The sequence below is a fragment of the Augochlora pura genome, chromosome 1, assembly GCF_028453695.1.
Source record: "Augochlora pura isolate Apur16 chromosome 1, APUR_v2.2.1, whole genome shotgun sequence".
In the NCBI taxonomy this organism is placed as follows: domain Eukaryota; kingdom Metazoa; phylum Arthropoda; class Insecta; order Hymenoptera; family Halictidae; genus Augochlora; species Augochlora pura.
The window spans coordinates 4784788-4856413 of NC_135772.1; the positions used below are offsets into that span (position 1 = coordinate 4784788).

Consider the following 71626-nt stretch of genomic DNA (forward strand, 5'->3'; position numbering starts at 1 on the left):
AGATTAAGGTATAGACTATAGTAATAGAAGAATAGACTATAGTAATTTAAGAATAGACTAATAATAGACTAAAATAATATAAGAATAGATATTTGAAGATATATATATAGACTATAAATATTCTTATCTTCCTATTGAATATAGAATTTAGCAAGTAAACTTTTGGAAATAGTACTAACATGTTTAAATATAATTTCAAGTATATTTTACCACGTAATATTCACGTGCATACTATTTTAACTATAGCTTCTTTGCCAAACTCTGCATTAGTCTAGCAAGTCTAAATATTTAAAGTCTATCCACGATAACAAAAATTTATTTTACCACAGCCTTGGAATCTAACACATTAAAAAACATGGGACAACCTTTCCACCCCCACTATATAATTGAATAAAAAATAATTACACTGGCGTTCCACCTGGGGACACTGTTTACTGAAACAATTGCTCTTTATATGGAACAGTTGACTAGTAAGCCTGATGCACCCTGGATAAACCACCCTGTACAAAAATTGTATTTTAAATACTAAATAATATCAGTTTTCCAATCGGCAGCGCCCGGAAATCTATTGGACGATTCGTATCGTCCGATTCCCATAGTGATGCGCCACGAGGAACGTGACGGAAGAAGAGAAGCTGGCGGAGAACGACGGGGGATGTTTGGTGAAAAACAGACATAGGAAAAGAGAGAAAAATAGAGAAGAGGAGAGAGATAAAAAAGAGAGAGAAATATAGGTGGTGGAAGGAGCTAATGGCGAACGGGAGGGCCAGAAGAGAAAGGGAGGCCGAAGTAGGTGAGGCCAGCAAGTAGGCTGACAAAGAACGAAAGAACCGACCCCGTCAGCACTGTCAGCGCTGACAGCGGGCTCGAGTTACGTCACTGGCTGCGCTCTCCGGGGCTATTGTGCTTTTTCAGGGCGAGCATTGAAAAGTTTGCTGCTCACAGTCAGCGCGCCGGGCGAGAGAGAGCGCCGAAGCCAAGAAGAACGCCACGCCGGGATTTTTTCCTACGCGATGAGACAAGAAGACGTCCTTTGCCCTTTCATAGAAGAGGTGGGAGTGGCTGGCCCCCGGGAACCCCGCCATCGTCAATGCGACCTAGGCTGGAAAAAGCTCAGAGAAGGCTTGAATAAGGCGCCGAATCGCTCAACCAGAAGAACCTATGGTTCCTTCGACGTCGAATCGAACCATCGCTCCAAACGAGATTGTATATTACCAACTATTGTTCGCGGCTATTGTTTGTCCGCTTGATTTAGATAATGCTAGTCTGTCGCGGAAGCTTGTGCCGCTTTTATACGTCTATGGTTCGACGTTTAAAATCAATGATGTCGCTCGAAACCGGTCACTGCAGAAACATTTCATTTAACTATTTCTATTTTAGTTATCGAATTTTAATTTTTAATATTGAATTTTTAAATCTCTGAAGACGTCAAATAATTTATTTCATTCTTTTTCTGATGGCTATGTTTATGCTTTTACCCAGTCGAATCATCCTAGTTAACAAAGAGACCTCATAGACAAAGGATGCATTTTGTATTAAAATTATTTCCTGCACCATGTACAATTATAATAGTTGTGCTATTATTATTATATTAAAATTATTGTTATCAATAATGCTCAACGAACCTACATCGTTCCACCGACATGAAACAAGCTATGAAAAATGCATCGCCTCTTCGCGCAGCGGCGTCCTCCATTAAAAATCAAAAGGTCCCCGCGTTCGGTGAAGTCCAAAAAAGAAAAACGTGCAAGAATGAAGAAAAGGGGGGGAGGGAGGGAGGCACGGCCGACCGACAGATTCGATCCGAAAGATTCCCACTGATCGTCCTGGTTTTCTTTCACCGGGCAATAACGAGGAGCAGTTTCATAGTACGAGGATAGCTGAATGCGTAACCAGAGGCCGGATGTACCCGCCCAGGATGGATCCGCGTCTTGTAAGGTACCTCTCTCTCTCTCTCTCTCTCTCTCTCTCTCTCTCTCTTTCTCAAGGAGACGCAGTTCCATCGCCTTCTTTCGCGACCCCTCGAGAGGTGGTAGCGTCTCTGATTTCTGATCTGGTAGCCGGTGCAGCTACTTGTCACTCCGGTGCACGCCTACTTTTTAACCATCGGTGGGACCAGTAACGAAAAAAAAAAAACTGTGAGAGAAGTTCGTTAGGTATCCGGGAGGATCCTAACCGACGACCGATTTTCATAACAGTGGACTTCCGGCCGACTAACGAACGTTATGCACGTTTATGTCGTTGGGCCGGGAATTTTGCTTTTCGAGTTGGTGACTTGTTTTCAGAACGTCTGCGGAGATGGCGAGATAAAATGGACGCCGGAGGGCAAACAGTCCGAAGAAGCCTTTGCTGGTGGACGAGAGTCTTTAACGCGTTGACTGTCGCCGCGGCCGCCATTAATGCGGCCGAGGATTTGCGTGGCGGAAATTAGACTTCTTTTCGTCGTTGGGAGATCATTTTAGGAGGACTGGATACTGGGTTCCCTCTGAAACATTTTTAATACGTTGAAATATATGTATTCAAGAGTGGAGAACATTTTGTTAAAATGATATAGCATTGATACTTTATTTTACTAGTTTGCTATTTTATTTTACCATTTTGCTATTTTATTTTACTGTTCCAACCCCCTGATTTAATTTGACGACTCTGGCTCGTGATTTTTATAAGAGCCTGTTAAGTCCTACTGTCATTAATATTTAAGGGTTGAAATATATATAGGTGCAGAGTCTTTTTCCTCCCTTACAGAATTAACACGATCGAAAGGCATTTAATCTTTGCAATTATAACTAAATTTAATCTTCTCTAAAAAAAAATATTCACGTTAATAATTTTAAAAAGACTGCTCTCTACAATAAAAATCCTATCACCTGCTAATGGATCGTGAGGAAGGAGTATTATATTTTTCTTACATCCGACAAATCAGAGAAGGAAAAGCTCGGTGAAATAAAAATCACAAGTATCGCCATTTCTCCAAAGTTATTATTAAACCACGCGATGCTTGGATCCTATGATCCTACTCTATAACAAGCTCTCAAGGATCATCGTTTATTTCGGCGAGGGTGGATCATTTCCCATGTCAAATTGCGTTTAACCGGGAGAGGCTCGAACAACGTTCTCATGAGACCATAACTCCGCATATGGTAGAATTTCGCCGCGTTTCATCGGGCAGCCACTTTCCACCCTCGTTCCGTTCAGGTAAAACGTGGGGGTATCGGCGATGCCCGCGTTATGCGCTATCGATCCGACCATATGTTTCGCGTTTCCCATAACGCTGCCAAAGCACTTCTCTCGCGTGTCCGCGTTACTCCGTTTTGTTTGACAGAAGAGCAACAGGTTGCTCTCCGCCATACTCTGCTGCGCTTGTAATCGCGGCGAAGATAAAACGATTTCATGCAACACGCGAGTAAAGTTGTTCGGAAACGATGTAAACGATGTTCAGCTCGCGTGCGGCGATTAGGCTGATTTCATCGTGGATCCCTGGGAAATCAATTAGGTATCTGTGATAGTTCAATTCTGGTTTCCAATTTTGAATTATTATTAATTACCCTGCATCATTAGGGTGAATTGTTACCGGTGCTTTAACTCTTTGAGGCATTGGATTTTAGAGAATAAATAGACCCACGTGGCACAGAAATTTTTTCGAGTTTTTTATTAAACAAAATTAGTATACTTTCATTGAAAGCATAGTGAAGCTTAAAAAAATAGTTATTTGACTGTATTTGTTATGTAATGAGATTTAAATTGTCCAGCTGTTTTATGTGGTTTTATGAATGAAGAGGGCTCTAAAAATGTCGTACCATGCATCACCGTACATCAAAAGGTAGGACATTTTTAATCGCATCGTGGCCCATCGAGTTAATAGCTGTAATAAAGACCCTTAAAGACGTCGTAAATCTATTCCCAATGTTTAAAATTCAATTAAAGAGAAGGAGTTTTAAAAAACTCTGCTATATAGGCGCCGTTGCAGTCAAAATGTTCACAGCGTAATAATGATATATTTTTTAATAATATAATAATGATATAAAGTATATCCTAAGTTGTACTTTATATATATAAATTGGATAAGTTTTGTTTATAATATAATCAAGATATATATTTTTAAAAAGACTCGAATTTTCACAAGGTTTTGTATAGGTTAGTTTGATTAATTATTTCAGCATTTTCTTATTAAAGAAAATTTCCTTATATAATAAATATTATATATTAATTGCCAATTAATCGAGGAGGCACAAGAAAATGCTTTTACCTTAAGGTGTTGTCATTTAAATATTATACAAAGGACTTTCGTCATCCCCGCTTTGCTTTCCGCATTTTTATTACACTTTCATTAAACTCTGAAGTTAAACGCTCCACGCTAATCTACTCTCCCATTTGAAATATTCGCCTGAACAATTTGTCCACCGATAATACCGTCCTCGACAAAGCCTTCTCGGTCGACAGAGTAAACTGTGCAACGCGACGCAGACGCGTTTAAGAATGGTCCATGTAATCTGTTAACAAACAATATGGGCGTGCTCCGTCTATGGATAATCGGAAGCAGCTTTCTCTGTCTCGTCTCGAACGAAAAAACGCCGGACCCTCTTAAGTCGTCTTCCCGGAAGATCAACGGAGAGATTTTGCAAAATTAGGTTGACATTTTCCTAGTCGAAGAGCGCCTTTTCGTTCGGATCATTGGAGCAAGCGATAATCCCGCAGCAATCATTCGGTCGACTGGCCGAACATCATGGAGCGCCGTGGATTCCGTCAAAATTCTCGAACGGCCTGAAAATCTCGAGAATAAGAACGGAAGGTAGAGCGCGTCAGCCAGGTCCGCGTTAATGGAGGATAAGCTCGTGCTTCTCGGCTGACTCTGTTTCTGTGCCTAGGATACCCCACGGGGGGGCTCTCTGCTCTTTATGGTGTTCACCTGCCGCTACTCTTGGGCTTGTGCCACGCTATTCCCTAACAATGCCGTGCCTCTATTTCTTGCGGAAGCATAATTACAGATTATAACCTCTTCTTGCTTTACCTCGTCGCTTTATGACTATATTGTACCTTTTCAGAGATACTTGAAGCAAACTAGGTGTTTAATTCATTCAATTCGAGACTATATATGATTTGATAGAGACGTGACTTAAAAAGAGAAAATGACTCGATATTTGTCTTTTAGGATGTAGAGATATTATAGGTTGTTAAATTATGGTGCACGGTATTTTAATGAAGAACACTTAAATGGATTTTAATAACTGTATTCTGAGGTCAATGTATTACAAAGGAGTTTTCGTACGCTTCTATCTAGTTCTGTTCGGCGCGGTCTGTTTATATGTGCACAAAGGTATACATATGGGTTTTTTGTGTTAGGACGGTCGCTGAACTGCGGTATTGATATAATCTGTTTATCGACCTCTATGAAGCGATTTATAGTTATTTCTAACATAGGTAGTATTATAAGCGAGGATCGACTGAGATAATAAAAGTAAAGTTTCAAGCGTTAAGAAATTTAATTAGAGCGTTAAAAATCTGGGAAAACCGCAAGTTTTGCGATTTTTAATCATCCATAATTACTAATTAAATTGTATCGATTTCGATGAAATTTTCAGAGTATATTTATCTAATTTACGCGATGCCAATTCGCTGGTACAATTCACCAAGATAAAACAACCCCGTCCTCCTCGGTTGTTATAAATATTCGACGGTCTTATAAAAATGAGATCGAACGTGCGTTGAAGACGTACGATTCTCCCGAAGCAAAAAATGGCTGCGGTCAAGCCGAATTAGTCGGGCGGTGAAGGGGGATTGTGTAGGTGTCGCATTTAGGGGTTGGCGCCCGATGCCCCCGCAGAAGGTAGAGAATTGTGGAAAAGAGGATCCCGCTCCTTCTGTTTTGCGGCTTCGGGGCGGCCGCTTTCGTCGTAGGTCTCTCGGAAACTCGTTAAATGCAATACCAGTAAAACAAGGCGCAAACAGTGAATAGGCTTCCGGGGTGGGGATTATCTATGCCGAAGATGTTGGCAAAAGATAGCGGCGACATAAGACAGAGAAGCGCGGGGGGTTCCCATTCTCTATACCTGGCTCTAGCAAGTTCGGATTTGGTCTGCTAAGAACAGGGCCATTTCCAAGCCTCGCTTACGGCTACCGTAGCTTTCTTGTTCCTTCCGTTCTACCCCTGCCCCTCTCGTCCCTATTCCGCCTCTCCAGCCCCACCAGTCGCGCCAGCCTTTTCCATCTTTCCCGTCTTTTCCTTCGTCATCCACCGACGGCGACCGCAAACCAGACCACCCGTCGACTCGTGTACTTATATAACTCTTTGTCCAGGCTCGATGGCCGACCGAAATAACGACAATATTGGTGGCATGATTAGCCCCCGGGAGCTTGTACTAAACTGGCTTTGTGTTGCTTACGAACTGACCCTATTATCGGCGCCCTATCTCAGCCATTTATCCGGGGAATCTCTTCCACGTCTTCGTGGGCAATCTACCTTACCAGGAAAAAGGAAGACGCTCTTACGCGGGTACAAAGATCTAATTGTTCGAGAGGTGACCGTATTGGAGCACAATGGGGAGAGCCTCGAGTGTAATGTGTGATACCGTTTCCGCGATGATATTGTTGACAGTTGGATAATCCTTTGGATACTAGGGTAGGTGGTACAGAAAATGTAGAAGGGAGGACAAATTTAATATGCAGGTAAATTGAAAGTTTATAGCTTATTATTGTTATTTTATGTGCATTGGAAATTTTTTGGATATTAAGGTAGATGCCCCAGAAAATTTATAAGGAAGGAAAATTTTAATATATAGATAAATCGATGGTCTATATTTCGTTATCATTATCTTAAATGCATTTTATCTCGCGATTTTCTCATGCATTTTTTCCCATCTCCGTAAGACAACTGTATTTTGATCCGAGTCCTATTACGGATCGTTCAGCTGCATTTGCCTTTTTGACAAAGCGACTTGTACCTATTATCCCACCCCCAATCTTCCTGCGTGCACGGATGCAACAGACAATGGACGGCGTTTTTGTGCGGTCGGAGCCGCTTCGGCACAGTTACGCGGGATAATCTTCTCTTTTCGACATATTGCGCTCCGAAGCCAGAAACGAGGCTCGGTCCGCTGAACATTCGCCGAAGTTTCGATCCTTCTATGAATGCCTGGCAACTCGAGGATTGAGAGAATGAACCCGAGAAGGCAGACGCGCACCCTCCGCGATGCTTTTATTCCTTCCCGTCGCGAAACGTTATTTATACTTAAATCACTGACTCGAACGCGAACGCTCCATTAAATTTTTGATCTTTATATTAAATTATATTATATTATAATATATTGTATTATGTTAATGTTTGTTACGTTAATTTATTTAACCCCCGGCACTATAATAAAGCGTCGGACTCGTGACGAATCGATAACTATAGCTGGCAATAATTTCTATTAAATAGAAACAAAATCCCCTGTCGTCGAAATCTATAAATTAAAGTGAAAGTCGAAATAATTAACGACTAAGCTAAAAGACGTAATAGTGCAAAGGGTTAAGTAATATCGTAGGTGCATTCCAGTCGATTCGTCGCTTTAAATAATTTTATATAATTCTCCCGTAAATTCTTCGACAGCTTTGAACGAATACACGCTCGCGTTTTGAATGGCGTTCATTACTCCGTTTCTCGTCGGCTAATTAAGTATTGGATTAAAATCCCTGCCTCCCCTAGTCCTAGTATATCATGCCGATCTTTCGTGGAGCGCACGTACACCGAAGAATCGTTTCCTGTGCATCGCGTGGCGATATCATCGAGACAGCCCTTGAAACCAGGGTGAGATACGGAGCGGTCGATCGAGAGATCCAATCTTTGCGATATTACATCGGTTATGACGGATTCCTCGCGTAATTCGTGCACTCGGCCAAGCAGCGCCCGTGTATCATGCACCCCAAACTGGGTTTCCGCTCGAGGGGAGCTCGGCTCGGGTAGGGAGCGGCCATGAGATAATTCAAGATGGAGTCAGGGAGTCAGGATGCGGCGCATCTGCCCGCGGAAGCGTTATTCCGCGGTCCACGGCTGCACAAACGCCTCCGCGATTCCCCGTTTCAACGGCAAATCATTAACCTCCGAGCGATTTTTTATACGCCTTTAGGTTGCCACCTTTGGAAAGCAGAATATTTAATTAACAATATTGTTTCCCATACTTCCGAGTTAATTTTTAGTTTGCGACACTTTGAAAGAATTAAATTTGATTTAATTGCTACTTTGCTAGGGTTTGAAAAATTGCGAGTTTTAGCTGTCTTCTATTGGCTAGAGCTCGTAAAAAATCAGGCGATTTTTACCGGCACTTTTTCTATTTATTAAACCCGATTAATATATCAGATAAATCGAATTGAATGGGATTTGAGAAGAACGTTGGATTAGCGTTCGTTGATTCCACGGAAATTAAAGACGGGTCCGACGACTGTGCGGCGAGAGAATTACGTCGAAGGGGTGGAAGTGGCTGCGTTTTCACCTCGGCGCTGGCTGAATAGAAGCGGATAAAGGGTGGCTCCTCTGGTGGGGATGATCTGACGTCCTCGCGCGCCGCCACCTCTCCCTACACGGGCTCCCGCTGGCGTTCAACCCCCGGCGAGCCGAGGACGAACCAGCAAGTCCCGATAGGACCGCCCTTTTTCGAGGGTAGGGACCGTGCCAGCCAATCGACCGACACGGCGATGTTGTCCGAACTATTTGAAGCCGATCAGGAGCCGTGCTTTGCCATCAAGAAGTCTCGGCTACGATGACTGTCAGTTACATTTCGCCGCGAAGTTAGCACTCGTTTCGAGTATCCGGTGGCAAGGGAGCCGAGCCTGGGAAATAGCAGCGAAACAGACACTTCGTCCTCCGCGGTCTCGAAAGGTGGAAGCAGTCGTTTTACCTCGGCCGTGATAATCGTTATCGGTGCTACTGTTTCATTTCCGCGGATTATTCGACGCCGCCCTCGGGACAATCGTCGGCTGGCCACAGTCGCGGGAGTCTGATCGCGGCTCTCCGGTGGTTGGTGTTGTTCAGTGAAAATGCAAAATCCGGATCCGCAGATCGGTCACATGTCCGTGCCGCAACCGAAGATGCCCGCCTCCTCCAGTAAGTTCAATCCTCTTTTATGGCTATTTTCATAACGAGTCGACTTCTTTATTTCAAATCGCAGGTAAAGTTTATTCTGCCCGAGTTGTCCCGCGGTTAAACAATAGTCAAAGTCGTGGCAATTACAAGACCCTAATAATAGCTGCAATTATATTTTCTACAGCCGAATTGCCCGCGTTCGATTATAAACTAAATATCTTCTGGGGAGCACTTACATTATACAACGTCGTACTAGTACCCAAGCCGGAGCAGAATAAATCTGATTCAGGTATAGCAATCAGAATTAACTTTGTTTCCTATGGGTGTCGTGGAGTTAAAATATAGCTATACTATATACCATTATTATTATCATTATTTGTGGTGCATATTTTGAAAGTGGTCCAAGTGCGTTTGACACATTTTTCTGTCAATTGTGGCAACGTGTGTCGCTTAAAAAGTGCTATTATTTTAATAGGAATTGTTCGTTTAACCCTTCTAAGCAGTGAGACAAATTGGTGTATGTTTAATTATATTTTTTACCGAGTATCTCAACGTCAAAGATATACTTGTGGCACTGTCAAAATATACAACTGATTTATTTCACGGATTTGTCACGGATTTAGAATTATTATTTATTTATTTATTTATTTAATATTGACGAGTCAGAAATCTTTGTTAAAAAGAGCACGGTGACTCGTAAGGAATATTACGAAAGTCGGATAAAGGTGGAATTTTTTGCGAATTTTATTATTGAAAGTATCCGATCGAGTCCACTGCCTTCTCTATTGCTGGCCACTTTTCAATTAGGGACTGATTTACTCGTGCTATGACACTTCTCGAATGGACGACCAGGGTCGGTGAAGAATGTTTGACGGTCCTCTCTATTGTCCGACGCGGATACCATTGTCTAACGCTGTTCGTCTTCCCGAACGATACGACTCGTAAAGATCGAAACTACCGAATTCGAGAAACCACTCACGGCGTTTGCATACGTCTAGTGTATTTGAATAAACCTCGCAAATATTTTTAATAACAACAATTGTTGCATTACGCCCCTTGAAAAATTGAAAAAGCTGTTTTTTGTGGCTACCGAAATTTAAATCATAGCTCGTTTGTGATTGTTTCTCGCTGTTGCTCGACGATGCCGACGCTTTGGCGTCTTAGAAATCTTCCTAAAGATTAACGTAATGCGTCCTATACCTTGCAGCAAAGACGCATAAAGAGAGTTTGCTTTACCATCGTCGAGATAACGACAGCCGTTTCTCGTCGGCCAACGAAAACCATAAAGCCCCGTTTACGACACTTGTTAGCTCTGTAACCACAGTTGTAAAAGCCGTTGTCCGTTACACCCTCAAACCCCTAGTGTCTTACATGGCGACCGTAATTGCCCAACCTGTGAATGAGTACCCGAAAAAAAAAATAGGTAGTCGAAACATACGGGAGAGACCGTTCCGCGGCGATGGTGCGCGAAGGGTTTTCACAGGCGAGAGGAACGTAAACGTGACCATACACGCATTTCTGGTAATCGTAAAAAAAGGGTCACCGTCGCGAGGATTATTCCGTAGGCACCGCGTTGGTGCGAGCTCTTTAAACAAAGCGACTTGACTTTTGATATCCGGGGGACACCGTCATTAGCAGACTATAAATTCTCGAGCTGCCGGACTCGGGGAAATTCAACGAAACAGACATTCTGCTATACGGAACGAAATAATAATATTTCTTCTAGAAAATAATGCTAAAATAAAAATAATGCTAAAATAATTTTATATTAAATATTATAAACTATTTAAATATCATCAAATAAATAATTTACTATCTGAACAATAATTTAACACTTTTTACTACAATAACGAAGGAGACTCGCGATAAAAATTCACTGCAACGTCTGCTAAATATAAATAAAATAACTAAAGAAAACTAAATGAAGACAATGCAAGAAATAAAAATTATCTAGCCTTATTATATAAAATTTTAAGAACAAATAAGTGTTAATCAACGCGGCATGAAAGAAATCATAGGTCATATTTGAGCTATAAAATAAAGGTTTCGAAACTATCGGGTGGTTATTTAAATATATAAAAAATCGTGCCAGCAATGTCAGGGTACCAGAACCGTTTCGACTATGATCTTGCAGACGATAGAATATATTTTCCATGGAATATGTCATTTATTTTGAAAGCGGGGGCGTTCGGTTAATTGGTAGGTTAATGGAAGGGTGCCGCCTCATCGCGCATCTCATCTCGTGTGAAACAAATGGCATATGCGACATTTAAACGGGGTAGAGAGCTAGCGCATTTAAATGATTCCTCCCTTGTGGCATTCGTCCATGAGAAAATAACAACAGATGGCCGTGTACGTAAAGCGGTAACTACGAATCTCCATGGCGCACTAACAGGTTGCCACCGGGGGTGAGTTTCGGGTCATTCGTCGGGAAATCAACGCCCCCGATTACCACCTACACAGTCATAAATTAATCGAAATCCACATCTATCTCCTAAATAAATAAATAACCAATCCACCTACAATACTATACATTATAAATATACAATACAAAATTAATTGAGAACGAACCAGAAGCACTGAAATAAATCATAGAACTGCTATAAATTATCTCTCAATTACCTCAATAGTAAATTCGATCAAGCAATGCACTTGTTAATAAATACTCCTTGCTCTTCGGAATAGAGAATACTGTGCTTCTAACTTGAAGCAGAAACCTGAACAAGTTATTCCGAATTTTATTAAACGCGGTACCTTGAAACCTACAACGTTAAAAATCATACCTGGGATAAAAAGACCGAGGTTGCCGGCTGGGCAAAGAAGCGAATACAGCCGGTGAAGCGGGAGGGTTGTTAATCATTATAGATATAATCATTATATAGCTTTGCGCTGCGATTCATTTTATGACCGCGATGATTAGCCTTTGTTCGCTGCTAATAAATTCCTGTGTCAAACAGATGATCAATATTTCATATTTACATTGTATATTTGTAATTTATATTATTTATATTTTTTTTCTATTAAACTTCAACGTTTAAATATTAATGGTAGATGGGTGGAATTTAATTTCTGCTTGAAAAATCTGCCCAATGAGTCTGAGACGATATTATAAAACAAAGGGTTAATCTCTCCGTATTGTCTCTGATTAGAAATAATAATTTTTGCAAGGAATGCATACAAATTCTCAGACTAATAATTACAGCCGAGGGATGACTTACGGGGTAGTTTAGGGGAACATTAAATGTCGAAAAGGATGCGCAGAGAAGCCTCCGGTTATTTTCGATTAATTTCGTGCCGCGATCATCGAGAGTATCGCAATAATGGTACGCGATCTGCGAGGGTGAATCGAGGGGGTGGGGGAGGGGTGCGGAGAGAGGGGAGGGGGCGTGCAGGGTAGGGTGGTGGAAAGGTAAAAAAGCAGATAGAGAAGAATCGCGCGCATCTCTCGCCGGAGGGCGGATCGCAACCCCTACGCGCAAGCGGCGTCGCGCAAACAGATGACGGATGAACGCACGTACACGGGGCACGCATACAATGACGGGGGAGGTGTCCTGGTCCCCGACACATGCCGCGAAATTCCCATGTTCCACTAACGATCAACGTAACACCTGATGGACGATGACAATGTGAACGATGATATCATCTAAGTGATCCGCGACGGATTTTCTATTTTTCACCGACTACTTGCCACCCCCAACAATTACGCCCATCAACTAACTAGCAATTAATTTTATTTTATTGCAGAAATATTTGCAATGCTACTCGAAAAGCGTCAGCGGCTTTTTATTAATTTTTAGCGATTCGAGGGAAAATATATATCAACCCTTTGCGGTTGTACAGAGTTTATACATAGATCTTACGCTGGCTGGAATATGTTTTTAAAAAACAAAATAAAATAATAAATGGCTTAGGCGTGCAACGGTAAAGGGTTGACGCATCCGCGCACGGGTCCACAATAAATAGAAAAATATGTCCATTGCGAGGAGCGGTAAAAACTGGCGTATAATAAAATCTTGGAAATTCGTGGGTTGATTTGTAGAAAATGCAAGGAGACACTCGTTTTTCTCCAGCACTGTTACCAAAGGCCTCTTAATCCCAGACTGTTCAGGTATTTTTGTCGCTGCAATTTGGGAGGAAGATTATCCCAGCTGTTTGCCTTCGAGCACGGCTTACCTTCACGGAATAAAGATCCCTGGCACCGGGAATTAACGTTGCGAAAAAATGTACCCAGCGAGACAACTGTTCCCCTAAGTCTCCACTATTTATTTTGTTGTCGAAGACGATTTCCTGGTTCGCGAGAAGTGGGTTAGGTTAAAAGATTACTGTGCGCGGAATAAAGGAGAGACGGTGTAATTTCGATTGAATAAATTAAAACGATGATTGCACGCGAGAAACGTTGCTCGATCGGTGGGGTAAACTTTCGAGACTGGAAGTTACGCTGAAAGTTTGCAACCAACGGCGCAGAACGCTCACCCTTTTTTCGCCCTTACGGCTTGCGCGCCCGGCATCCGTAATTGCGACGATACATTTCTTTTTCTCTCCCTCTATTTTAGCGGACCTGTATCATCATGGTTGCATAACTAATGAGCTTTTCACGTAAAAAGATGCGCTCGAATGCAACTGTCGCATCGGCGCCAGTGAATCACATCCGGTTGAATCCACGCCGAAATTAGACCCTTCTGATGTCCCGCCGTAGTTTTAGGGTGGCAAACATCAATGCCATGTAATTTTAACATGTCAAACGAATAAACTGAAAATCTGCTGTCGCGTTTCTGTAATTTAATAGTCATCGTTGAACTGTATATTACGTATGCACTACCCCATCGACTGTAAAATATGGGAATTAAGTAGACAGTGTCCTGTTGTTGCAATAATTCTGGTAATTTGTTAAAGATACTATACTTCCTCGATTTAGCAATAAATGGAGATATAGACATTGCTGAATTGATTGATTATTGCCTTGGCAGATTTAATGTCGCGATCTATTCAAACTAGCTTGAAATTAATTTCTTTTAGAAGAAGTATTTGTAAAAAAGCCAGCACAAAGCAACAAAACGCATAGGAAAAAGAAAGTCCGAAGGAAACGAGTCCGTTTTGCAGAGCCCCTTTACTCAACTTCGAGCACGCGATCCGCGTGTGACTAATCGCAAGCAAGCGTGCACTTGCGCGCATTTATTGTTCTCTCCCTCTGACTTTCTCTCCCGCCCTCTCTCTCTCTCTCTCTCCCTCTCTTTTTTCTTTCTGTGCGTGAAGGGGGGAGACAAGTTCGATCACTGTAAAACTTCTATGAATGATTGACAAGCCGACGGAAAGGAAAACGGCAGGAAAACGATGACTCGCGAGCCACTCGAATGCAATTTTGATGCGAGCTAGCCGGACGGCGACGTTTCATAGAAACGGCATCGCGTGATTCGCCTGTGAGAACAACCCCGCGTTCCACCGTCCATGCCCTCCTTTCCCTCTTGCCTTCTTTTAAATTACGATATGGGAACTCAGTTAAACGCCCTTCGAAGTTCTACACTTTGAGGAGGGAGTCGAGGTGTCCGTGTAAAACCATCCGCTTAGTCGTATTAATTTTTATTAGAATAGTTTCGTATTCATTTCTGGTACACTATATTTTTCATATCAATTTTTAGTATACAATATTTCCATATTAATTTCTGCTATACTATATTTTTATATTAATTTCTACTATACCATATTTCTCATATTAATTTCTATTATACTATAGTTTTCATATTAACTTCTATAATTTGAAAAATAAATTATAATAAATAATAATGTCTATATAGTATAATAATTTAGGGCGATATAGTCTTGTACTTGAGCTATAATAAAATTCCCTGGAATTAATTTCTTCACTCCATCATCATTCTATAACACCACTGTTCTCACTTCCCATAACTCATCATTTCAAACGCCATCTTTAAAATAAATACTGTAATAATTCAGCGCCGTCGAAAATTCAATTAATACGACTTAAGAATAGATCACTACCCAACGTCGCATTCCCATCGATTTAATAATGTCTGTATCAAATTATTGTCTAGGCCGAGTTGCCGTGTAATTTCTGTAATTCCGTGGAAGCGACTGTCAACGTATTCTCCGCGCTCGCGGTTAAAGTTTCTCCCTTCATGCTCGGAGCCGAAGGGTCTTCCGACAGCGCAAGGGCGCGCAACCCTATTATTCTGACCCATTGCAATAGTAAGCATAACCGCCGGTACTCGCACGTTGCTCGCGCTTTCGTTGATAACGCGCCGAAAAAAAACTATCCGCGTTTTTGATGTCTTCTTCGTCGTGATTCGACGAACGGCTCTTGGAAAATATAGGCGCGCGATGAACCGCGAACACGAGCGATAAGAGAGGTCCGTCACGCGCAATCAACAGGTTGTTTCTGTTCGTTCCGACTTTGATTTCTCATTCCGCGATGAATTGCCAGTAATTTTTTATATTAGTGTATTTTACCGCCGAATTAGGACTCTTACTTAACGCTTTGCACTATGATAAAGAGTTAGACTTGTGATAAAAATTCCATGCCAGATATAATAAATATGAATATTGTTGATTACTTTTAAATCGAAATAAAAAAAATTGAATATTATTAATTTCTTCTAAATCGAAATTGAATTGTTCTGTTATCTCAAAAATTACCGACGATAGTCACCGACGACAGTGGCTCCAGTCAGACAATTATTTAAGAAAAATTTGAAGAATACCCCAAGCCCTAGAACGAGCGAAAAAACAAAGTTCCTCGGCAACTGTCGACAGTTTTCTGGTCGCCACGTGTTCGAGAGATTATAAAAAACACTTAGGGCGCAAACAGAGGGCCAGATGAAGGCCGAAGGAACGGAACGGAACAGAACGCCAAAAACTAAGCGGCATCATCCAAACAGATAGAATCTATTGTTATCTCCGAAGCAAATATTCACCGTTTCCCAATATCCGGATGGACAAACTTCGTCCTCTCCCTCGGCGGGGGTGGCGGTGAAAAGAAACAAGGCGAGGGAGAGAGCGACCGGGGTAATTCGAAAACGTTTAATCTTTCCCTTTAATAAGATCCGCGTCGCGTAAGATAAAGGGGAGCCGAGGGTACCGATCGAGCGAGATCAGGCGATACGAGACGCAAAGTGTCGTGTTTCGGGCTGCTCACTTAAGGGCCGCTGAATGCAGCAGCCACATCCGGCCCATTCACCGGCCATTCACGAGCCTACGGCGAGGCTCAATGGCGTAGGCGGAGTTCGTGACAACGAGTTGGTACCCCCATTATAGATGCACCACACCCTTGTCCCCGTGGTAGACGGGGGCCGGCATGGGAGACAGGTATAGAAGCCGCGCGTACGTCCAGGAGGTCCTTCGGCCCGTGGTGACAAATCGATCCATTCATCGACCACACCGTGTCATTCATGGGATCCCGTGTTTTCGATGGCAAATGGGTTCTGGGATGCAAAATACCGGCATTCTTCGGATTAAACGTTCTCTTTCGCGATTTTACGGCGACGTCGACTCGCAGCGCTCGCGCCCTTTTTCCCCGAGTCTTTATTCGGCTAAATTTAAATGGACCGGAACAAGGACCGATTGACAGTTTATCGAGACTCTCCTACGCCACCCTTATTCGCTGAAATTTCCGTATCGATCGTGTCGACTTAGGAATACAAAGATCTTTGACGTCGCCGTATGAAAACTCTCTTAAACGTATTCTAAATGGGGAGAAATGTCTGCATATACTGTAGTTGAATTAGAACCGGTGATGAATTATTTTTGAATCAGGCGCAACTCACCGATTTGTCTGATCGGATCCGTGTTTCTGTTCCAGGTCGCATCCTTTACGATATTCCGTGCAAGGTCTGCCGGGACCATTCCTCAGGAAAGCATTATGGTATATTCGCGTGCGACGGATGCGCCGGTTTCTTCAAGAGATCGATACGAAAAAATCGTCATTACGTCTGCAAAGCGAAGTCCGAAGGGGGATGCATGGTCGACAAAACACATCGGAATCAATGTCGCGCGTGTCGGCTGGCCAAGTGCATTCAGGCTGGAATGAATAAAGACGGTGAGTTGCAAGGGACAATAAGTTTCACGGCGTTTAGAACGCGTGTAGATCTCGAAAGTCTAGCTGTTCGTGAACGCGGTGTATTTCTTTCGCATTCTAATGGGGGTTGCCAAGTTAATTGCCCGATCAGTATTAAAGATACCTCCTCGCAAATTAATGTCTCGGGCAGCAAATGTTGGGCAAATAATTTATTGAATACTCGGTACGAAATTAGGTTATCGGGAAAGTTCTTGTCATGTTTTAGGTAGTAAACTACCTGTTGGCGATTTTACCTGTGAAAATCATGTCCAGATTTTATCAAGATTATGGTCACAAGTTTAATATTGCTGGAGATGAAATGTAAGGAGAAAGAAAGACTTGCTGGAAACCTGAAACATTTGCTATAGTTATTTCAAGACCAGAGCTTTATTTATTTACCAGTCGAAGCAGTCCACTCTCTGCTATGAACTACTTTAAACAGAAGAAGAGCAGCAATGCAGATGCTGTTGTAAACAGCTTGATAAATTGTATGCAGCTGTCAAGAGAAAGCGACCAGTATTAGCAGTGATAATGCAGTAAAAGTTGAATAAGCTTGAATGGGAACATCTCAAGTCACCCACCATGATTATCTGACATTTATTCCAATCACTTCAAAATTATGTTTGAAAAATGGCAACGAGTAGCTGCACATAATTTATATTATATCATTGATTAAAATATATAAATAAACGTTGTTAAAACTAATGGAAATCTTTTATTTGGAATGTTTCAGAATTTTCCCGATAATCTAATAAAAATATTCCACTGAAAATGGAAAAAGAAACTTTAATTTATTTCCATACCCTTTCAAATAATTTTATGAAAATGATCAAAATGAAATTTTGTCGATTGTTATTCGTTCGTAGTGAATACTATAAAGACTGCAAAATGATTTTTATCTTAAAAATTGTTTCGAGCATAAATCGAGGGAACGGTTCGCGTGAACGCAATTCTTTGGATTTTTCCAGCTGTACAGCACGAACGGGGCCCACGAAACTCGACACTGCGCAGGCAGATGGCTTTGTACTTTAAAGAACCCGAAATGATGAGCAACATGGTGACGCCAACAGCGGCAGCTTTGGATCTGGCTTTACCGAAACCACCAAACGAACCACGAGTTACCGTCGCGGCGCCCACACCCCATCTACCCCTTTCGCACCCTATTTATTGCAACAGCTTAGGCTTGTCGAAGGTAATTAATCGCTTCTTTGCACGTTTATTAAAAATTTCCTGTTCCATACTCTCTGCCACCTAACATTATAATTAAATTATTATTTCTTATAAATTCACTTTCTATGGTGGCAAACCATTTTCAATTGTAAAATAAAAATTCTATAATTATTTATATCCTCTTCATTACTATTTTCTATTAATTCTACGGAGCAAACCACTTTTAATTAAAATTCAAAAATTCAAGGAACCCCTTCCAAAGGGTTGCTACGTAATAAATTAATATTTCGCCAAGAATTGAAGACGTGAAACTACGTCGAGTGGTTAAAAACGTATCATGGAGCTACAGTCCGTGCCATGATCTTACAGATACCAGGGAACGTAGCGAGTCTGTCACCAGTGTCATTGATGCCGTCGATTCCAGAGTCCATCTGCGAGAGGGCGGCCAGGCTGCTCTTTATGAACGTTCGATGGGCCCGCGAGTTGGCCAGCGGGACGAACTTAGTAATGGAGGACCAGCTGACACTGTTGGAGTCTTCATGGCGGGAATTGTTCCTGCTCGCCGCGGCACAGATCGAGCCGACACTGGACCCCAGTGGACTGTTGCCCCCGGGTCCTTCTGGCTTGGGTCTGATCGTGGAGGTGAACCGCTTCAGAGAGACGCTGGCTGGCTTCCACGCGATGAACCTGGACGCGCACGAGTACGCTTGCATCCGGGCGATCGTGCTCTTCAAGGCTGGCCTGGACAGCGAGCCTTTGCCCAGCAGCAGAAGCAGCGACGGGTCGACGTCTCCTGGAGTTGTCAATGGCAGCAGGCTGAGGGACGCCACGGCTGTTGCCAGATTGCGGGACGGGGCCCAACTGGCTCTTGGCCAAAAGCTCAGTGGCGCCTCCTTCGGAGCTCTTAGGTTCGGCAAGTTATTGTTGTTGATGCCTTCGCTCAGGTCTGTGTCCAGCAACGCCATCGAGGAGCTCTTCTTCAGGAGAACTATCGGCGTCATCCCCATCGAGAAGATCATAAGCGACATGTACAGAACTGCCTGAACTCCGAACCCGTCGACCTCGACGCCATTCGAATGCCTTAAGGTACTTGAAGATTCAGTATTCGATCGGTGGATTCGATGGTTCGCGTAATTAGGATCCGATAGAAGGCAAAAGAAACGTTACGAGAGCCTTTTAATGTTCGACAGTCGACGATCGAGCTCGTAAGCACGTAGAGACATGCTTCGAATCCTAAAGGGGTGGCTTTCGAGGTTCTTGAACGAAGACAGTGGCCAGTGGAACGTGAGATCGGCTGGCGTTAGTCAATGAGCGGATGAAGCACGGATCCACCATCATTGATCAGTACTTCTCGTTAATAATTGGCAAAGCTAACTCGAACAACCTGGGAAGCTTTTTCGATTTTTATCATCTTGGAACAACCTGTAGAAGACTACGAAAGAGATTCTGTGGGGATGTCGACAAAGGGGATTATGTAATTGTATGTGCAAAAGTGATAGCTATGCATAAGTTTAAAGCTTAAGCTTCTGTAGCGGATAGAATAGACTCGGAGGTGGTACTTATAAATCGATCTATGCTGAATCGAGTAGAACGGCAAAGTAGGAGAATGTGCCGAAAGGAGAAACGGTGCGTGCACGGTTTACATCGTGCGCTCTAATTCCTGGTTAGACGAATAATAAAAGTAAGACTTAACTGTGATGGAAACATATCACGAGAGATTATATCGATGCAATTGAGATCGACTGAGAGAAGACAGCCATACGTCCATTACTTTTTCTATGATCGCGTAACGCAACGAGGCGGTAGTTTTACGGGATTCGGAGAATCGCAATAATTCGCGGGCGCTGGCGATGATGATCGAGCAGCCCTCTCTTGTAAATATTTCATAGATAAATTGTTGCAGTTGAAACAGCCGGTCCAATTCGATCGACGACGTTACGACAATTGGAGTGGTTGCGTCGTTTAACGAAGATCATTTCTTTCTTATATTGCCACTTTCGTGGCAATATAAAAGAGTTCTGTTGTCGGTAGAATTTACGTCTTTGAGCGAAATTTGCGGTGACCGTGCTGTGGAGATGGTTTAATTGAACGAGGGTGAACGATAGAGCAGTCGTCTACGCAAATGTAAGATACGATCGTGCAGTGTATAGATTGACTAATTAAAAACGATGTTATCTTTGTTGGAGATACGCGTCCAATTGTACATATAACTTCAAAAGTGTGTAAATAAAATGTTACAAACCGCAAGTGAAAAATAATCAGTTTGTTGGTAATTCCCTTCACTTTCTCTTTAATACAGGAACGTCTCGTTGGGGAAATGGTAATTTTTAATTGAAACATTTTCCTTTAGTTTATTCTTCAAAATAATATAAAATATGGTACGCGCAATAATTCAAGTAAAATCAAAATACCAAAAATTTAATACACGTTTAGGCTTTGGAATTAGAATAGCTTCGCCTACGAAAATTTTTTCGTTTCAAATTGTCGCAAAGTCTCGACGAAACCATGAGCAAAGAGAACTGAATTTTTCAAAAAAAAACTCGAAGGAAAATTCTAAGTTATGTCAACACTCCTCCGCGTAAAAGAAGGCTAGTAAAAATCTCTAGGTTTTCAGATAAAAAAGGAAGGAAGGTAAAGGAACAGAGAGCTAGGTCCATTCACGAAGAAAATTCTCGTTCGTTCCGGCGCGCGGCGGGGGAAAGTTTCTCGGGTAACAGGAACATCTAAATTTTACCTGAAGTCTTGCTGGGCACAATGAAACGCGTTTCACGGGAATTTCACGGTGATTTGAGTAGTAATCGCAGTATAAAAGCTGCCCGTGTCGGGGCTCTCCGGGGCTGTCAGTTTATTTAGAAGTCCGCCGGCCGCCAGCGGACCAAGGTGTAATCACCAAAGGCGGGCAAATAATCATCCTGGTTTGACTGGCGAGAAAGCACCGGTGAAAAACAGCCAATGGAAATCGGTCGGCGAAGTCCGCATCGAGCTTCTTTGTCAGCCGAATGTCATGTAGCCCCGACAAAATACACTCTGTTATTTCTACCGATGATCCTGGGATCAATGATTCCGGGGGATGATCGTCCCGCGGGACAATCAAGTGCGTACCACCTGGCCATTGTACCGAGATATTTATTTATTGAGACTTTACGCGCTGTAATTGAATACGTTTAGTCGAATACTCTATACAGTCGCTCGGCAAAATATTCGAAATCCTCTCAACCCTTTCGCGGCAAATTTTCAGATATTCTTTCGGCAAAGGAAAATACGGAGATTTTGAGCGACGATAGAGACAATTGGAAAAATTAATTCTTACAGCTGAGCCTAATATAGATGACACAAATGATATTATTCAATGACGAATTTGTAAGCAATTTCAATCCTTTCCAGACATATAATCGGCGATAAATCGGCTCCAAAAATGAAACGACGTGATTTGAAACGATTCGTTTTGTGTACGAAATGCAGCAGAGACTCGCGTGCAACTGTCGCCGTCTTATAAAAGTGTGGTGGTCGTACAACGACGATACGTGTTGGACAAACATAATGCACGGGCTCGTAAGCATAAGAAATATTCTCACGCGAACAGTGCCGTGACAATCGAAGAAATGAAAGAGCGATGCGGGACGGAAAATGTGTCGGTGCCAACACCTAGCCCGGTTCAAGTGACTCTTCTGACTCGCATGACTGAACCTTGAAATGTTGCCACTTAACAGTCATAGGCCTTCCTTTCTTGAAAAATTGTTTGCTACATTGATAGGTACCAGTTTAGTCTCTTGGACACTCGAGGCACAATGGGGTGAAATTCGTTGAATCGATTTCGCAGCGAAGTGCAACGCCGCGTCGCGGCGGACTCTCCCTGCTGTGTTAGTAAAACACGGTTCGGGCAAATATGCTGATAGGGCGAGTAATGGGACAATGGGATAATCGACCTGTTGATTCAACGAATTTATCGTAATTAATACGGAGATGATCTATAAAGAATTCTAATCAAAATAAAATCATATTTAGCTTCGATTATCAATCGATCACAATTGCAATACATTAAAAATATATTATTCATCTAACACAAGATATTAAATAAAATTATACGATTTACATTATTAACGATACTATTAAAAATAGTACGTGCAAGTAGATATAAATAAACCACGTCAATTCGACTGCAAAATATATGATACTTTTCTCGTGAAAAATATATTTAAAATTGTGGAATTTTTGGGGGTGAAATGTGGCAGTCAACGTGTTAATATTCAATCGTATCTATGGGAAGAGAGGCGGCACAATGAGACAGAACGCGCATAGAAATAGTGAAAAGGAATGGGCTATTTGAAACTGTCAAACAAGCGCCCCGCGCATCGGAAGCTGTGGAAGGCAAAGCGGCCGCAGCATGAAAGATGACCGCAGAAGTCCCCAGGGGGGGAACAGAACTCGAGGATTTCAGACTTGAACATTGTAGGCTGACAAATTACTCAGGTAAACAGCCCGCCCAAAACTGCCGACGAACTTTGCCCAAAAAGGAGCCAACTTGGTCGGCGTTTCGCAGAATTTTTTGGGGGGTTGAACAGATGAAATAAGGCTCGGAAGAAGGTTCTTTGCGTCTCGATACGGATCTGCCGTCGATGAACGATAAAAAGACAATACTTCTTTGCGTTCAGAAAGAGAGTTGTCAAACGGTGGAGTAGTATTTTCCTTTTTAAATATTATATATATTATATTTATACAGAATGTTCAGTCTTTATTTTAATATTCAAATGCCGCTGAAGAGAGGAGTAATGAATGCTAAAAAAGACGAAACAAAAGAGTCATGCAGGCACTGCGAAAATAGTCTAACAGTGTTCTAAAAATTTAGCGTCCATACGGTGGATATTAAGAATTATTTATTATTTTTCTAAAATCCGCAATCCGATCGGAGCGCGTCGAACCGCGAGAGATCAGCGCGAGATCGTAACAGGAAAGAATCAAAGGCGTATCCGTGCGTCGCACAATTAACATCTCGATTTAATGAAACCCCTCTTCGGGCACCGTATGTTACAATTTCCTGGGCACAGTGTCCGCCGTCCACTCGCGGCGAAGTGGTGCTTCTGTTCGAGGAGGCAGCGGCGCTGTTCAGCATGTAATACTGTAACGTTTCCGGCCGAGTGAATAATAATCCCCGATCTCGATGGTGAGACCCGGCGAAACCTCGAATGGGGAGTCGCGGCTCGGGGTCCGGGGTGGCGAGGCTCCGCGGCAATCACAACGAAAATAACAACGGTGCATCAACGGCGAAGAACCCGATTGGGCACGTCACCCCGTCACCACGGCGCACCGGTGCGATTCGGTCCGTAGCGGAGGATGATGAATTCCTCTACGGTCGAGCTAAAAAGGGACCTCCCCAGTCGGCATTCGAGACAGTCGCAACGATATGACGGCGTAATTGCGCCGGCCAAGCATGCGTGGCTCGTCCAATGAAGTCGACAAGTGGTTCCCACCGGTCGAGCACATCAGCACCTTGCCACGAGACGACCAATGGGAATCGTAACACGCGGGTCATTTCGCGAAACAATGACGAGAACAATGCCATTCGTCTCTGCGGCTCGTACGGTTTTGTTTCGCGCCATTGTTACGATTCCTCTCTGTTTCTTGTCTTATTGCTTTCCCGTGCTCTTTCAATTCCGATTTAATCGCCGCGACAAACCGCGTCGGGGGTCGTTGCCTCTGCGGAATTGATTCCGCGACACTCGAACCATTTTATTATGCACTGTAATATATTCTTCTTTATTTCATAAATGCATTAACAAATTCTTCCGTATCAAACGTTTCATCTTCTATATTTTCGATTTATTGATGTAGCGATTTTTTTAATATTATCTTTCTTTTATTATATATTTAATAATGGTAAAATTTATTCCTCTCTCTCTACTTCTCTCTCTCTCTCTCTCTCTCTCTCTCTCCTCTCCCTCTTTCTCTTTCCTCGGACCCCTTCGGTAGCCGCTTGGACCAAGGTAACCGGACGAAACAGTAACAAAAAGCTGTCGAGGCACAATGGGGGCGAGGATGTAATTGCGCTCTCCGTCGGTGGGTTAACAAAGGGCACTCGACTATATGTTACAATCTCGATTTCGTCGCTGCGATCCTCGAGCGACTTGTCGTCCTCCGAGTCCTGTCGAAGGCTACGGCGGGACAAATCGAAGGGGCGGGGAATCGATGGGGGAAGAGAGAGAAAGAGAGAGAGGAAAGGGTGCGACGGTGGTCGAGTTGCCACTCACGGATCAGCCGCATTGTCGGCTTTGTTTTGAGGTAACAAAACAGAAAATGCGCTCCATACGCGACCGGCATTGTAGTCAATTAGCGGAGCAACCGGGAGGGCCGCGGCCTGCTGCAACCGGGGGATCTATACCGCCGCACTTCAACGATCTAGATTTTGGTAACTTCTTTGCCGGGAGATTTGTTACATTGCCGTGGGGAGAAATCGTCACCGAAGAATGGCCCGGCCACTTCAGCTCTCGCTTTTTGTTCTCGCCGCGATCGGCTTGTTCTTGAAGACACGGCTCTATCGCACGCAATGCTAACATTTAACCCTCTAGGCTTGAAGCTGTTTTAGCTACAAATGTAACATAATTTTCCTGGCTTATAGTATTTCCATTTTATCTGACACAGTGCATTTTTATATAATTTTTCTGGTGCCTCACGAGTGCTAAGAATTTGGAATTAAATATACAGAGATGTTTAATTATGATTTAATTAATTTAATTTGTTTTAGTATTGTTTAGCAACGGAAACGGATTCTATCGAACTAGAGGAGCCAGAAAGCAAAAAGCTCCCCGGTGGAGGGCGATTAAAATTCCGATTCCGTGATATTTCAACTTCCTCCGGGCAAGAAAAGCAGAGGAAGCCCACGGGGGTGTATTAAAATTCGCAGGGGCGCGACTATCAGCTAGCAAGCGACGCAGGTAAATCACACGCGTCGGCACGCCTTGAATTTAGCGTTAAGGCGCGCGCCTCAGTCTCTACTCGCTCGCCTCTCGCGAGACACCCCACTTTTTCGTCGTGAATGAATATTTGCACGTGCTTCCCGGCCGCCTCGTGTCAGGAATTTAATAAAGTAATGCCGGAGGTCGGCCTGCTCTCGTACGTTTCCGACCCGTTTTCGAGGGAATCGCAGCGAACAGGCGTCGCTCCTTTCCCGTTTAGGGATGCCAGGTGGGCGCCTCCTACCCCTCCCCCGGTGTCCTCCACTTCTCTGGCCAACGTGTTTTTTCTAATTCCTCCGCGCAGCAACATTCCTTAAATAACCCTCCATTCGAATATTAGGTCGTGTCGAATGAAATACATTTCCCACGAGTCGCGGATTCATCCCTCTGACGGAAACGCTGAAAGCAAAAATCAAGCTGAAATTATTCAACATTTTTCTACCCTTAAAATTGTAGTAAAAAATAATTATTCCTGTGCTGTTAGTCCGTCATTGGTGGCACTTAATACAGCAGATTTCATCTTCGTTCTTCATCGTGAGTTTAATTGGGTATTATACGGCAACTGGCAGTATTCATTCATCGAACGCAGCTGATCAAATAGTCTGGAACTTCCATGTCTTCGAATTGATTGATTAACAAGATACTGTCGATGGTAACTGTAAGCTGGAAGCCAATAAAGTAGAAATGTAAAAGAAGCAATAAATGTATATTGTATACAAATATACAGGGTATTCAGTATTAAAATACTAAAAAATTACCTTCTTCGTGAGAATAACGACCGAGGAATGCCAGCGTTTAATCGATATTATAAAATCGAACAGTCCTCGCGCAACAAGCAAACGTAATTGGCAAGGTGTCTCGGCGTTGTTACAAAAGACATACCGCTAATAATGGGAACACTTCGGCCGAAGATTTGCATAGATTAGGGAGGAACAGTGGAGGGGAATAGGTCAAGGGAAAAAAAGGTGGAATTAGCAGCAACGGTAAACCGAGAGATTGCAGCTTAGACAGCAATTTTGTCGGTCATAATAGAGTGCGCGCATTCGCTCCCCCTTTTTTCTCCTTTTCATTGTCGGTGTCGTCCTACTTTTTTTTTTCCACCGCGTAGCACGCGGGAGTTTTTCGAGTTCCACAGCGAGACTCTCCTGTAAAATGCCGACCCCATTGTTGGACCCCGTCGACGCGTCCATTATGTCTACTTGCTGATGGGAACAGATTATGTTGGTCGTTGTCATTGAGGGGCTCATCACCGCCCATGACACTGATGCCGTGAGCGGCGGGGCGCGAGCAAACCCGAAGGGGCGCGCACGCTTATTGTCCGAATAAATTATATCGGACGCTGGATCCGTCGTGCCCCGGTTGACTACTCTTACCGGTCGCCGAGTGAAATGTCACGGTTCGAAAAATAGGGTATCCACCGTCGAGTGATTTCATTCCATTATTATCGAGGACCCGCGCTGGTCGACGTCACGTGCCGCCCGCCTCCTACTCGTTTCGGTCCGCCGTAATCTTCCGCGGCAGCGAACTGGTTCATCGTCGTTTTTCCAACGTGATTTCCCTTGTCTTCGATCATTAAACCATTACACGGCGTCACCTGGAAAATGATTTCCGTTAGTTTAAAATAATACTATCAAATAAGTATAGATCTAAGAAAGAAATATCCACGATTTAAAAATTATGAGAATTGATTCCTATTTAAAAAAAATCAGGGTGTCAACATTTTTTAGTTTCAATGTTATAGCATAAATAAATGTCACTTTTTAGGTCAAGGTATTAATTAAGAGCCTTGCACTATGTCAATTAGACTGCGGCGATAATAAATGAAAAAGAATGGCTCTGTATACTCTGCGAAGAAGACAATTCTTGGAAGTCGTCTTATTCCAAGCTCCAGGACTTTCCTCCGTCTGAACTGAAAATTATTAAAGAACCGAACTGTATATTACAATAAGTTCTAAGTATCGAGAATCTGGCGAGCACCCCCGGTCGTCTTAACGAACCCATTTAATCCGTTAACAGGTTTGGTGTTCGCTACTTCGCTGTGCGAACATGAGCACGGTACGCGAAAGTGCATTAAAGGGCTACCGCAAGGTGGACAATTTTCTTCACCTGACGCAGCTAAATCACCTTAGAATAGACCCTTCGGCATTAGCCAGGTCATCCTAGAACCAAGAAACTCGGTCACAGGTGTTCATTATGGTCTTACCTCGTTTGCTGGATTAAACTCAGGGTGCAGTAAGATCACGCCGGATTGTCGGTAAATGAGGAAGGACCGGTGTCCGTCCCTTCGTCAAACAGGGATGACCGCTATGGTTCAGTCAGTAATCTGTTTCCCGATATTATTGACTTTAATTGTCCAAATTGCCAGATTAGCCTGGCCGGTCTCTGATATGGGCGTAGCAGGTGCTCCTGGAAACATCTGAAAGGACAGTCAATCTCACGAAACAATAATATACAGGCAAGTCTACCTTTCTATTCTTTACCTTGCAAGTGAGGACAGATAATTAGGGAGAGATTACTACCGTATAATCATTCGATTATATTGTAAATGTTTCTATTGTTAAAAAATAGATGGAGGCTTCATGGCTTCTGGTAGCAGAGGTTTTTAAGTGGAAAATGCTTCATCCTATCATTCCATTCAAAGGGGGTGTAAGGTACGTAGGAGACATTAGCTGAAACAAATTATGTTTATTAGAAAATTATATGCACTGAGATTGTAAATTGTGTACTGATAATGGTAGATAAAATTTGTTATAGGTACCACAAATTAAACAATGGCTTTTACGTAACTGCTGAGTGCTTCGGAGTCTCTGAGAATTTTCTGCTGGTTATCTACGACATATATTATACATTATGTACGTATACTCCATATATTACTATTCTATATTATAATAATACAGATAATATTATTATATCATTGCATTATATTATTATATTGCTATAATTAATCTTTTACACATGATTGAACCTATTACTCCTTTTCCCCATAAACTATTACCATGTTGATCTTGAAACAGTGTCTAATTGGTGCTTTCAGGTGACGATTCACCTCAAAAAATCGCAGCCGATTTTCGAGCCGCTTCGAAGGAGTATTTAAGCGACGAACAAGCCCGTGCGTGTATGTCGCGGACAATTGATCGGCCAACGTGTCCTGGTTTTCGCCGGCTTAAGACCACACCAAACGAAGAACTCACGGGAACCGGGTTCCCTTCACAATGGCTGACTTCGTAAGGCAAAAATCAGAAAGTTAGGGCGTCTCGGAAGCGGAGAAGGGACGCCAAGCCGAAATCTTGATCCCCGAGGGATGCGCAGCTGTCGCAGGATTCACAACGATTGGTCCCCGTCTTCCGTCGGCCATGCTGGATTTTTCCGGTCTAGCTTCTTTTCACAATGGCACACCGCGGTCCCGGAAAAAAGGGTCGGAGCATCAGCGATATTCGGCATTGTTTAGCTGCCATCGCTTCCCTCCGCTGTTCCTACGTTTTTTCTTTCTTCTTCGTATTCTCTTTGCGCGTCTCTGTTTTGTGCACTCCTCCGATGAACGATAGAATTATAACGCTGCGAAGGTAAACAGTGCGCTGACAGGATCGAGAACACAGGTAAGTTGCAACTGATTCGACGTGTGCCGGGAAGGTAGCGTAAAACGTTCCATTTTTTAACTTTTCAAACGTTGATACCATTTTTTTAAGATCTCTGCATATTTTTAAATTAACATAGTAACTAACAGAGTCTTGCTGAGGCTACAATTTTTTAAACGACGTACTATACTACTTTTATACTGTACTATATTTTATTATAATATATGTATTTAATTTTAGCTAATATGCCTAACAAAAGCTAATGGATAAAACATCAAACATGCAGATATTGTAATAAACTGTCTACCTTTGCCTTGTACTGACTTATTATAGTGCAAAAATTAACCAGATATATATTATAATTAAGAATTTAGGGTTTTTTTTCTTGCTAAAAAAATCTAGAAGAGAAAAATAAATTCTGAAGAAGCGTTAAAAATAAAAATACCGGTGATGTCTACATAAAATATTTGTTCACTTTCCCCCATGGGTAAGGACACTTTTTGGGACCTCGGAAGAAACTACGAAATGAAAGGCTAGATCGAGAGAGGGTTAACAAGGATTTGTCCGCGATTGCTGGCCGCGTGCAGCCACCCCACATGGATTAAGCGCAATTATTGGAACACACGGGCAAACCGCAACCCGTTTCACACGCTCGCGCCATATCTTGTTACGAAAGTTCTTAACACAGCTACGGAACGGAAAAATCGAACAACAATATTAGTTCGCCAAGTTGGCAGACCTGCGGACTTCATTCGGTCGGCAATCCTTTCGAAGCCGGTTTATCCCAAATAATATTAGAGGATTATTCGGCGTTATAAGCCGATAATGACGCTAACCATTTTAACACTTTTGCCAACCGGTTATTTGATCGTAAACATTTATATAATTATTGGGTAATTAAATCTACTAATATTTTTATATTTCTATAACATCAGCGGTATTTTATTCTTATTTGATTCGTCGCAAAATGGAGCTAATAATTAAATTAAAATTATATAGTAATATGGGAGCTTGGAGAGGCAAGATATGTAAATAATAAATTATTGGTTGTCATGGTAAAAAGCAGATTTATGGGGCTACCGGTTGGTAAAGTGGTAAGCGTGGAATTTATAACGCTTCTTTACTATTTTTCAAGAATTTTTTAAGACCGTAATTTATGCAAGAAAAACCCTAAGGTCATAATAAGGGTAAAGTCTACTAATTAGACTACTGATATTCCTGCAACTGTACAGTTTTCGATGAGCCCTAGACAGAAATTGATACACAACATATTATACTATTATATCAAGACCAATCGATTATTTTAAGTTTTGAAAAATTCGTAGGCGTCGCAAAATTCGCAAACAACTCACTCGGACAAGCAGCGCAAATTCATCGGCGGGACGACCGGCCGTGTATGCGGTTATCAACTCATAAACCGGGCGTCACATGCGGCCCCTTCAGACGCGGATTGGGTTTTGGCTTGCTATAACTCCGATAATTATGTTACAAATGCGTCGAAGGACAAAGGGCTCTCGAGCGACGTGGATGGCTCGCGAGTGAGACCCAGGAAAGAGATGGTTGGCTGGTAGCCCAGCTGCCGGTAATCCTCCCTTTGTAATTTGCCTCCGTGACCCCTCGTCCCACTGCCTGGCCAATGGCGTCGATTTTTAAAAAAAATCCCTCGATACTTCGTTCCAATAAACCAACAAAACTCGTGGTATATGTATGTACATTTCTCTCCTCGGATAAATCCTGTAGATATATGATAATTATATTACTTATTGCATTGCAGAAAGTACAAAGATATTAAAGATTGCTAATAATTTTTGCAAGTGTATATGGATAGATAATAATAGATAGACGAATGATTTGTTCAAGCATATATAGATTAAATTCTTCCCTAATTATACTTAGTAATTTTATCATTTCTGAATAATGAATCTTTGCTCGTGAAAGAGGAATAAATTAATTGGTTCGTTCTCTACTATAAAAAGATATTTTATATTCTATCAGTATTATTCGAATCGATTCTTCTCTCAATTAACTCCTATACGAATAAATATATATCTATTCTAACAATAGACAACTTTCTACCAATTATTATCTAGATTATCAAACGACTGAACATTTATTCAACATTGTAGAGGAAAGTATCGCCGGTCTTTCTCTCTTATCCGAATGGAAATGTTTTCCCAGCTCCGGTTCCGAATGCCATCCAAGGGACAAATGATGTGACGCCGAGAGAGGCAAGCTGCGTTCTACGCCACTGACAGGCGGTTGATGTCACCGTGGACGTATCCTCTGGATAATAGAGTCCGCGACTTTAATGGACTCGCTAATCCTCTTCCCTGTTTGTCGGTGAGTCCATACGGGGGTCAGAGGGGACACACGTATTCAGGGCGCACGGAGAGGTAAATCTCGGGGGCAAGGGCGGTGTGACTGCGGTACGAGCACGGTTCGGGGCTGTTCCACGCGGAGACTGCAACGCGTGGATTGTCGTGCGCACCGCTCCGCACACACACACAGCGGCGACAATGGGGAGGGGTTCCGTTGTCTACCCCGTATAGCATCCCCGGGTCGTAGGAACACGCCCCTTGTGCGGATTCATCGGTGCGATGATACCTTGATTTCTCGAGTGACGAATTGAATGCACTTAATGCGCCGCGGCGCGTTTAACGACGTAATTTGACGCAATGCCGTGCTTCTGCCTTCTACCCCTTTGCTTTTGCGGCCAAACTGATCGAGTATCTTTAGACGTTGTTCTTCCGTCGACGACATGGGTCATCGATGAACAATCGTCCGAGATTTTTCGTCGAGATCGGAGAAATTCGAAGCGCGTCGCTGCAATTTAACTTTTCGATAACTTGCACGCGATTTGCATTTTTATAATTAATTTTGCGACGACCGAAATGAGAGAAAAAAAGATTCCTTGCGGTGTAGATAACATTAAGATATTAATAATTATTTACTGTAGTCGCCATGAGATACTTGTAGGATTTCAATTCTTATTCCAATTTTTATTCGTTGATGGATTCGGTTCACCACGACTACCGTTTACAGATTTATTAATAAAAATACGATGAAAACAGTAGGCATTTGTTAACCATTCATAGTCGTGGAGAATTTTATAAAACTAATTCTAAGAATGATCGACGTCTGACAGATGTGTTACCCGAATAGCGAAAACAATAATGGTCGAATTATATTTAAAACGATAAAGGAGTTAAGATTGAGCCATTACGAACGTACTACTAGCTAATAAATAATAGTATAGTATTAAATCGCACCCTTAGGATATTAATGTTAATATACACCTTCATTTATACGATGTCCCAATTATGTAGATATTAACGAGGATCTATCAGCGTATACTACTGCAGGCGACTTCGCAATAGCTATCTTTCTAAATATAAAGTACATTCATAAGATAAATCAATTTCAAGGCAAAAATAACTGTGAATGGAAGCGAAAACAATGGACGCAAAGAATGAGGGAACAAAAAAACGATGCAAGGTTAATCGCGTGACGAAATCGAGCGAGCGATGAAAAATCTGCGTTTTTTCTAATGCTTGAACAAATCCAATTAATGAGCTCAGGTTCCTCGGATAACGTATTAATTAAATGTTAATTACTGTCTACTAAATATACGAATGAGAATCTAATTGCTACGCATCGGACGGAATTTTTGTATGTGTCTCACCACGGGACAGCTTCTAATCTACAGCTTTGCTATGCGCGTGGAATACGTATTAATTAATTAGTCAAGCTCTTCTGGAATTGTAACAGTTGCTGTACGTGCGGCGGCAATTTAGAGGAGTATTGCGGCTGTTGCGGCTGCTGCGGCACGTTATAATTCGGTCTCGCGGCCTGCTGGGGGTAATTAGCGGGTTGAGGGGGACGGTATTGCGGTTGCTGGGGGATGACCGGTTTCTTGTAGTTCGGTTGTTGGGCACCGTTGCCGAGCGTTACTTGCGGCCGGTACTGGGAAACCTGCGCTTGATTCAAGTACTGGGGCTTGATCGGCTGGGACGGGCCCAATTTCGGTATCGGCTGCGGCGGGATGTTGACGAGGGGGGCTCGCACATTCTGGGCCTGCAGCAATTGCTGTATGTGACCCGTTCCCTGGTTCAGCTGATTGTGAGCGTAATTCTGCCTCTTCTCGCGGAGGTGACCTGAAAATTTCATAATACTAGTTACAGCGTTCTCTAATGTCTTATTATTTTTCTTTGTGACATAAAAAAATTGCTAGATAATGTCTGAGTATTTAATTAAAATAGTAGTGCCTGTAGTTAATTAAATGAATATTATAATATACTTTACCATAGCCAGGGTATTGGTGATTTTCTCCCAAAGGATTTGCGGCAGCGAAAATAGGCGCCACGGCTAATATTAAAATCTAGAATCAAATTAAAAACTGAATTAGTAAAAATATAAATCGTGCGAATGAATGATACGTTAATGAAAATTTGAGAAGCCTTTTATTTAATTAAAGGCTGCGAAGAACCGGATGGAATAAGAGCGAAAAAATAAAAATGTTCAAGCGATTTCCTCTCCGCGGCAAAGTGTTACAAAACGTTGTAAGAGCGCCTCAAGGATCCGCTAACATTTCACATATCCTATTTTCCTACATCCGACGATGTAACGTGACCCACTTCAGTCTCATTTCACCGTTCCTCACCAACCATCATTAATGTAGAATTGTGTGTCACGAATGGCCGCGCTCGCCATCGCGCGATTTTTTAAATATCCTCGTGTGCCGGCCTGAAATCGGCTGCGACCGAGAAAGTCGGCGAACGCAATTTATCGATTTCTTACGGAGTACATTAGCTTAGAAACCGAATAGGACGACGCGAGGCGAAAGGATGAAAGCACCGAATGCGCGCGGCCACCTTTCGAATGCCAACGCGATTTTACATCGCCGATAAGAGGCGGTAATTTTCTGCGAAATAATGTAGGCCAAGATAATTTCAAGCAACTTCTGTCGATCGGGGTCAGTGCACGAGGCCATCCGTTTCATGCGAACTTGAATGTTCGCTATTAATAACTGTTCGCTTAATATCCTTGACGAGGATTAAGTGCTCTGACGAAGCTGCGATCCAGTTAGACCGATAGTTTAAATATATATCATCGTTTAACAATAGTTTATATTTTTATATATTTTATTGAGGTCTGTAGAAATAGTGGACGCATTGAAAAATATTACTGGATTATATAAATAATCTCAAGTATAATTGATTATATTTTTCTATTCAGTATCCTGGGATATATTTATTAACGTCACCCTCTTGATTCGAAAGGGAGAACACTTTAAATTATATATAAATTCAAAAAGTCTATTAAATCTACTAATGCATTAATTGAGATGTTGAATATGTGACCCACTTATTTGTTAGAGAGAAAACATGGATAATAAATTTATTAGGCTTGAAAAAATAATGTTATTGTAATGGTTATTAGTAATAGATAGATTTAGTGGTCAGAAGTTTAAGTGAAAAAATCTAGAAAGCGAAATCATGTAACATGTGGCGTTCTGCCTTGTAACCACGCATAATTGCTTTCAAGAAAGTGCAAATAAAATTACAACAGGAACGCATAAAAATGTATAAAGAGAATTACAATAATACAACTGGATACAAGTTCATCGATGCACTTGGTCATTAAAATGCACGGTAATTATGCGACAGAAAAAAATATAGACACAATTATTTTTTCTTAGGATGTCAGCCTTCTAAATACCTTTAGAAAAATTATTAATAAATTGCACTCCTTATTTTTCTGTTACAAGCACAAAAGGATAGACAAATTCCATTTAAACGATAGTGAAGATATTACTGTAATTATATTTGTCTAATTTCTTTTATAATCTATTTAACCAGTTTTCGAAGAGCAGTCAAAAATAGTAAACTGATTAAAAATACTACTATAAATTCTGATATTCTTAATTAAATTATTCGCTTCATAAAAGTAGCGAATATCGAGGAATCGTCGAAATATCAAGGAATCAAGCACGTACAGCATAACTGCATTAACTCGCACACTTTTCAAAGAGCTTACACGGGTTAACCGGTTAAAAAACACAATGTTTCTTAAACATTCGCGATAATAAAACAACTGCACAATGAATAAACAGCCTCGTAAAAATTCGAAGGAAAGATGCGGTTGAAAATAAATGGTGAGATAGAACTGTACTCACAAAGAACTGCATAGCGAAGGTGTAGGTGATTTCAGGATGCTAGCTGGACGAAACTGGCGACCGCGTCGCGACGCACTTCTATATGGACGAGCGTATCTAGGGTAAATGGTCCGGCCAACCACTAACTTTCACGGTTGGTCGATTTCGACTGATCCTTTTTTTCCTTCGATTGTACCGGGTACCCTGTCCATTCGTCACGTAACGCGTTTCGCCCTGTATGCGCGGAATGCAGTGTTTCAGTCGCCGTTACCCAGGAAGTGTTTCGGCTGGTCGTACCAGAAAATCTGGGTCCGCTGACAATTCGCCTCAGCTGGCTTGAGAAACCCATTAGAAAATTATTGGTCAACAGGTTTCAAGTCACTCGTTACAACCCCTTTAACGCTCTCGGTCGATATACCGGATTTTGGTCGTCCATTTCCAGATCTTTATGCAAATTCCAGTCGATTGGCGATTTAACCATTTCCTCGCCGATTTAATTCGATCACTGATCAGGTCGCATGTTCGGCAAATGTTCGATAAAATTCGATTTTATCACACGCTTGTCCTGGACTAGACTTATTAATCATAAAAGTCGGCTTCGATTATTTATAACGACTCCTTGAAACGATCCAGGAAATTCTGGCTTTTCTTCTTTGATTTTTAATATCCTGGAAAATTGCGACAATTAATTATATATGCATATATCGTGTAATAACTTACCCGACAAACTTAAAAATTTTTTTTATTTTCCCTTGCCATCCCGAATAAAATTTAAACAACACAGTATAGTTATAGCATAGTAGACTTGTTTTATCCTCTAAAATAAGGTTCGAGCAACACTGAGAAATGATTGAACGATTAAACGTCTGTTTTAAATCTGAATAGACTTTGCGGTGACCTGCGATAATCTAGACAGTACGAGAAAGTTAGTTGCAAGTAAAATGTAAAAGACAGTCTTTTTTACGTGTTGCTCTTGACACGCTGCGCCAGCTGCACGACGTAATTATACGTTCGCGGTTTACGTGTTTTATATTACCTATTGCGGCGTATTACGAAATCAATATTATAGCATAGTGTTTTCAGCTACGGGGCTTGCACGACTGTTAAAATGCAGTTGCAGCATTTAGAAAACTTTTTTGTTGGCACATTTTTAATTTATCAATAGTAATAATTATTTTAGTAAGCTGTATATAGAGGATGATCGTGCATATAATAATGTAGAATAATAGAGAATAATATAGAGTAATAGAAAATAATATAGAATAATAGAAAATAATATAGAATAATAGAGAATAATAGAAAATAATATAGAATAGTACAGAATAAAATAAAATATCTTAGAAACTATGGTGAAAATAATTGACAATCAATATTATATATAACTCTAAGCTTCCTGAGTTATATTATTTTTTTTAACAAGGTTTTAATCGTTGATTAAAATCGTTCGACACAATATATCTCTGTCTGTTGAACTTTCCCAACAAAGACGTTGTTACGCCGCGTCTCGCCGTGTAAAAACCAGAACGACTTTTCCCGAGTGCGTATTATATCAGATTCGAGTTACGTGAAAATTGACTTTTCCTTTAAAAGCAGCGCCCGTGACGGGGAACAGTATTAGTTGTCGACGATCGGTCGACGATTTCCTAGATCCTAATCGGTTTTCACCGTAAGCGGAATGAAACTACGAACAGTTGCCGCTTTAATGAAGTATTAAAAACGCGTCTATTTGTAACACACTTTTGCTACCTGAAAATAATTATACGTCTATTTTAGTAGCAAATAAATGGTCCTTAGCATACTGGTTCATATTTTTATCGAACAGGGTCGCGATTGCAGCGCCAGTTCCCAGCAACAAGAACCTTTGGGTGAAAGGTGCAACGCAGAATACAACATAAAATAATTGTCACCATCGCCTATAAAATTATAATTTTTTATACACCCGGGCAGATGCCGCGAGTAATTTCACGTGGAAAGAAAGGCGCTGGAGATCGCGCTAGAAAATTCGATTGGAACGGAAAGCCGGGGAAAGGACGGCCGAATAGAAACTCGATAAGGAAAATCCAGTCTATCGTATCGAAAATCGATATCGGCATAAATATAAATCACGATCCAATGCCTATACGCGGTCGGAACACGTATTTCTAGTCACGTAACGGTACAGGCAGGCCGTTTCAGGAAGCATAAGCGCCGGCTGTTCACCGTCGGTCACTTCCGTATTCCTAACTAGATCGCATTAGTACTACGAGGGAATTGCACCGTTCGAATCGGTACACTTTGGAGTTCATTCCCGGCGAAACGATTTTGCGCGCCCTGATACGCGCCCCGTTGCTGAATTAATAATCGAGCGCAGCCGACGCCATCACTCACGTTTAATTAAGCGTAATATAATCGGCCGTTAATTAGCCGATCTCGTGCATTAATTGGGCCTGTTCAATGTCGGTCGTACGACCATCTTCCGTGGCGTCGTTTAACGTTAAAACGTTTTTTAACACGGTCGTTCGAGCTTTCGGAACGATTACAATTGTTAATTAACTCGTCGTTACGCGGGAGAAAAGCGTTCTTACAGGGGAAAGTGGATCACGCTGGAAATTGGGCGAATCGTGTGTAACGTGCCGCGACCGAGCGCTGTTTCTTTAACGATCCGAGGTCACGCGCGCCATTCAAACGATCTTATTAATCCGCGTTCACTGGCGATACTACCCCATTAACCGGCCAGCCACTTCGCGTCGCATTGCTGGAAAGACGCCGCGCGTCGTCGACGTTAATTTTATTGCCATAAAATTACGGTGCATCGGTAAACTTGACTCATTTCCGCCGCGACGATCTGTTCGCGTAACATCGTCGTTCATTTGAGTTTTCGTCGCTGAAAATCGGAGCGCCGTCGAATCGAAGGCGCGCTCGTTAAAAAACGCGAAAATAAAACGATTGTGGAACGGTGTACAAATAATACGTGTATATTATTATTAATACAAGTTTTGGAACATCGTAATTTTACCGACGCTTAAAGAAAACAGAAGTAAAATGGCGCTGTTCGCTAAAATAAAAACGTCCGTTTCGCCTCGCATTTATTCGTAGAGAAATTTTCGACGCGCGCGAGAATGATTTAAACAACGCGAATTGGGCGAATATTTGTTAAATAATTAAGTATCCTGCTTCGAGACAAAACCACGCTCCTATAAAAATATTATCGTAGCATATAAAAATCACATTTCTCTGTTCACCAAAAATCAAGGGAAGCTTCGCTCGAAGCTTTCGAAGTAATATTTATTAGTTCTACTGCTAGACTGCAGATATCGTGCATTCGTGGAGAAAATTAATAATAATAAGATATCGATGATACATTGTTCTCGACTCGTTACGATTGTCAAGGTAAGAAACAAACTCCTAACCGATTACCACCCCCAGCGATCGGAGCAGACGATTTTTATTTTCGCACAGAGATCCGCGGCCTAGTTGTTACCGAGCTATCACATAGTAAATTAGTGAGACGAAATGCTTACTTCTATTAAATTACTTAATATCGCATTCTTGCCGGATGTCCCATGGAACACCGACTCCTATCCAACCTCTTAACAAAGCACACGCACCGCAACAATGCTCTCCACCTTTCGCTCCCTGCAACAATCGATCCTCCTCTACCGGAAGAATATGCGTAACAATTACAGCGCGAATTGTTGTCTTCAATATTGATTCTCGGTGACCGGACGAATGCCGCCTTGGTTGGGCTGACCTTGCTGGTACTGAGGATACTTGACCTCGCTCTGGTACACCTGGTTGTACGCGCTCTGTTGCGCTTGGTACGCGTCCGCCTGATTTTTGTAGACATTCGGCTGGCCTTGGTAAGCGTTCCCCTGGTCCTGATAAGCACCCGCTGCTTGGTTTTGGTAGCTACCTATTTGATTCTGATAGGGACTCTGCTGGCCTTGGTACGCGACGTTCGGCTGAGCATTCGCTTGAGGCTGGTAGGCGTTCGCTTGGCCTTGATACGCGTTTGCTTGACTATGATACTGAGGCTGCGCGGCCGGAAGTGGCGCGGGAACTGGCGCAGGATCCGGTCTTTGAACGGGTTGGGGCACGTACGGTTTCTCGGGGCGCGTGACGCCTATCAGATTGGGCAAAATGGTGTAAGGGATCTGAGCCTGGTAGTTCAGCAGCTCCTTCACGTAGCCTGGTAGATTGGTCGAGTATTGCAGCTGAGGTTCCGGCGGTGGTCGCTGCGGCTGTTGCTGTTGTTGCTGCTGATGAGAGTATCCTGCTTGTCTCTTCTGCCTGGACCTTGGTGAATGATGCTGCGGTGGAGAGCTCGCTATCTCCCGGAAGTGAGCACGGACGGCCTCCAACTGCTCCTTCTGCGCTGCCTCCGCGTTGAACCTTCAATTTCATGATTATGTACTTTGTTTTCCATATTAACGATTCGACTGTTCGCACAGGAGTAAAGGTAAGTGTGTCTGTTGCTTTATAAGTGTGCAGTGTTTGGACGATCATCGAAGAGGAGCAACTGAGTCAGGAGGCATAATCTACAATTTCTTTAGTTTAAGTTTAATCATCTTCTCATAGACGCATGGGGATAAGTCGCTGTAGCAATGTTATTTTGTACAATAATGTCATTAAGGGATAATAGAATTGGACAGCACTTACCTGAACTGTTCTGGGATTCCATTGATGTAAGGAGTTTGCTGCTGGAATTTCAATATCTGTCGAATCTCAGGAGGAAGATGAGTTGAGTATTGAAGCTGTTGCTCGGCTTGTTGATGCCGCTGGGCCTGTTTTTGGGCCTGTCGCTTCTGCCTTGGCGGGCCGCGCGCTTTTCCACGGGAAGGAGGACGTCTTGGTTCCGGAACGTATCGTGGCTGCTCTTCGGGTTGATACTGGGGCTGTTGTGGCTGGTTTGCGTGCGCCGATATTATGTTCTCGTATCTGCAATTATTAATTTTTCTGGTAAATTTAACTGTCACACTAAAATCAGGTAAAGAAAAATGTTAAAATTACCTGAATGGTTCAGGGATGATGTTCATGTAAGGCAACAGCTTCTGGAAGTGAAGAAGCTGTTTGATCTCCGCTGGCGCGTTCTCGTATGGCTGCACCGGTGGCAACACGGGCTCGTAGGATTGTCTTTGCGGTTGTGGTTGTACTTGAGCCGGTTGCTGCGGACGTGGCCGTGCTCTTTGCCGTTGAGGTGCGCGTTGCACGCTGGCCTGCACTTCCGCATATTGCGGTTCCTGTTGCGGTGACGGCCGCACATTCCGATCGTACGACCGCCAATTCACTCGTAAACCTTTCGAAAAACATTGCGATAATGCATACAGTAGCTCAGAAAAGGGTTCGTATATTTTTGGCAGCGCGATAATTTTTTGGAAGCTGTATTACTAAGTGACTCTATTTTTTATTTCAGATGATAGAGGGACCAGTAGATCGTAATTTAATCTTTTTGCAAGGACATTTACCACTGGGGTCGTTGTATTCTAATGATTTCGGAGAACTGGAGCCATCGTAGGATCCTTGGATCTGGCTACGTCCATCCGAAGCTCCTTGGATGTTGTAGGATGGAGCTGGGTGGACGTATCTGTCTGCCCCTAAAGCGGTCGCAGCTCGAAGCTGGAAGTCTGAGTGGCCATCGCTGGCACCTTGGACATTCGAGTGGCCATCGGATGCACCCTGGATAGTAAAGCCTCCGGACGATGGAGCTGCGAAATATAAATTCGATGTTTCATCTATCAAATCGAATTGATACTGATACAATACTAGGTTAATAGAATGCAAGGTGAGTACTTAGTACAATACTAAGTACTCCATACATATTCTAGTGAAAATAGTATATAATAGTTTACTCGGTAATTACCAGGTCTAAATAATTTACCTTTGTGACCGCTGAATTCAACCTTTCCGTCGTCTACTGACAAACTCTCGGCAGCTCGATTTCCATCGCTAGGCCCTTGTATTCGAAATTGTGCCGCGCAGAAGGGCAGTGCTATTAGCAATGGAAACTGCAAAAGAAAAATTATATCAACGAACACGAATATTAAAAAAGAATATAGAAATTATCCTTTAAAATAAAAATTCCATAAAACGTTGTTGGATCATGACAATAGACATGTTCACAATTGAAAAGCCATTGCAAATAACTTCTCAATCATTTTTAAAGATAACAGACTTTGTAATTATATTATAATAATATTATAAATAATTATAATTCTATAAGTAGGTGACAGGCGATTGTGCAATTTAATAGTTCACAAAATAGTCGAGAAATATTAAATAACACTTATCTCACGCACTTGTCCGACTACGTAATACTGGATTTTGGTCACAGCGTATTATCTCATTTGGTAAAACTGGATTCTGAAACGAGTGCAATTATGTGCATGCACGCGCCACGTTTCCGTGGAACTGCATCTTGCGAACGGAACGACATAGTTGCCGGGGAAAGTCGCCCACTTCGAGTCTACAAATTGATTGGACTTTGAATTATTGCATACTGATCGCCCTAATGCCTTCCATTTAGTATTTCCGCAATGAAAAATGATATCCTGAGCTGTGACATAATAAATCATATGGATTATCTCGTTTGATTAATCTTAGTTAGCTGGAATAATCTCTCAATATTATGTTACCATCTGTATCAATTTTTACAACCCTTTGATTTATTTTATAAAATATTTAGGTTCTTTTAGATTGTTTTATATATCATCAGAATAAAATAGAATATTTAATATTTCATAATATTATAATATTCTAAAATAGTTTAAAATAAAATATCCCGTCGATCAGAGAAAAGACTGTCACTATTAAAAATCTATTAAAGCTATTAAAAATCGTCCAATTAAATTGCAATGAAGAAACTGTTCTTAACTGCAATACCCAGCTATGCACAACAGTTTCTATTAGTTCCGATCCATTTCGTAAGAATAACATTCGCGGAAGAAAATGTTCTAAATTCGGTCCCTTCCCTGCACCAAAAAAAGGTCCCACTTAGAGCAATCGCACGGTAAAAAGGCCTCGTTAAATCCCACCGATCTAAAAATTGCTCCGAGGAGGGATGATGGCGGCGGAGTTCGGCGCCTAAGGAAATTCGAACGGTTTTAATTGGATCCGCGCGGCCAAAAGAAATTCAGCTCGGCGGTCACGTCGCGGGGAACGTGTGCCACGTCTTCGACCGGCAAAAGCAGTTTCCGTAATCGGGAAAAGGTGAGACGCGCGACGCCGGGGCCTTTTGCCACCGAACATTCCAGCATGCGGCAAAGAAAAAGGAACGAAACCTATCTGGAAACCGGGGCTAAGTTACCGGCGAGCGGTGCAACGATCTAGCCGATTCTAGCGCACCGTCGTCGCACGAATTACACGGCTCGCTCGCCGGTAGAAAGTGAAATATAAATTAACCCGCAAGACACGCCTGGCTCGATTATAAAAGGAAAAAAGAGGCATACATACGCCGAGCACAACTTGTCCAGATATACATATATACCCCCCGGATATATAACCGGATATATAACCGGACGACAGACGCGAGAAACAAATTCACCGGGATATTTCACGGAGAAAAAATTGATTTTTCAGTGCGCATGAAAGTTAAGCGACTCGTTGCCTTATCAACATTTCTAAGACTGTATGCGCTTGCGATTCGTTTAACACGTCGAGTTTTCAGCGATTTCTAGTGGATAATATAATTTTAGAAATTGTGCGATAGAATGTTTGTTTTTTAAGAACAATATTAAAAGCTCAAACCAATGAAATTCTTATCGATAATAAATCAAGATAAATCGAATTATTGAAGAGTTTCTTTTGCAATAAAATCTCTTTTGTTTCAGCGAAACTTTCCTGCGATACATTAAATAATAAAATAGCAAACGGAGGGAGAGAACAAAAAATTGTATTCCACGTGATTATTCTGACTAGATTATATCGTTGTCTTACGGTCTCCTATCTATGATCGTAGCACATATCAATTAGGGATTAGTTCGAGCGTGACTATGTTCGTATCGGCGTTGCTGCATGCAACTATATCAATGCACTTCTGATTGTTAAGGAAAAAAATAAAGGAAAATCGAATTTATGTGAGTGAAACAATCGTGTTCAATTAACTGTGTGTGTCTCTGTGTTTTCTCAACCACATAGTTGCAGAGAACACCGCGTATCACGAGATTTCACTTTTAAGACATTGCCACTTAAAGCATGGATCACTATTGTTAAGATATTATTAAGATATTGTTGTTAACATATTTTTTTTATTAATGGGTAGATCCTATAGTCTAAAGTTAAGCGAATGTGTAAACTATAATTTTTTGAAAGCCGACGTATGGCATTTTTCCTTACAGCCATATAAATTGCAAATAAATCAAACTGTGATCGTCGTATAATAATATAAATAAAATATAATATATTATGATATATTATGGTATAATATAATGTATAATATCATATAATATAACGTAAATAATTTCGTAAAATCAGCAATTTTTAGCAGACTGAAATCCAGGTTTTTCTCTCAGCCGAATACCCCTTCCGAATTAATTAATCTGCGAAGCACGTCCGCTAATTATCCGGTACCATTAAAATCCAAGAACATGTGCAGCATTGCACAGGAAATTAAACCGACCAGAAAATCGATATCCACTCTTTCCTTAAATAAATATCACCGCGTATATTTAACAGTGTCGCGCGAGATGGCGTAAAAATTAAAAAGAGACGATAAAAGCGATATATTCTAATAAGATTCGTCGAATGCGGAAAGTTTTACTTACGAGCAAATTCATGGCGAGAAAGCAGGCTGCTCAATGCGTTCGAGGGTGGAGCGTTTCTGAGGCGGCCGCGCCGTCACCGAAACAATTTTATAGTCGGCCATGTAAAAGGCGCCACACGGCGACGGGGATGTGACTTCTTTTGCCACCTCCACAGCCCCCATCTTATCGGTTCACCGGCACAGCGTTATGGGACGGCTACGATACTGTGAATAATTATAGAGTCGACCAGATTTGTAATTTGCAACAGTAGAACGAAAATTGGCAAAAATAATTGGCAGAGAAACGAAACCAAATTTCTTGTCTAAAACTCTGAAAAAAAAAGAATAGACACATTTATGGTTCGCATATTCTATCATTTAATATTTTATACATACGTTTCCTATGGAAAATATTATTATATTTAATTTTAATATCATCTCTAATTCATATAGAACAGTTCCATATACAATAACATTATTAAAAGTCAATATTAAAGTCTATTAATTATAATAAAAATTAATACTTGCCTAAAGTCAATTTTCCAAGCAAAATATTCTAAAACAAAAATTTCTATAGGTTAAACTACATTAAATTAATCACAATATCATAGGATCATTGTATGAAGATTTGTTTAGAAAATAAATTATGATATTAGGATCGCTGTAATATTTAATAAAAAATAACTAAGGATTAGCGCACGATTAAATCACGTCAGAAAGTAACCGGTGCACTGCGAGGTATAACTCAATGGGGTTTTTGTACATCAGTTTCTCCTCGCCTGTGCGAAGCATACGGGGATTGCATCCTCGGAAAATGTTGAAGGTATCACCGTGGAATGCGATTCAGAGAGATACGTTTCCCAAGAGAATACTATTCAAAGGTTACTGTGCAATGGCTGCGTGCATCAATTAATGCACCTATGGAAACTTGGGCAATAGCTCAATGGGAATAATAGAAATTTGAACGATGTTAGTTGGTTACTATAAACCATAATCAAATGGTGCCAAACATTTGCCAAGATATTTCTGAATGAATGTCCCACTTTCGCGATCATATTATGAAACGATAAAATGACTTCTTTTCTTTGTAGTTCGTAGTATAACTGCAACATGCATTATAATGCATTATACTTCGAATTACAGTGCATTATAAAATTTTTTTCTGAACGTGGAGGCATTTATAAATTAATCTTGATTAATGCTCGAACACCCAATGTTCAATTATCAGCTACATATTTTAAATACGCGGTTTGCCGTGGCGTGTGTTCGGCATTCTACCACCGGTTATGATACAAGCGTTAACTAATAGACGACGTTCATTTAACAAGATACCTGATCCAGGCGATCATGATATATGCCCATATGTATCTAAGATTTTAGACACGAGTATGCAAAACGTGTGCAACGTGAGAAATAAATTTCAGTCGAGGTCCCATTGCCCTAACTATTTTCTAAACAAAGTATGCGTTCGCCTAAACATCCGCAGTCCAGTCATTGCAATCGTCGAGGAACAATAACGCTTGTCAAATATGAAAAAGGTTTATAAATCATTCGGCGACGTTTTACCAAAAATATTCGTTTCCTTTGGAAATTCCTTCATAGAAATCGATGAAATTCTTTTGCAGAAAAATATCGATAAAATTTGACGGAGTCGCAAAACGAAAGTCGATATTTATAAGAAGCAAGTGCGGCAAAACGCTTATGCAACATCGCTGCTAACAGGAAACGATTCATCTCCGTGTTAGAGAATATACTACGAGTTCGCCGCATGATAATGCAATCTCGTTTATACGCAAATGGCCATTTATTGTATATTATAAATAGGCTTTCAGGGAGAGGGTAACGAGAAAAAGAGAGAGAGAGAGAGAGGGAAAGGAGTTAACGCGTTTCGCAACAGGCAGGTCATCACTTTTGCTTTGCGAGGAAAGATAATACGCCGAGGAAAAGAGATTTTTATCTGCCTGCATACCGCACGGTTTCAATGGCAGTTCGGTGAACTCCAAAGGAGTCTCGGTGAATTATGCATTTGTGCAAAGGAGCTAACGGAGAAACGAAAGTTGCAGCGCATAATCCCGATTGCCGAGAGTAACGCGAATCGGTGCAGAACGCGTGAAGGCCAACAGACCGATCTACCACACGTTCTTCCTTGTTCGGGGTTCCAGAGAAATATGTCGCTTCCGTTGCTTCCCTCGCTTCCGTCACTTTCGCCAATTGAACTTCGAAAACTTCGATTTCATTTTCGGTTCTGCCAATTACACATCGATCCACTTCACTGAAGAATTTCCAATTAGAAATAGAGCACAGAAACAAGTTCAATATTTCTGTGCTTTAGAACGGATTCAGCACTCGAGGCTTCTCGTTTCTTTGTAAAATTCTTTATAAAATAGAAAACTGCATCGAGCAGTGACTGCAATAACTAATCTGCGGATTTTCTGCTTTTTCATAAAATTGAATAAGTCAAATGAAAAATCTATAGAAGAATTTAACAGTAACACGTTGTTTTCTACCTATTTCAACTATTAAAAAGAGAAAGACATTTTCATCGGACTTCCCCTTCTTACAATTAATTAAAATAATTTTTATTTCGCATAAATATCCGCCGTCTCAATCCTTCCCTTAGCGATAATATTATACTCTCCATATTCGATGCGCTAAAATGAATTCTGAACTGCAATTATCTTAGACATCGTACACGATATTTTATTGACTAATCATGAGATAATCAACCGACACAATAGAAAGTTTGGTCAGCTGTACGCCGTTGCCAATTACCATTATTGTTCGAACAACGTTAATAAAGGAAGCAAAGAAGAAACAGTACATAATATTGTACGAATTTTAATATGGATAATTTTAGCAATCGAGACTTTCATTTGTTAACTTTCGAACCTCGATAACAAATGTAGCACGAGTATGAAAAATAGCTGCTTTATTCATTTCAAAGCTCGTCTTAAAAATTAATAATAATATACATGATAGATATATATGTACATGTATAAAAATGTTCGTTGCAGACGCTTTATACGGAATCGAGAAATTTTATAGACTTCAGCGAAGAAACATGCGCTACTTATTACTAGACCGCGGAACTCTGCGCGTTCATGGAATTTAAATTAATGTATACTCTATAAAAGAACGTGAAAGCGAATACAGCGTTCCTTTCGTTTTGACCGTAAAGAAATTGTTGGTGAAAGAAAACTCTCAGAAAGCGATGCATAAAATATCGGAAGCCTCGTAAAAATTCGCAGTCTCGTTATTACAAATTACTTTTGTTCGAATTAACAACAGCGTATCTCGTTCTCTTTGAGTTAACGAGCCGATCACCGACGGAATCGGACACCGTCGTTTCCCCGCGGCACTGCGAATCTGTAGCGAATATATCAGGCCCGGCCACCTCGACGTGTTCCCGACACGGTATCATTAACTTTCTCAATGGATATTGCAACAAAAGAGCAAATCGATCAAAATCGGTTTCTGCGTGCGTTCGCGCGATGCCACACGCCGCTTCCCCGACGCAGGGGGGATCGGGCACGCGTCTCTTTATTAGAAAGGTGGAAGCCATCTTACTTTCTAACGTGGTTTAATAAGAAGAGAGGTCCATTAACCGAGCCGGCTTAAACAGCAATTCGCGCGAAACGTACTTCGGCCGGTTTACATTCTAAACGAATTCAGCTCGGAAGCGGCGGCAGGATAGATCGATGACCATTTCGTAACCGCAACCGAGACATTTTTACGCCGGAAGTTCCGCTCGCGCCGCGCCGCTTCCACCTCGCCTCGTCTGGCGCGAAAGGAACGGGACTCGTGGAAATGGAAAATGATTCTCGCTACGCGCGACGCGTTACAGTAATTTACTTCGTGATATTTCGGTCACGGCGAAGTAGAAAGTACCGGGGGAAACACGGTGGCGACGCGTTTCTTCATCCACGGGGATGAATATTTTTTTATTAACAATCGGCGACGTTCCACCGAATTATTAGAATTATTTTAGCGGTGCAGGATACGCGTAGAGCTTCTCGTAAACACCCGCAGTCTAAATAACAGTTATATACAATTTAATATCTTTTTCTACTTTGCGTTCAGCGATAATAATGGTGTAAGTTGCAACAATATTTAATACTGTATATGTAAAGTCGATTGAAATATGTAACAAGTATTCGTGCCCGTTTAAAGCTGCAGAAGAGGTAAAGCTTAAGATAAGGTACGAGATTATATTGGATAAAAAGATTTGTGAAGCTAAAAAATAATTTAGGCAATTTAAAAAATTATTTCAAGACTTTTGACAATTTAAAAGACCTGATAAATGATTTAGGCTATTTAAAAAATTATTTCAAGACTTCTGGACAACCTGATAGATGATTTAGGCTATTTGGAAAATGATTCCACGAATTCTAAAATTATTTTAGAAAACAAAGTTCTATTGCCAATTCGTTCTAACAAATTTGGTATTTCTACTACGTGCATAGTACGATTACGTAAACGTACATGGTCTGGCAAAATTGCTAAGCTATCGAAACTCATAAACAAGAAACAATTGTATACGTAATAAATTAAAACAACGGTGCACCTTAGATCTACCGAATAAGAAGGTTGTGGAATATATTCAGTTCACCTTCTCCTAAATCTAAAGTACTCGCCTCGGTTCGCTCCAGCTTTAGCATATTACATGGTCCGATAAATTCAACATATTCCAGTACCTTGGTGGTGGAACAATTCAATAGATTACGTTTATAAATTTTGATACTTCTAGCAGAAATCTCTTTTGGCAAAAGTAAGCAATGAAAATACCTTTTTACAGAAAACTGCCCTGCAGTCAAATAATTTTCTAAGTAACATAGCGCATTCTTTTCGACCTATTTTAACAGCTAAGAGCTGGAACAAACTTTCCAATCCGCAGGCAGATCCTCAATGATAAAACAAAACCGAGAGATTGAAAATCAGTAACTCTGCTCCCAAAGCTTCGACGAAGTTCAGAGGTCGCGTGAAAATCATCTCGTAAATTCTACGTGAATTCCTAGAACTATACAGCGATGCTGAACAATATTGTCAGTGTATACTCAATGCCACTTCTCAATGGAAAATACCCTCAATGCCTCTGCTCTTCCTGAACAGGCTTGGTCGTCTCGAACTCGGGTTCGAACTGGTCGTCGTTCGCGTAGTACACCTTGCTGCGGTAATGATAGGAGCCGCTGGCATCGGGCGGAAGCGGTTTGGGTATGAAGAGAGACTTCGGTTTGTAGGTGATGCTGTTGGCGATGACGTCGTAGGGCAGCTGGGCCTGGAACTGGAGCAACTGTCTGATCTCCGGAGGCATGTTCTTGTCGAGGAGAAGTGTCGGAGCAGGCGGAGTGGGTATCTTCTCGATCGGGACTTGGACGTACTGAAGCTGCGGCGATTCCTGCTGATCTTGCCGTTTGTAGTCGTCTTTGTAGACGATTCTACCTTGAAGACCTCTGCCCGAGAACTCTCGCCTGGTCTTGGGCTGCTCCGGTTGCTCGTAGCTTTGCTGCTCGTAATGCGACAATTCAGCGTTCGCGGATTGCTGATCGCGTTGCTGGGGTCCGACATAGTTCGTGGTGTACAGGAAGGCGCTGGGATCAGCGTAGGGTCGCTGAGGCTTGAAGTTCTCCAGCAGCAACTGCTTCACGTAAGCTGGTCCTGCGGAAAGTGGTTTGTATTGTAGCTGATTAGGTTCTTGTTGCACTTGCGTCGGAGCTTGTTCTTGAAGATACGCTTTCTGCTGATCTCCATCCTGCGTCTCGACTTGGGTCTGAGCTTGCTGATGCACTCTGTAAGGAGTCTGATCCTGTTGGGAGTCTACTCGCGACTGGGGATACGAATTATACTGAGGCTGAATAGGGGCTTGTTGAGGATGCGCATCGGCTGATGCCTGAGGCTGCGCGTACGTGTTATAATGGACCTGGATAGGAGCTGGTTGGGCATCTATCGGAGTTTGAGGCTGTGGATAAGGTCTGTAGAGGACCTGTAGAGGGTTCTGTTGCTCCGGTTGAGGTTGAGGTTGAGCTTGAGAGTAGCCTTTGTATTGACTCGGATCCGGCTGAGGCAATTGACTCTGCGAATATACTTTGTGTTGTTCCGGCTGCGACAATTCGGCCTGCTGATACGTTGGCTTGTAGCGCACCTGTTCCGGCTCCTGTTGCACTAATTGAGACTGGGGCGGCCTGTGCACCGACTGCTGGAGATGCACGTAGTCAGCCTGGCCTCGCTGTCTTCGCTGCGAGCTCTCCAGGTGAGCTCGCCATTGGTTCTGGGGAGCGAAGAACTTCCAGTCCACTTTTGAACCTGAAATTCATTGTCCTTGTTACTGAAGTCTTGTCGAGTCGATTCAGAGTAGCTCCAGATTATGGCGAAAACAGCTCTTGCGAATGGTCGTCAGCTTTGCAGACTCAACAAGTCTAATATTGTTGATTAAAAAAATCGACCAGGTTCATAATATTAAAATTAAAAATTGTAATATTAAAAGCATCGACTTTTGCCAGTATTTTTAAATACTTGGATGAATTAAAAAATTGCTGGAATTAAAAAGTTACGGAACGATCGTTAATGCGGGCCGAAGTCCGCATTGCCTAATAGGATCAGTGCGTATTACGTAAGTAAATGGATGTTGCTCGGAAAGGAAAAGACGTCGAACTCACCATTAGGATCATTGTACTTGATTTGCGCCGGCGGTGTTCGCGAAGGCCTGTTCGCCTTCTGTTGCGCGATCGCCGTTGAAACCAGAGCGACGAGGAGGATCTGCGAACACGTAGATTCGATCGTGAATAAATTATACAGCCTGGGAACCCCGGATAGACGAGGACGAGAACGCGATGCCATGTAGCATGCATGTCGATGCTGTAACGGTAATAGGATCGGTTCGAAAGCGAAGCCTCTCTCCATCCGGGACCGTCTCTCGACCGTCTTTCTCCGCGTGCTGATAGAAATCCGCGCGCGCGCGCGCGGAGGACGTCGCACGCGGAAGAGAACTACGCCCGCGATCGTATCGTTCAATAAAACATTTGACTAGCGCAGCCGTGTTTCCGCCTTTGTCCCGTTACTTTGTACTTGCACAAAGGGGCTACCTTACAGTTACAAATAACGATCCCCGACCCCCGGTTAGGCTCTCCGCGACAGCCTCCTAACGTTTCACTTCCTTCCACGGAACCGACATTATCGTAAAATTAAACCCCGCCGTATTTGGTAACCATAAAATAGAGCAAATCGTTTCTTAAGTAACGCTCGCTGTGGGAAATCGACTGCGGGCCTGTTCGTCTCGAAAAATTGGAAGTGCTCTCGTAACCGCATCTTGGGAGAATCAAATGACGGCGAAGCGAATTAGAAATCGACGGATATTGTTGTGTACTAGTTTTAATCGCCTGTAAGTCAATTAACCCTTATTAAGGTAAGTGAGGGTATTATACATATATTTATGGTTCTAGCTAATAGTTACCAGACGTAATCAATCCCAGAACTACCCCCTTCGGTTTTTGATATAAGTAGCATCGCAGGGTTGAGAGTGACTCGAAATAAAATCTTAATAATCGAAATATTATATATCATTTTTGAAATAGAAAATACGATGTGAATTGGAAGTCAAGAAAAATCTCAATGCTTTAATATTTATTTAAACGTTTGCAGACAATTTTAAAATACTGTGTTGTCGCCGGCAACCCCTCTAGGTTTAGTAAACGCGACTGAAGTCTCTATTCTCATTGGACAGTCTCCTTTATATTCTGTTCAATCGCGACACTTTTGTAAAATACATGCTTTAATAAAGAATGTCAAAGTATACAGTGGGGAACAAAATTGAGTCAACATTTTTGTAATGGTATAATTTTTTGAAAACTGATCCAAGTTAAATTTTTCTGTGAATATTAGAAGGATTAGTTCACTGTACAATGAATGAAATACTTGAAATAAAAAAAATGTAAAAGAGATAAAAACCTTTTTTATCTGAGCCTGTAATAATAATTTAAAGAATGCATCTGGTATTTCTCTAAATCAATTTTTTAAATATACTCTACAGGCTCTGAATTAATTCTCCCAACTCTCACAGAAAAATTCAAGTTATTAGACCAATTTAAAAAAAGTAATACTTAAAAGTGTTGACTCAATCTTGCTGCCACTGTATGTCCTCTTAGCTGTCTTCAAATCACTTCTCTGGGATATCGCAAACTCAACACTTGGGGGAGTTGTCAATTACACGGATACACTCCAATTTAAACCCTGAACTGATACGTCACTCACTAAAAGTCGCGTGGACGAACGATAATAATGCGACAATTGACAAATAATGTGAGGGGCCGACTGTTTAGCTCTATGCTCGATGATCGAATGCACTCACGAGAAGTCGCATGACTGCCGGGAGAGGAGACGATGAACGGTGGATGCTCGATTCGCGGGTCCGTGCGTGGAAATCGGCCGACAGTGCCGCGGTGGCTCTTCTATATACTCGGAGTTGCCCCCGTGTAATTGGCTAGCCAAGCAGACGGCCGGTGGCTACCTACTTTTAAAGTAATTCTGCCTCTGGTAACGACCCGGACCGCCCCGCCTCGGACCCCCGCGCCTCGGGGCCTTTCGGGATATTATCGCAGTCGATTGCAAGAAAACATCGCTGGCGCAACACGCCTGCAAACGGTGCAAACGGTGCGAACCCGATCTAGGAAGCTGCGCCAAGGTGTCCGGAGGTTACGGGTTTAAGAGCCCCTCCGCGAAAGAGGAACGCCGCCGCCTTTCCGCCCCATTGTTTTTTAAACCAACACTCGCACGATTAAACGGTTCGCTGCTTCGCCTATAACCGGCCGGAAACGGGAACCGGAAAATGGACATTTATCCTGCGTTTCGCAGTCCGAAATATTTCAGTATGATTTCAACCCTCACCAAGCAATTTATTTAACAATTTCGAATCGCAATTCTAGATTTACCATACGCCTAGATTAACAAGAATAAGTAAATAATACTGACAGGAGAGGAGAGCTTTATCCTGACTTAATACCTTGACGCACCCCTTTTCCAACCCCTAACCTAGTCGCAATAATTATAGTCCCTCGAATTTCGTCAAAAACAGAAAGAAAATTTATGTCTCTATTTTTTGATGAAAATATGATCCAGTACACTTCGAATGATTATTAAAATTCATTTTTTAATCCACAGCAGCTCGCATTAATATTCGGACAGCGCGGAATGTTCGAATTCCAATCCGCGGAAACACGTACCATGAATGAAACAGAACCGTTGCATAGCGCACTTTCATTAGCACAAAATTAAGCCGACCCGTTACTCAATCGGTCCTTTACAAGTCAAAGAAATCTGGAAGCCAATGAAACCTGTTCCGAGCATCAAATAGCTCAGCAGTGCTCTATTATAACATAACCCGAGTGAAACCGCGTCCTTCTCGCCTGGTTTTTTTCCCTCAGCCTAGAAATCGGAACGCGATCGCTTTAATTAATTTATTAGAATTTTCAATAAAAGATACAGCATCATCTGCGTCGTTAACATCGCGCCGACCGCGCTGGTGCAAACTTTCGAACCCCGTTTAATTTCCCGGCTGTCGAACTTCCTTTCTAAACGCGCGGATTATCCGTGCATCGGAAGAAATTTCAGAAATGTAAGATGCCGATCGCGTTTCCCGCGCGGCGTCCCTGAACTTTCGAATCCGTAAAAACGCTACCGGACGAACAATAAATAAGTGAGCTTATCTATGGAAGCATCCTCGTCGTCCAAGAGCGATCGTGTAACGCGATGGTAATTTATGCGAGCCGCGAATCGAGCGAACCCCGTTGTACCGACGTGGAAATTGAAATATGTACGACAAAATCGCGTTAGATAATTTTCAAAGACTCGATGGAATCGATAGTTTTAAGCACGTAATTAAAAAGCGATCGTCAATTTAAGCGATCATAAAATAGAATTAATTATACGTAAGATAGACAGTTATTAAAATTGAGTACCGTAATAGTGTGTCTCTTACTATTTATATAACGCCGAATGTTAAATAATTTTTACATCACAGCCTTTAATATTTCCAATATTTTTAATGTTACTTTGTGGAAAGCGACCTATTGATTACAATGATGATATCTTTTTAGCGAAAGTCCATGAACGTCCAATAATTCTCGAAATAAATATAATATAAAAATGATTTCCGTTGCGAAAGAATAATTCGGAGCGAAACAATATTAGCCGTCGAGGTTACAAAAGGCGATCGTTCGAACCATCTAAACGAAATATGAAATCCCCATAAACCAGAGTTTTAAGGGGGCAGCCATAGCGTTTTTTATTGCTCGCGGAAATCACGGCAATTTTCGAGATTACCGAATTCTTGTTACCATCATTACGACACATACTTCGCCGAAAAAAATCTCAGAAGCAGGAAGTTTTTATCGGTGCCGGCATAAAGCACAGAAAAGTACAGCATAATTTTTACTTTCCGCATCGGCGTCTGTTTAAGTTACTAATTAATTCGCTCGCATTTTTACGGCCAGAGTCTGCTGCTTTATGTCTTTAAAACGCCGACAAATCGTTGCGTTGTTACGAAGAATGTTGACTAATCACGAGATGGTAATGCGAGAGTGAGTCAACGTTCTAGAAGTTTTATATCTTCTAAAATATTTTGTGTTCTGCAACGCTGTTATTAATATACGTCATGATACGTATTTTTAATATAAAAATAGCACTAACTATAAAAAAATCGCCAGTAATATTTAACATTTTATTTAACACAGAATCCATTAATTTTTTAAAGGCCCTTCGATTTCAACCCCTAAGTTAATGATATATATTATTTCAAGGCGAATTAAATTTAAATCCCGCGCAATTTATATTTTTATCCACCGTAGAAAGTGCGAAATAAATCGGGGAAACGTGAGCCAGATCATGCTCCACCATCGATCCTGTCAAAAACTGTTCGTTTTAACGAGACTATTTATTTTTAGGAACGCCAGTCTATTCAGCGGAGTTTCGCGGAACGAAAAGGGGCCAACAAAATAATTCCGCGGCGCGAAATTAATTGGCCACGTGAGTCATGTAAGCCCGCAGAAAACTAGTCTGGTAAAAACACGAAAACCCCGACAAGAAAAGTTCCTCGATGATATTCGAAAGGCACGATGAGAAAAAAGGATACCGTTCTGCGGAAACAGACGGAGAAAGTACATCACGAGGAAGAACGCTGTGTTTCCGCGGGATCGTTTGAAATTGGTACGTGGATCTAATCGGATCGGCGATGTTGAACATGAACCATTTTCACTCGATCCGTGTGTTCCGTTTTTCTTGAAATAATCAGACAACGACGCGATAATGTAAATCGAGGATAATGCGCTACTATTGCTCAATTATCCATAAATGCTATACGATATCTGCGACATCGCTTTCGATTTTTGTATCCTACAATTTTCATTTTTAAAACCACTTAAAACTCTGTATTATATATAATAGTATTTTTAATATTATTTTAAATAGCATACTGCTTTATTTTAGACGATTTGAAATTTAATAATGAAATTTCGAGTCTAATAATGACAATAAGTGCCCGAATAGTATGAAAGGGTGGCAAAACGTGCACTGAATTTTTAAAAAAAATTGGTATATCAATAATCGGTGCTTCTAATCCAAGATTTTGACGCTATCAAAAGCTGTTAATTAGATTTATCTCTCCGAGCGTACGCTATCCATCGAAACCGTGGGCCGGTCTTTTCTCCGCACATGATTGAGTACAATTACTTCCTCGCAATTAAACGTACCGCCGGATTGTATCTGCGCCGGAAGTAGAGTTTTCAGCCGACACAGGAATCCGACACGTTAAACGGCCGATTGAAAAACGACGAAACAAAATCACATGGGAAGGCGCGTTCGACGGTATTGAAAAGTAAAAGTAACCAGCTGACTCACGTGGCGCGGGGAAAACGAGAACAGAAGATAGTCAGGCAAACGGACTATAGCCGGTGAGAGGAATGTTAATTGTAATAATTAGAAAAATGAAAAAACTATCGATACAATTTTACATCGGTAAAAATTCAACGAGAGAAATTAAACGCGATAATCCCATGGAAAGTAGACGGCGATAATTAAAAAACAAAACAGGTAATTCTGTCGAAACAATCTCAGATGTAGCTGACAATTGCGTAAATCATCGAATAAAAAGAATCGTAAAACTCTGGGTAGACGTCATTAACTAGCGCCGTACTAATAAAAACGTTCTCCGCGAAAAATAGCATATGTAGAACTTGGGCAACTAATAATAGAATAGTTACAATTAACGACATGACGTCGAATCGGCGATGTCGAAATTTTCTTCTTGCCAATGCGAACCCGGAACCGATGGAAATACTTTACAAAGACCCCGGTTCTTTCTAATGGTGGGTTATACTATTCGAGTTAATTATCTCCGCGCTCTACGTGAAATCCTGGAAATAGGTTTGTCTGATTTGATATAGAACATCGTTAGCAAACTTTTCGCTGCGAGATTCGCTGAAAGATTTGTTGAAGGGATGCTGACGTTAACGCGAAACGCTTCTCTCTCCGTGTAAGCGCATTAATTGATAGCTGCCGCAATCCCCGAGTTCGCATAAGCAGATACGATATCATTGAGTTTCCGTGTACACGCGTGGAATAATAATGGTATCATTTTCAAACGAACGATCTGATCAGATCGTTCGACGGAGTAATGCCTGGGAAAGTGTGGGGTGTTGCAAAAAGTCTCAATTAGTCGGCGACGAACGCATAAAATTATTATAGGCAAACAATTCGATTTTATCGTTCAGATCGGAGCATTGATTTCTTGTTTCATATTGTCGAATTGTTACCCTCCTTTTATCGTAGACTGCAGATGCAACGCATTGTGCAATTGACTCTTCAATGCTTAGACAAGATCTGTAAATTTTTTAATTTAATAATTAAATGAAAGAAGCAAGTAGATTTATTTGAATTAACTGATAGTGGAAGAAATTCTTAAAAATAGGATTTTTTTTCAAAAACTTGGATTTAATAGACTAGTTAGATAACAAAGCGACTGTTCACGAGTTTACATGAACACACTTCGTCCCCAAAGTTCTCTGACTTATCGACTTAGTAATCGATGACTGATTATAGCGTCCTCTCCTCGTGGACAACAGTCGGTCGAAGAACTACTGACTATGGTAGGATTGGAAGGTAAAGAGAATGTGTGGGTATAAATGCAACATGTCCATGGTTGAAATATACATAAACATCGTTTCAACAATTGTGACATTTTTTAGAAAATAATTTACTCTATACTCCTGTCAAAAATCTGAATTTGGTAGACGAAAAATGTCAATTTCAAAATTCTTCACCCTTCCATTTAAAAAAAAAATTATCTTATTGCAAAATAAATTTTCAGAATAAATCGCCTAACTAATATAGAGCTAAGAGACATAATTAATACAGATTACAATTTACAAACTAATACAAATTATAGATTACAAGAAAATGAAGAAATAAACCACCCTTCGAGGGGTTGTAAAATTAATTTCTCTGAAATTAAACCATAAGCTTTCTAATTTATTACGAAGTTAGATGAACTAATCAGACATTATTATACTGTTCTCTAGACCCAGTCCTTTACAAACATTACGTAAAATCCGGATATCCTTCCGGAAATAGGTGAGGATAGACACGTTTTATGCAGTTATGCATTCGTGTCCGTAAATGAGAGACTCTTTTTAAGTCGGATGTAAAACAAACATTCTCTCCTCCTACGTAACGAAACGAGTAGGTTTCACGAACAGCGAGAAGAATTAGTTACGTCAAATTAAATGAAATTGTTCGGCGAGCTCTCTAGCGTTGAAAATAACACGCGAGCGACGAAAGCAATGCCAAGAATGACAGCGGAGTGCAAGCAAAGTAGAATGCGTACGGTATCAAAGGATCAATATACAAGTATAATAAAATATAGAGTTCCTGTATCGTTCTATTAGAATTGCCAAGGCCATCGATATTTTTTTAGAATAGAAATAGATAGTTCTATTAGTGTATCATGATAGCTAAGATCAAGAACAATTAAAAAATAATTAAAAATCGCGACTTAAGGTCTCGCGAGATCGCGTTACTATAGGTCATTTTATATAATTCTATTTAATCAATACTCGCTACATAATTCTATTTAAATAAAAATTGATGGCCTTGAAATCTCTAGAAATTTTAGAAAATAATCATTTCCATCACAAGTCTTGCTAAATTCCCTAATCGAGAAAAGAACCGTCACAGTGCACCAGCGCTAAGAATAATGCATAGGTGACACGGCAGTGAGCATGTCGAACAAAAAGAATTATTCTACGACCCGCGTGGCTGGTGAACAACACAATGAAAGACACTTCGGTAGTACAAGTTACCGGGATGAAAGTTGAATGGTAGTCGATAGGCGTGGTTGAAGATCGGAGTGCAATCTGCGTTATTCTGCGGCCGGGGCGCGCGGGCGGCCATCAAGGCCTCTTCAGGTCAACGCGATCCAGTCTGCCGTATAAAACGCCCCTCTCGACGATCCTTCGAGCACTGTTGTACTTCTCGTCGCCCAGTTGTCGTTATTTCCCTATTATGGGCGCCATGATCGTAAGTACAAGCACTCGCTGTCAATATTAATATCAATTCTGTCAAATTAATATCAATTCCTTCAAATTAACACCACTGAACAATTAAAAAATTCCGATTTCGGTACTATCGCAATTTACGAAGCAATTTCGGAATTGTTTAAACATTCCAGGTGTTCCTATTCTGTACCATGGCACTGGCATTGTGTCGACCGTCGAATGCCCAGTACCAGCCACCCCAGCAGGCTGCAATTTTGAGCGACGCGAGATATTTGGCTGGCGACGGGACATTCGGAGCCGCGTACTCCCAAGAAGATGGCGTCGAGTTCAAAGAGGAGAGCGACGTTTATGGAAATCGGCGTGGGTCTTACTCTTACGTTGACCCAACCGGCCAAAGGCGTACGGTGTCGTACACGGCTGGGAAAAACGGCTTCCAGGTATGCGAGAATATCATTTGAATAATTAATTAATTATTAACGCCGTTCCTCATACTTCGCTGATGCATGCGGTGCATTGAGAAATCGAATACAATTGTTGCCTGCCGGAGAAACTAATTTCCATAGTTTCGATCTCTTACGCCGATGTTACCACATACGAATACCACGGTTACCACGTTCGAATATTCATGGCTGGTTTACGATTATTGTTTTCTGTGAGCTAACACCGTAATTTCATTTGATTTTTGATCTGCTGTTCGATTTCATCCCTAAGAATACGAAAGGATGTATTACTACTAAGATAGAACATCGTGGCGGATATAATGGAGAATATTATAATTTTTTCAAGTGATCCGCCTAACTTTTGACATCCTAATTTCGAGTAAAAATATTGTAGCAATTAACGGGCCAACGAGATAGTTTCCATCGTAATTTTCCAGGCGACCGGTGACGGTATTCCTGTACCACCCCCGCAAGTGCCGCCTCAACCAGAATACGAGCCGTTGCCGCAATACAACCCGCCGGATTATCAACCCCCGATCCGACGTCCACCCGCCCAGCAACCTTATCAACGACCCACTGCACCGGTGTACGAGCCGCAACCGCAACCCCCGCCCGTCTATCAACCGGAGCCCCAGTACGCGTACAGGCCACGACCACCGCCTCCGCCACCCCCGGAAATCGAATCTATACCGTCGTACAACCCCCGATCGCATTATCAACCCCCGTCCAGGCCGTTGCCGCAATACAACGAGATCACCACGCCGTCACCCCGAAGATTCTATCCACCAGGGAAGCTGAGCTTCAACAGGACACCCGACGGCTATTCGTACACCTTCAGTAAAAGTTAAATCACCTGAGGACAGTGCCTTGTGCGAGGATCGCGCGACGATCGAGGAAAAGTGAGTACTGTACAGTCGAGGAAACGACAGTCGTGAGAATGATAGAGCATAGATGAGAGATTCGGCTACGTTATTCTCTCTATAACTGGCAGCAAGATACGTATCCTGGCAAAATCTTGTATTTTTTCGAATTTTTCTTTCCTTTTTATGGAACGTTTTGCTAATTAAAAAAAAACATTAAACATGATACAGTTACGATCACAATTACTTATGTAATAGGTAATTAAGCAGAGTTCAACTTATTACACAAGTAATTAAAATCGTAATTGCAACGTGCTTGATGCCATTTCGACCCCTTGAGTGACTGTCTCTGGCTCGCGTAACGCACAGACGTCGCTCGGTACATTTATTAACAATTTAATAGCATCCATATTTGCACGCCACTTTGCTTTACTATCTGGCTGCTCTGGACACCACTTGGATAATTTTTATTTATTGTACCACTGTTGCTTCGTTGAATTACGCAACACTGTAGATTGATTTTGAAATTTCGCAAGCGATTGCAAATTTATTCGATTCTAATTTCTTTTTCGTTTCTTTAAGGCGTAATTTAACGAGGCATATATTTAACTTATATAGTATAATCGCAAGTAATTATTGTACAATCGAACCTCATATACTACCTTACCGCGAACTACACTGCGATATAATCATGGAAACTTAGTATAGTTAATTTATACGTTGACATATTATTATATAGAAGTTTGGAGGCGTTTCTCGTATTTATAAATTATACGCGCGGAAACTGTCGAACGCGTTGACTCGAACGATCATGTATTCGTAATTAGGAGATTGTGGGTAACTAGAGCCTTGTCCATGATCTTACCTCTACCGCGAGGCTTTTTCCGCTATGAACGGGTAAAACTTCCTGCATAAAGGTTTGCATACGTTTTGCATAAATTTCCAAGGGAACGCAACGAATAAATTAGCTCTGGTTAGTCTCAATTAAAATCGTCTTTTACATTCTTACTTTCACTGAGGCCGCGCGAGTCACGTAAATGTTCGCATCACCCCGCGATCAATTACATCCGAGGGAAAGTTTTGTCATACTGTATCAAACTTGGTCCCTGTCGCTATATACTGTACAAAGCTGACATTTTTATTGTACTAAAAATTAACTGTCAACGGCGATCTCGAAAGCAAGTAACAATTATACTATTTTCTAAGTGGCGCGATAGGAAAAGAATTTTGCAAGGAGCAGAAATCATTTAAATATTCTTCTGTATAAAGTGTAAAAAAGAAATCTTGAAAAATGAAATAAATTTGGAAATATCGATCAATATGTTTACGTATGTATAAGTGAGAAAAAGGTAGAGGAAAATGCTGGCGAATAAATTATTTAATGTTCGTCGATCGATGAGATTTTCTACCACGCATTGCACGGCCAACGCCCCATGGTTTGCATAGCAATTTCCTTTTCAAATGCGAGCACAATCCCGCGCACTTCGGGGTCACAGTATACTTTCATCGAGCAACCTTTGACGTTCCCCCACGGTATCGCAATAAACTTATGGGAAACTCACGACTCACGGAGGAAGATGCATTATAAGTTACACCATCCGAACTGTTAAATGCCACGTGAGCAAATCCTTGCCCTTGTTCTTTTCCCTTTTTCCTTGCACTTTCCAACTTCAGCTTTTTAACCAGGCTTCGGAATATTCTATTCGCAATCTATCGAAGCTGTTAAAATAATAATTTGTATTAATAAGCACCTGAACGCGAGGTTTTTAATTTCGTTAAAGATAGATCACCCAAAGTTCAGACCGCGGTTTTCGAACCATTGTGTCACCGATTTCGAGTAACACGTTCGCGACGTCGTTTCTAGACAAAGGGACGATTATCTCATTATCTTGGCTCGCGAATAATACCCGTGCAACAGCGGGGAAAAATGCAGTTTGGTCAAGCCGTCCGTTTACTGGTGTACCCGTACCTGCACCCTGCGAACCCGTAGGCCCCGTGCTCGTGCTCGGCGCATACCAGTATTACGGGGCGCGGCAAGGCAAACCAGCCATATCGGAGCAGGAACTCGATAACCTTAAAGGTGGGCCGAAAGAAATGCATACCGTAACGTTTCGCATCATGTTGCTGTCGTTTAAGAAAGTCGATCGGGGATTTAATTTACAGGCAACCGGGCGCAGCACCGGATGCAACGCGGCGACAGTAGTCGCATACTTGTCGAGCCACTGTTCCTCACCCGTGTTACGCGCGGTCCTTGGCTCACATTTCGTCAGAATTCAACGTCGCTGCTAATCGTATCGGTTCGATAATAGCAGTTGCACTAATAGTACACTTCTACTTGCAAGCATGTTACCTGTTATCATTATTATTTGGCTGAGAAGGAATTAAATTCGAAAAGTTGCAGACCTCTGCACGAACTTCAAAACCGTACATGCGCTTTAGAATTTTGTATTATACAATTTTTAAATTAGAGCGGCGCAAGAATAATCGTGTTCTTTATACTTGAACTTTGTAGCGATATATTATACTTTCTACTATATTTTCTAGACGACGTTCTCAGCTTTTAGTCATTTTTACAGACGTTTCAGATACTCGTAGCCTATCGTACGAAGAGTTTCAGCGAGACTCATTTTTTCAGTCGTGTTTTATTTATAAAGGTACATGGGTATACATTTTCATTTTTATGATTATGGCAGTAATAACCGACTCTGAGTAGCTGCGCGTGACATCCAACAGTATAAAAGTAGTCTGAACAGCTTGCTATTCGAGGCAGTGGCGTTGACCATTCACTCCTCACAACGAAACAGACGTAGAAAAAATGGAAGAAAGAACATTAAGGACAAACTTCTCGTCTCGCGTATACTCTAAACTTATGATTATCTAAAACACTTTTTTCCCTTTCTTTTTCTTTTTAATGCTAATGTGCCTCCTCAACACGTTTTTATTTGAAATGATCGAAGCGAAGAAGTCGGACAAGTCCCGGAGAAAAGGCACTATACGTCTATTAAATATAGTATTCGACTCTCTCGATCGTACAAAGTATACTACGATACAAATCATCGTGTGTGTGTGTTTCGCATCTTCGCGTTTTTTCGCATCGTAGCAAAAATTCTCCTCGAGCCGAGTCAAAGAAATAATTCCAGATCTCGCCGATAAGCGCTCCCATAATCTTTGAATTATAAATTTCGATCCGCCGGTCGGGAACTTTTACGAATCCGATGAATTTCAAGCGTCCAGTGTTTCTAAACGCTGCTTCCTGGGTGAGAAGAAGCGGTTCAAATCGGCCCGCAAATCAAGCTTAATTGCACCTCCGTGTCGGATAAAATTTCAATGCATCCTCTCGCGCTCGACTATCGTTCGTTCGCGATCGGAACCCGATAGACGAACGTTGTAAGTCGTTAGTTACAAAGTGAAAATCAGCGTGCGCGGCAAGATCATGCTGGTATTCGCGATACAGGTCTACAGACACGTTTCACGGTTTGATACTTTTATCAATAATTTTACATTCCGCGAGTGCAGGTAGTGCTATTGCTTCTTCTCGTGCTTGCACGGTTCAACAATTTTCGACTTTTTGCACTTTGCATCTCTCTCCCAAAATCCCAGTTGTCGAATTGTCTCGAGCAAAATTCTCCATTTGCTTATTTAACGACAAATCACGGTCTCAGCCCTAGCAAATTTCACGTTACAACTAAAATTACGATTCGAAGTCCGTATACCGATCAGCGTGCAAGCCTCTCGAGGTGCAAGTTTATTTTTGCTCGGTGTTCCAAGTTATTCTAAATTACGTACAACTACGTAAAGAATTCTCGTAATTTACGTAAGAGACAGGCCGGCATTTATCATCTTGTTCTCGTTTTGTTTCGTCGCTAATTGAAACGCTCCAAACAAACACACTACCCTCTCGTTGCACAAGCGCTCGAACGTATTTTTCCTCATTTCTTTCAAAAAGTTACATGCAAAGTTTTCCCTCATTTTTTCATTCCTTTTTCCTTCGCCCCTTCATTCTTTTCCCTTGTAACAATCGCAACTATTGTCGATTAAATTCTATATTGCACTAGCTATAATTATATAAAATATATATCTAACGGTAGGCTTAGCTTTTTTTTTCTTTTGAAGTATACCCTTTTAGGCACAGTTTATTCCGGAATTAGTTTTGGATTCGAACGGAAGCCGGAAGTAGGTGGTATGTGACGAAGCAGGAGGCACGGCAGTTCTGTCGACCGATCGGCTTTTCGTTGCCGACCGTCTCACGTGATTCTATTTTAAAGAGACAAAAAGGAAGCGCCGTAGAAGCGAGTTCTATGAAGTCACTGGAAGAAACAGTTTGTTCGCAATGCAGGGGGTCTGTCGTCAGACGATTGACAAACGAAGAATCATCGTCATCGTCGTTCGGCAATGCTCTGCGCTCTCTATCGTTTTCCCCGTTCAAAACAAAGACAAGTGTCTATATGTACAATTATTGTCGCCTAAAATTTTGATTTAACATCCGACGAAAACAAGAGTCCCCTCCCCCCGTCGTCTCGCTCCGCGAATTCTATGCGTCGTCGTCTACGATAACGAGAGAAAGAAATGTCCGAGAATGATCAGAATCATTGCATCGTTTGCTCGCTTTGAAACGCAGAAATCGTACAAACAGAATCTTTACTCATCCCTGGTTAAGTACATACGGATACTTCAGGTACCAAGAACAATCGTAACAATAAACAAGACTCCGAGTACTGTAACTAAAAAAAAAAAAAAAGAAAACAGTTGATTCAAAGACAAAAAAAGAAATAAACGATTTAATTGCCCTAAATTGCTTCGGAAATATAAAAATTTGCGCTGCATGCATGCATCGGTAATATTTAGTCAACACTTACGCTATACCACAGTAAAAACTACACGTTTGGTACTATAAATTGATAATGCGGCTAATAATATGTTGCCTCTAAAAAAAAAAAAGAAAACGATCGAGCATCGCTCACAAAAATGTTAAGCATACGATTAAAAAAAAAACAAGGAAAAAAATCACATGATCGAAATATACTCTTAACTTTAATACGCTTTATATGCAGCTGGTATAATCATCCAATGATAAATGATTTTAACAATATAAAATATTCGTATACTTCTATTTTTAAACGAACATCTTATCGGAATAGCGTTTTTTTCAGTAAATCATTTCCTACAACGCAATAATCGCTTTTAGCATGTTCAAGAAACGAGAAAACTACTTCGACAGTGAATTCTCCAGACCTTGGTATGCAAGTATGTTTTTTTTTTGTTTAAAAATGAAAGGAGTAGAAGAAGAAGAAGAAGAAGAAGAAAGTACGATAGCATTGAGAACAAACCTGTACATCGAATAGCGGATACTGCTAATGATTAAAAATGGCGGGAAGCTAGCTATGTAGGAACGTATACTATTAAGTATAATCACATTTAAATACTGACGCAATAGTGAAGTTCCTTGGCACACCAATCAATATCGCGTCAATACCTAAATATTTTTACGAATAACGTATGTCTTAATTCATATACATATATGCGGGACACACAGTAGTACATCTACGAATATATAGTCGAGGTTCCTTAGTTTTTTCCTGATATGTTGCATAATGCGAAAAATATTGTTCTCTGTTCCACTCTAACGGCGATGGCAAGTATATTATTGGTTCACTGACAACGGGGCACGTAGGTTTCGACACCGAGGGCAACGGAAAAATTCTTCGTCGACAACGTTCCGCAGGACTGACCCCCTCTCTCTCTCTCTCTCTCTCTCGCTCCCACCGATGGTTTGTACAACGAGCATACTACTGTGCATCTCTCCTTAATAAATCAGTACATATTCATTACAATCACAATATGCATGACATCCTATGCAAAAAGTTCTGGTCGAAATGGAGTTGGAGAACTTGTACTATGGTAAGACACGAATCGATGGTACATATTGACAAGGGGGATAATTCTAGCTGCATAATCCCGACGGATCGACGAGACCGCGCGCAATCAGCTCCGCCGTTGCGGGATCGCCGGCTTGTTTGCCGCTCGAGTGCTGCGGAGGAGTCTGTTGTGCATGAGGCTCGAAATGGGAACGAACATGGAACATAAATTCAGCCTTATCCGTGAAATCTGTACGACACATAAGACAGAAGTGCCTTTCCGAGGCGTACGGTTGCGGCGGCGCCGCGGATCCTGGGAAATACGGCGCCGCGTGTTGCGGTGGGGCCGACGCCTCCAAATGAGACCTTGTAACAGAAAGATAGAACAATTGTCAATGATCTCCGTTCAACCAAACGATCAAATAAATGCCGTAGGATCATCGAATCCTCGGAGCAGATGAATATTACCGGGCGTGCTGCATCCATTCTTCCCTTGTAGCCAGTGCTCTGCCGCAAAGTTCGCACGCCCAACTGACCGGCTCCTCTTTCAGCTTGTGTATAGTATCTGGGCGAGATTGTTGCTGCTGTTGTTGTTGCTGCTGTTGCTGAGCCTGCTGTTGCTGTTGCTGCTGCTGCTGAGCTTGCTGCTGTTGCTGATCGGTGTTCGGAACGGTCGGCGTGGAGAGCGGCGCCACCCCCGGTCTATGTCTCAGCTTGTTCATGTGAATAACTAGCTTATCTCTACGCGCGAACGCTTTCCCTGCAAACAATAAAAATCGTTTTAGAAGGAGCTCGGTCCTGGGAAATCGGTATAAAGGTTGAAGGCTGCGCGTGCAGGATACTCACCACAAACTTCGCAAGAGTACGGCTTCTCCCCGGTATGGATACGCATATGTATAACGAGTTTGTCCTTGCGGGCTAGGCCTTTGCCGCAGACTGTGCAAGCGAACGCTTTTGTCGCGGGCTCGCCGGTATTGGTAGCTTTCGAAGCAAATCCCGGACGAGAAGGTACATTGTTTGTCGTTCTTAACGGCTGGTTTACAGACGGAGCTCTGCTCCCAAACTGCTGATCCATCGCGCCGGGGAACGGGGCCATCACTCCGCCAGGGCGCATCGCTGCTGAGTAATCTGGGGACCTATTTAAAGTTCATACAATTGCGATAACATTTCTCCGGCATTGGATACTTTCGAATGTACTTTGGCAAGTTTGAATAAGTTTTAGAAGGTTATTGTTAAATACTCACCAGGTTCCGATCGAACGTAGCACCCGCACACCGTCGTCGTAGCCAAGGCCGTCGTCCGGCAACGTGAACGTAGGATTCGGAGTCTGGGGTGTTGCTGGCGGGCCGGGTCCTGCGAGTCTCGCTTGTGCAGCTTGTTGTGCCATGTGCTGTTGCACAGCAGCATGGGCCACCGCGTGCGCCTCGACGTAAGCGGATCGCTGCTGTTGCTGCTGACTACCATTAGACATCTTGTCTTTGTCCGCGCCCTATTAATCGTTTATTTGCTCTTGTATCGCTCTAGATGGCTACACACCGACCCGCGAATTACGCCGTACAGATCGTACATAGCGTACAAAGTGTACAGAGTAACTCGGCGGTCCCTCGTCAAGAAGCATCGTCGGAATCGTATTCTACGTCGTCGCCTAGACAACCTAATAATCTCTTCTACCCTCGTAATCTTCTTTAAAAGTCCTTTGAAAGAAACGAGACCACTGCGAAGACGTTCCTACCGTCGTGTAACCAACTACCATAAACGAGGACTGGGGTAAGAAAGTGAACGAGTCGCGGGTGAAGTTCAAGCTAAAGGAACTCTCGAGAAAAACTCTCGCGAGCTTTGCGACGGCGTTTCGTCGACAAAGTTACACGTGGTGGTTGCCGCTCCGACCTCGAGTGGCATCCAAAGAGCTGCAATTAGCATTTATCTGTAACCCGGGGGGGACACGCGAGTCACGGTTAAGGAGATACCGCGTTTTACGTGCCGTATCTGAAACGACGAGAGATTCGAATGTCAATAAACTCCGCCCACGATCGAAAATAATAAGTTTACGATCCGTCGAACGGAACCGTTCGGAGATAACGCGGTCGAGGCGCGTCCAACAGGAATCCGCCGATTCGCCGGTAGTTTTTCAAACTGCGAACGGAATTATATTTTCGCGGCACGGATCGAGAGGAGCGAAAATAACAGTCGAGGGAAACAATAGTAAAGAGTGTGCGCCGCGTGTGCACACCCCGTTGTAACGCATCGGCCCCCCCCGCGCTTGCTACAAAATCGAACGCGCTCGGCCTATACCGGCGAACAATATTTCGCGATATTTCTATCAACTCTCGCGCACAAAAGCGTAACGGCTTCGGAGCCAATATGGGAAAACGATTAATCACGAGGACAGAGGCGAGCGGAGCGCGCACGAAGGCGCATTCTGTGCCAAATATCTGTTAACGATAATCGATATTTAGTAGAAACAGAGGTGTATCACAGGGCTCTCGCACTCTCCGCACAAAATCGTGCCCGCTTTTCGAGGGCCGCCGCCGCGGAAGCAACGAAAAACTGGACCGGCTAAGCGACCACGGTGCGCGACTTGCTGTCCAGATGCGTGGAGTCTGGACCAGATCGGAAAATCGGAGGAACGCTTCGACGACGGAAACAAACGATAAATTTATTGGTCCACGTGACGATCGTTCCAGAAGGCGGCGAGTCGGAAGAGCGTATCGAGAATCGTCGCATCACCACCGGGGAAACATCATAGGAGCCTGCATAGCCCCGGAGACGACGTCGAAAATACATAAAAGAGAAGAACTTTCGAAGCAGCCGAAAAGATCTCTTTCGAAGCAGGCTCCTCCGTCAAGGTCCGCCGGGAGAGAACGATGACCGAAAAGAGAGACAAAGGGAGACAGACGCAGAGAGGCAGGCAACGCGAGAGAGAGAGAGAGAGAGAGAGAGAGAGAGAGAGGGACGAGGAGAGAGACGGGTCGAGGGATAGAGACGGGAAGAAGGGTCCGGGTGGAAGAAGAGAGACAGAAGGAGTTCGGCTTACAAAGCCAGACACGATCGTTCCCACAAAAGACGGGAAAAGTTATCGGGTCTATCTTCGCGCTCACATACCTACAGTTCCGACGGGATGCAGACGAGGAAGAAAAACGCAACCTCCGATCAATGGGGACGGGTCTCGGACGTCCTGGAGGAACGCGCGATATCACTGGGGGATGTCACTAGCGATTGTACAGCACGTCACTTTGTCCTGGTTCCCATGCCGGTGGTGGTCGCCGAACTGGGTGAAAAAAATCGGGACTACCGAGGGTCTGGCTCGTCTGGCTGGTCTCCGGCTGGCTCTCGCGATGCAACACCAAGGATCCACCGATCGGTAGTCGGCTAGACCTCGAACCGGCCTTTACCGAGAGAGGATTATCGCGGTCGCGGCACGCGCGTTCTTTCTTTTCGCGACGCCACGAAAGAATCTCGCGTTTTACGGGGCAACCGGAGTGTGTCCCGTGGAGCTAGCCGCCGATTCCCGGCGCGGGAGGATGTAAGGACAAAGAGACGAAAAAAAACCGCCTGGCGGGCAAGCAGAGGGGATAGCCGCGAGAGCGAGAGACGGAGAAAGAGAGCGAGGGAGAGACCGAGTGAGAGAAGAGGGGTGGCGTGGAGGGAGGGAGAGAGAGAGAGAGAGAGAGGCAGAGAGGGATGGAAGGAGAGCAAGAGAGCCGGGGTAAGTCGAAGAAGGGAGACGGAGCGACGAGGGCTACGCGAGGGAAGAACAGAGCTAGCCAATCACGGGAACGGGGGAGAAGGAGACGCGCGGCTAAGAAAGCAGAGATAGAAAGAGACGAAATAGCCGGTGACACACGAATGCAGCGCGGCGTAACGATATCGAGTGGAGGTCCCCGCGGAATGCACCGTGCAGCCGGAGCAGCCGGGCCTTGGAGAGCGAGAGAAAAACGGTGATACCGATAGGGTAACAACGCGGTGCGGAGAGAAATGGAGCAAGAGAGTCGGAGAGGACACGGAGAGTGGAGCGTACTCGGGCAACTTTCCGAAAAATCGTCGCGTAATCGTTCTCGCGAGGAGGCACGAGGTTACCGGGGTGCTCTCCGATGACGAAGCAGTTGGACAGGGTGGCACAGCCGCTGAATGACACTGAACGGGGAGGAAAAAAGAATAGAGAGGATCGGGAGAGAAGCGATACACGGACGAGACAGCGCGGTGCAACGATATCGAATGGTGATCCCCGCGGAACGTATCGTGGCCAGCGCGACGTCGAGAGCGAGAGGGAGAAAGGGGAACCGGGGGATAGGGTGGATCGCGGCTGCGAGGAAGGAAGGGAGAAAGGGAGCAAGGGAAGGAAAGAAAGACAGGGAAGCCCTAGAGAGACAAGTATGCGCGCGAAGAGACCGTGTATACCTTGCGTCTCGTGTACACAGACTACCGTGTGACTCGGCTGCCGGATACACACAATGACGGAAGAGAGCAGCGTAGCAGTAGTCGACGGCGGCGTCGGCGGCAGCGGCGGCGCTCTGCAGTGCGTCGGCCCGCTGACCTTGACACTGACATTGACTGAGCGAGCGAGAGAGACGAAGCGGGGGGCTGTACATATCGTCGAACGATACGCGCGATTAAGCGAAACTAAACGCGAGACGGTACGTCGCGTCGCGTCGCGTCGCATCGCGGCGTCGCGTAGCCCCGCGTCGGAAGTCCCCGCGCGAACACGTTAAAGGAAACGAGACTAGCCGCAGAGAACGAGAAAGAGAGAGGGACACGGAGAGAGAGAGAGAGAGACCACTACCACAGCTACCTCGGTTTTCTTTGCTCGACCTGGCCCCCTTCGTCGAACCGAACGCGGGATCAACGATCAACCGGGTAACGAGAGACTTCGTCGAGACCGTTTACGACGTTTATTCGAAAGTCTAGAAACAGGTTTTCAGAGATGCAGACCTGTGGCTCGGCTCCTCGTTGCACCTGTGCCCGGGACAAGGAGATCCAAGGGGTCAACCAGAAGGGGTGGGGATCGAACAATCTTGGATTGGGGAGCGACGAGACGCGTAGAGCGAGAGAGAAAAATGGAAATGCTGCGAGCGGGACGCGGAACGGCTTAAAAGATGAGAGCAGAGAGCCGAGCAGAGGTACAAGTGAGAGAGAAGAAGAGAGTATCGCCGGGAGAGAGGGAAGACGCGGTGGTATCGAAGGAAAGGGAAAGAAAGAGGGGACTAGGCGAGACGTCGAAGAAAAGGAGAACTGACTTTCGCTTTCTGTGCGCGACGCAGCCTAGCCGCGGAGCGTCGATCAATAGCGCCGCGACGGTTGCACACACACGTACGTGCATGCACGGATATCAACCTACCATCCTGGGTGCTCGCGTGATCCGTCTCTCTCCCCCATCTCCCTTTCTCTCTCTCTCTCTCTCTCTCTGTTCTCCCTCTTTCTCGTTCTCTCTCTCTCTCTTGCCGTATCTACTCATCCGTGGTGGTTATCTGTATATTATCCCCTCTACCCGTTGTCTCGACCGATGAGTCGCGTGTGTGAGGGTGGAATTATTGGGATCACGCTTCGTTGGACAACGAAGGGGTAGAGCGACAGAGAGAACCAAGGACCTCTGGCTACCGATCAGCGACGCCCCCTGTCCGCTCCATCCTCGTCGCTCTATTTCCCGCGCCTATACCTTCCTCGTCCCTCGTCTTCGTGCTCGTGTTCGTCGCTTATCGAGTGTACCTACTACGAGCGGAATCGGAAGAAGGTGGAACACCGAGAGACTCATAGGTGGTACCACGACGCGAGCGCGTGTCGCGTGAAGGGCTTTTTACGCGGAGCTCGAAATGTGGAACTCGTGTCGGCCACCCATCCGACGCATAAACTCACTTTAACGCGTCGTGTCGGAAATTGCCGCGGGAGTTTATGAGCTTGTAAAGAGTCACACCGGTACTTCCTAGGATACGTACGAGCGACTCGGATAACCCGGTTCCCCGGCTATCCGTGTCCGGCTTGTACGACTATAAATTCCTCCGCTGCCACCCGCTTCGCCGCCCGATTCCCCACACCCGTTTAACCACCCGCTTACCAGCCACCAACTTAGTTACACCCCGCTTCGCCACCCCATCCGCCGGAACCGAAAAAATTAGCAAACCTCCACACGGCATCGCGATATTCCCTCCTCCCCCCCCCCACGCGCGCGAGCGGCTCCGCGTCACGAGTTTTAATGTACCTTTATTAAGCGCGTTGTCGCCTCCATTTGTACGGCACTTGCTCCCAGTCGTA

At 42.7% G+C, this 71626-nt stretch overlaps 6 protein-coding genes across 6 annotated transcripts in view; 2 read left to right on the forward strand and 4 right to left on the reverse strand.

The window, feature by feature from the left end:
* Nucleotides 1-9009: 9009 nt before the first annotated feature.
* On the forward strand, nt 9010-19337 carry Tll (nuclear receptor subfamily 2 group E member tailless). Its single transcript, XM_078177393.1, has 4 exons — nt 9010-9076; nt 16869-17105; nt 18092-18315; nt 18663-19337. The coding sequence occupies exons 1-4, from the start codon at nt 9010-9012 to the stop codon at nt 19335-19337; spliced, it is 1203 nt and encodes a 400-aa protein (XP_078033519.1).
* Nucleotides 19338-31863: 12526 nt separating this feature from the next.
* On the reverse strand, nt 31864-35061 carry LOC144468836 (uncharacterized). The gene is made up of 3 exons (XM_078178599.1): nt 34994-35061; nt 33121-33196; nt 31864-32972 (listed from the first exon to the last, which is right to left on the reverse strand). Exons 1-3 carry the CDS (start codon nt 35003-35005, stop codon nt 32554-32556), a joined length of 507 nt encoding a protein of 168 aa, XP_078034725.1. The 5' UTR covers nt 35006-35061; the 3' UTR covers nt 31864-32553.
* A 2852-nt stretch (nt 35062-37913) lies between these two features.
* LOC144467721 (uncharacterized) lies at nt 37914-43919 on the reverse strand. Its single transcript, XM_078176639.1, has 6 exons — nt 43711-43919; nt 40830-40956; nt 40417-40656; nt 39962-40247; nt 39611-39889; nt 37914-39343 (listed from the first exon to the last, which is right to left on the reverse strand). The coding sequence occupies exons 1-6, from the start codon at nt 43720-43722 to the stop codon at nt 38653-38655; spliced, it is 1635 nt and encodes a 544-aa protein (XP_078032765.1). The 5' UTR covers nt 43723-43919; the 3' UTR covers nt 37914-38652.
* A 2688-nt stretch (nt 43920-46607) lies between these two features.
* LOC144467899 (uncharacterized) lies at nt 46608-52079 on the reverse strand. The gene is made up of 3 exons (XM_078176891.1): nt 52030-52079; nt 50342-50441; nt 46608-49988 (listed from the first exon to the last, which is right to left on the reverse strand). The coding sequence occupies exons 1-3, from the start codon at nt 52039-52041 to the stop codon at nt 48772-48774; spliced, it is 1329 nt and encodes a 442-aa protein (XP_078033017.1). The 5' UTR covers nt 52042-52079; the 3' UTR covers nt 46608-48771.
* Nucleotides 52080-58232: 6153 nt separating this feature from the next.
* Cpr19 (cuticular protein 19) lies at nt 58233-59513 on the forward strand. Its single transcript, XM_078181752.1, has 3 exons — nt 58233-58247; nt 58399-58662; nt 59103-59513. Exons 1-3 carry the CDS (start codon nt 58233-58235, stop codon nt 59511-59513), a joined length of 690 nt encoding a protein of 229 aa, XP_078037878.1.
* A 2580-nt stretch (nt 59514-62093) lies between these two features.
* The window catches only part of LOC144467889 (uncharacterized), a 12239-nt gene continuing 2706 nt past the window's right edge, over nt 62094-71626 (reverse strand). The window contains exons 3-6 of the mRNA XM_078176879.1: nt 66625-66869; nt 66227-66516; nt 65849-66140; nt 62094-65746 (exon numbers count right to left, since the gene is read on the reverse strand). Coding sequence (XP_078033005.1) covers nt 65467-65746; nt 65849-66140; nt 66227-66516; nt 66625-66869 — 1107 coding nt within the window. The 3' untranslated portion in view covers nt 62094-65466. The remainder of the gene's footprint in view (nt 65747-65848; nt 66141-66226; nt 66517-66624; nt 66870-71626) is intronic.

What these genes read in the sequence shown, in the direction of transcription:
- Cpr19 (XM_078181752.1), top strand. An exon ending in CTGGGAAAAACGGCTTCCAG is followed by an intron (nt 58,663 to 59,102) that starts GTATGCGAGAAT and finishes GTAATTTTCCAG; the next exon opens with GCGACCGGTGACGGTATTCC.
- Tll (XM_078177393.1), top strand. Translation starts at nt 9,010, where the DNA reads ATGCAAAATCCGGATCCGCAGATCGGTCACATGTCCGTGCCGCAACCG. An exon ending in GAAGATGCCCGCCTCCTCCA is followed by an intron (nt 9,077 to 16,868) that starts GTAAGTTCAATC and finishes TTTCTGTTCCAG; the next exon opens with GTCGCATCCTTTACGATATT. An exon ending in ACAGCTTAGGCTTGTCGAAG is followed by an intron (nt 18,316 to 18,662) that starts GTAATTAATCGC and finishes ATGATCTTACAG; the next exon opens with ATACCAGGGAACGTAGCGAG.
- LOC144467899 (XM_078176891.1), bottom strand. An exon ending in CAAGTACAATGATCCTAATG is followed by an intron (nt 49,989 to 50,341) that starts GTGAGTTCGACG and finishes AATGAATTTCAG; the next exon opens with GTTCAAAAGTGGACTGGAAG.
- LOC144467721 (XM_078176639.1), bottom strand. An exon ending in AGAATACAACGACCCCAGTG is followed by an intron (nt 40,248 to 40,416) that starts GTAAATGTCCTT and finishes GTTTTTCGAAAG; the next exon opens with GTTTACGAGTGAATTGGCGG. An exon ending in ATCATCCCTGAACCATTCAG is followed by an intron (nt 39,890 to 39,961) that starts GTAATTTTAACA and finishes TAATAATTGCAG; the next exon opens with ATACGAGAACATAATATCGG.
- LOC144468836 (XM_078178599.1), bottom strand. An exon ending in TCACCAATACCCTGGCTATG is followed by an intron (nt 32,973 to 33,120) that starts GTAAAGTATATT and finishes TGAAATTTTCAG; the next exon opens with GTCACCTCCGCGAGAAGAGG.